Raw genomic sequence first — 72,089 nt, 5'->3', positions numbered from 1 at the left:
AGGTCTTCTGTGATAGCCTTCAATGCTTCTGTTGAGCTGTGCAATATTGCCCTCTCATGGTTCTATTTCCCATGCTAATCTTGCAGATTGACAAATCCAGAACAGATTCATGCTACATTATTCTCTTTTGCTTTTCATTTTAAAGGAGAAAGAGTATTTATAATTCCATGCCTTGTATAACTTTTGGATGGACCCTTTCACCCTTCCTTCAAATGTTTGTCTAAATCATGGTAGTTAGTCTGTTCTTGACCATCCTTGCTGAGGTTACATAGCATCTTCCCTTTTCACCACCCTGCAGGTCCTAATCACCTTTGTCTTGGTCTGTTTATCTTAATCCCCAGGTAACCATTATCTCCTAATATGCTATTCACTTTTATCATTTATGTTTACTATTTCAGATCTTTACTGGAGTATTTTTTATCCTGAACTTGAATATGCTGATATAGTGTCAATCATTTCAAATGTCAGTGCTGATAACAAAGACAAGGATACTCCTGGGTAGGCAGCCCAGGGCTTTTCCTTAGCAGAGTTTAACTTCATCTCTTTAATCATGGAGTTATGAACTATACCAAATTATAGCACTGGTTCTTCTCCCTGTTTGGTAAGCATTTCATTATGAAGGCAATTTGTTTATTTATTTATTTATCTTAGTTTTGAAAGTCTATGCAATCAACACAATGTAGTTACTTTTTCTATTGCTGTAGTAAAATACCACAATGAAAAACAACTTATGGAAAAGTGTATTTTGGCTTACAGTCAGAGTGGGAGTTAAGAGGTCATATCTTCAACTGAATACACAAAGCAGAAAGAAAGAACCCTCCAAGCCCACCCTGGTGACATACTTCCTTTAATAAGCCCAGTCTCCCCATAACCTCCCCAAACAGCACCACCACCTGGTGAGCAAGTCTTCAAATATGTGAGACTTGGAATCTGTTTTTCATTCAGAACCCCACATTGCATTCCCCAAACACAAAGGCCTTTAGTCCATCTTTAAAAGTCCTCATAGTCTTTCTCAGTCTCAACACTGTTGAAAAGTTGAAAGTAGAAACAAAAAAGTAAACCAAATACTTTCATCATACAATGGCCCAGAATATACATTGATTACTGTTCCAAAATGGAATAATGGGGCTTATGGGGGAAAATGTTAGACTAAAGGTAGACTGAAACTTGTAGGGGCAAACACCAAATCAGTTCCTTCAGCTTTCTTGCCTACAACATACATCTCTCTTTCTTTGGGTCTTACCTTTCTCCTCAACCCATGGCTTGCTTAGCCTGTTATCTATATTCTCTGTATCTCTCTCTCTCTCTCTCTCTCTCTCTCTATCTTCCTTCCTTCCTTCCTATCTATCGTCTATCTATCTTTCTACCATCTCTCATCTCTCCAGTCTTAGGTGCCATGTCTTGCCCCAGGTCCCTCTATCATTCTTTTACCCTCCTTCTCCACAGACATCTGTGCCATGATGCTCTCTGCCTCACAGGGGCCAGTGCTGCCCAGCACTATGAACTGAGCCTCCAGAAACTGGGAGCTGAAATAAGCTGTTCCATTTTGTAAGTTTTCTTTTCTTTTTTTTTTTTTTCTTTTTTCTTTTTTTTTTTTTTGAATCGGGTATTGCATCCCAGTGAGAAATAAGATACCCCACCTACAATTCTCATGCGGTTGAAGGCAGGTGGGCTGTTCGGTTGTCTAGAATAAGGGTGTAATCGTTTGGGCATAAATCACTCTTGGGGATTTGAGATTCCTCACTGTCCGGCTTTTCTTCCTTAAACAACCCTTTGTCTGGAGGGTTAACTTTAACATTCCAGAGAGCTGTACCCAGTGCACTAGTTAGAGACTAAAGCTAGAGTCACCTGGGTTTTCAGGTACGCCCTCTCTTCGTTTCTGTGTACATGGACATCTCGGCATTGTGGGTTTTCAGCGGCAGCATTTCCACCGAATCTGTGATCGTCACCTTCATTTACACATTGGAAGCATCCAAGCTGAACCTCCGAAGTGTTTGGTCTAAGTTGCAGGTTTGATTTTGGATTATTATTTTTTTTAAGTTTACCAGCTGATTCTAATTTACAGCCAAGATGGCTAACCACAGAGCTAGGAAATGGGTTTAGGCAGATCTCTCACCGAAGTTCAGAAAGCCATGGAGTTTCTCTTCGTTCAGGAGCTATTTTTATCAGTTGCCTGCTGGGAGAAGTGGATAGGAAGTATGTACACCACTCTGGGGCATAGCTCTTTGGTAATCATTTTCTTTGTGCCACAGCCCTCTTTGTCTTGCTTGAATTTAACTTGAAGTATCTATGGCTGTTTAATACTTCAGTGGTTTTTGGTTTTCTTAGTTTTTCTAGCTGAAATATCTCTTCCCATTTTTTCCCTGGTCTCCATTTCTTTGCTACTAACGATGTTTCATTTTCCAAGAGCATTCAGAATTTCTGGTCCCCCGGTGGGCACTAGCACTTACTTTTCATCGCTGTTGTAAATTTATATTTTATTCATTTATTCCCTTGTTATTTCACCGAATTTAAAGAGGAAAAGATGAACACATCTGTGTTCAGGCTACCAAATGTATTTACACCCCTCCCCCAGCTCCTTTCTCCGTTTATCTTTCCCCCCTAATAGATCTATAACATGTGGAAAAGGTATTTTACAGTCTCTCATAGCAGCCCCATTTCTGTTTTTAATTTGATGCTTTTATATGATACATAAAGGTTCATGGCTATTACAAAATTTATGTAGATTTTTGTCTTTTATGAATATAGAACAGCCCATTTCCCATGGAAAGCTTTAGCCTTACATTAAATTCTGTTTGAAATAAAAAAAAAAACAAACCACTTTTCCCTCTTAGAGATTTCACTTATCAGATAAACCTTTGTTTATCACATTTTCTCTAACACATCCCTTGTCCGTTTGACGACTTCTTCACGTTTCATCAGTTACCTAGTATCTAGCTTGAAATTTTTTCTTTTAAGTGGGGAATTGTAATAATTGACATTTATTATCATAAGTTACATGCTTGACCTCTGTTACCTGCTTTATGGTTTTAGATTTCATATTCCTTGTTGCCTTTTGGTTTGTGTCCTTCATTTTGTACATCATGCATTTTTATTTCTTCTAGTGTCCCCAAAGTGTAAGAACCCCTCTTCAAATTATAGTCTTTTGGGTTTTAGAAAATAATACTGATTGTGTCTTCTTGTTGTTTCAACCACAGCTTTTATTTGCTAATAATAAAAGAATCTGAGCAAGTTAAAAATATTTCTTCCCCCTTGGAAAGACAGATAAGGGGTTGCTAATAAAAATGAGTGGAGGGCTGGAGAGATGGCTTAGAGGTTAAGGGCACTGGATGCTCTTCCGGAGGTTCTGAGTTCAATTCCCAGTGACCACAAGATGGGCTCACAACCATCTATAATGATAGCCCTCTTCTGGCCTGCAGGCATACATGTAAGCACAGAACAAAAAAAAAAAAAAAAAAACAACAAAAAAAAAAAACAAAAAACTCAGTAGAAGGGAGGCAGATATAGAGGGAGAAGCCACCAGCAGCACGCGATGCCTCCGTGGCCTCTGTGAATTATGGAAACTGCCGCCATGCTTTGCCACTTTAAGCCATTGCCTCCACAACTTGTGATTGTTCTCTTATTCCTGGGCTTCTGAATTTCAAGTATGTGCTCAATCTGCATGCCTTACCTGGTCTTATTATAATTCCTTCTTAATATTTTATGGAATGTGACAAAACTGAGGAGTTAGTTACTCACAAGCACTCTGGTGATTGAAATATAGTCACAGTAAAGAAGTCACAGTAGATCATTGATGGATATGGTGGACACATCTGTAGTGAGATAGTCCTTCTGTGGCACTGACCACGCCCATTTGGGGGTGGAGACATGGGCGGAAGTGACCTGTGGAAGGACTATCTCACTACACACATCCACTAGGGAGGATGGAAGCCAATAGTCACATGTGGCTAGAATACTTGTGAAGTAAACAAGGGAAATTAAGGAATGAATATTTTAGTTGTATTTAATTTAAACTTAAACAACATTGCTATGGTACACAGTTTAAATAGAACAATGTTCTATCTTTTGACTCAGCTATACTTCAGTCAATCAGGCTCTTACCTGCTGTTTTTTTTTTTTTTTTTTTTTTTTTCTTCTCAATTTTGGCATAACTCTAATGTGTAGCTAATCTTGCCTCTTTAGGTTTTCTGTATCCATCCATTCAAAACTCATCAGTAAATATCTTAGCAAAGTGTTCAATCATGCTTAGTTGTCATTATGCAAAATGAAAACTTTATTTCCTTTTGATAATATGTGTCAGTTGCTACCAAGTTCTATAACACCTCATTTTATCTATTTACTCAGGGCATAGGATCAAAAAGAGGTACCTAAAATTTCAGTGAGATGTTTTTTCTCTGTTGTAAGCAGGACTTTCAAACTAGTGGAGAATGGTTATGAAAATACATAAAGTCTTTAAAATTACATTTTAGTTTTAATTTAGAAGTATTACACTCACTTCTGCTTACTGGCTTGTCGACCCATAGTGTGACTATAGAAGCAATGAACCACACAAGGAATCCTGTCTGTCTACCCTGATAAAATATTGTCTCTCAGCTGGAGGGACCCAGTTTTCTGTAGCTCATTACACTGTCCTGTAAGTCCAGCTGCTTTTAGATAATGAACACATGACAAATACAGCAGTTAGTTTTATTACCTTTCCCCCTTTTCTACAAAGTACATTCTTGGTAAGAAACAATATCGTTTGGGATCCATGTCTGTGTAGAAGGAAGGCAGTCATAATGGTACTTGTGGAAGCTCAGTAAGGAGGAAAGGAAATTCAAACTAAGTAAGAGAATAAATTGTGGGTTTGCACATTGATAGTTTACTTTCATAGCTGGCTTCTAAATAGCTATCCCCTGGTGGTATTGCATAGTATTGGCATCTTATATTATTTCAGCAGCAATAAAACCTGAGTAGAGAGCAATGGTGACAGTTTGGTGAATTAGTCAACTTCATGTAATAATTTAATACCTGGGGCAATTAGTTCATGTCCATGGAGGGTTCCCCCCCTCCCCCGAGACTTTGAGACAGGATTTCTCTTATTGCTTTGGAGCCTGTCCTGGAACTAGCTCTGTAGACAAGGCTGGCCTCGAACTCACAGAGTTCCTCCTGCCTCTGCCTCTGGAGTGCTGGGATTAAAGACATGCACCACCAACACCCTGAGGTTCTGGTAGGTCTTATGCACGATTTGTGCCCTCAATACTTTGGGTCTCTGGCAATTGCCTGTGCAGCAATGGTGAGTACCATATGTTGGAGCAAACACTTATACCATGAACAAGGAGGCAGAGAGAGAGAGAGAGAGAGAGAGAGAGACTGAGAAACACGGTCCCATAGTCCCTTTTAAGAGTGCACTGAATGCAACCCCAGTCCTTCAGATAGGTTCTACTTCCCCGACGTACTTCCTAATTGTAGTATCATGGGAACTAAGACTTTAACTCATGGACCTCTGGGAGATACTGTACATATTTGAGTTTCAGCACTTGGTTAGACTTTGCAATGGGAAGTCCCTATAAACAAACCAAGCATAGCTTGGCATCTGAAGATATGTGGAGAGAGACTGGCTCATATAGGCAGGGTCCTTTAGGTCTATCTGATTAAAAGAATCATCTTTGATAGTCTATATTCATATTGTGGACAGGTGTTTTCCCTTTCTTGGCCAACTATGAGCATTGTCTAGAATGAAAGTTCTTACCAGGTTTGGCAATATAATTTTCTAAGTACCAGACATATTCACCAGGGTCTTGGTTTGATTTCGCTTCTTAATATTATCACTATGCCTCTGGCATTTTAGAGTTGAATGCAGTCTCTGTCATGCTTGGATCTTCCAATTTTATTTAAGACCCAGGAAACAATTTTTTTTTTGCATCATGTTGTACTTCCTCACACAGAGAACTACACAAGCTCAAAGAATAAGAATACCAATAATGAAATTTATACTCATAAATATAGCCTTGTCCAATGTCATCTGCCATTCTGGTCTAATTGTATTTGAATCCATTTTTATAGTACATGTATACACGTGCATCTTCTGTGTGTGTGTGTGTGTGTGTGTGTGTGTGTGTACATGTAAGACAGCAAGTCCATCTGGGGCCTGATTTGCTTATGGATCTCTTGGGAATACTTAAGCATGCTTTTATATAGGCTGTAGGGACACAGAAATAGCTATAGCTTGAATCTGAAACACCCTCCCCACCCCCCAGGGCTGATGTGTTGAACACTTGGTTCCCTAGAACCAAGAGCTGTTGTTGGAAGAAGTAGGTTGTGGATGGGGTGCCTAGAACGTTACACATGGTCCCCAGTCCCCTTCATTCTATTCTTCCTCCAGTCTTCCTGAAGACCTTGGATGAAATCTCTGACACCAAAATAAACCCATTTTCTTAGATTGCTTCTTCTAGGTATTTTGTCAGAGCCATGAGAAAAGTTACATATACAGGTTATAATTTTTTTTAAATGAAAAAGTGTTACATAAGACTAAGAAATTAGAGTTCTAGTGCAGGAAGGCTTCCTGGAAGTTGAGGAAGTGGGAATGTGAACACTTGAAAGAAAAGGTAAATGGACTAAAGGGCAAATTGTGTCTCAATGGGTCTACAGTTTCTACAACAAGATTCTCCTTTTGTCTCCTGTTATTCATTTATTTTATTGAAATTTGTTTTGATTTGGAAGGAGGTTGTAAGAGCAGAGAGCAGATTTGAGGAGACTGGGAGATAAGTGGAATTGGAATGCATGATGTGAACTCCACAAAGAACCAATAAAAGTAAAAATCTTAATAATAAAAGATATCCATGGTATACCTCTCAAAAACCAGTGAGGAAGTGACTAGAAAAGAAAATCAAACAGCATACACTCCTCACTTTGAAAATACTACTTAACAACAGCAAAACAAGCCAGGGAGACTAGAGAAAGAAAACTATTTGGGATATACAAAGGAATCTGTAATGGTAGATGGGAATATTAACATGTTAGTGATAGCCTTAGAGATAGATGTAATAAATAATCTAAACAAAAGGCAAAAATAATCAGACTGGATGAAAAATTATATCCAACTATGTCCTTTATAAAGGAGATGAACCTAACTTTTATTTTTATTATTTTTTGAGAATTTCATGCACAACTGCATTACTTACTGCATTACTTGTAAATAACTGTATTATTTAGATCATATCCACTTCTTTGTCTATGCCCATAATTTGAAGATTTAGCCTGCATATTTCCCCCCTTCTTTTGAAAATATTATTTTTTGTTGATGGAGTGGCCCAGTTCCTCTACTTTGTTTTCAAGCCCAGATATTCTGTCTTCGCCTTCATCTGCTCTACTGGCAAGCCTTTTCTAACTGGATTATTGAGGGTTTTATTTCTGTCTTTATTTCAGTTTGAATTTTCTTCAATATTTCTCTCTATTGAATTCATTTTTTTAAAAAATCCTGAATCACCTTTGTTATTCTCTGTAGTGATATCTTGTTTATACTCTAACAAATAAAGTTTGCCTGAAGATAAGAGGGCAGAGCTAGCCACTAGTTAACGATAGAGGTCTGGAGGTCTGTACATGGAGATGGGAAGTGATATGGCTGGGTGGAGAGAGGAAGTCATAAGGCGGGAGAAGACAGGAGCTCTGTCTCTTTTTGGCTGGGTCGTTATCGAGGTAAGGCATGACTATGGTTTGTTCCTTCTTCTCTCTGGTCTTTCAGAATTTTCTTCTATATCTGATTTCGGGCTTTTATTATTAAGACCTATTAGAACTCATGCTACAATTCTCTTCAACTATTGTTTGTGTTCCTTAAATTATCTAGATTTTATGCCTATCTTCAGGTGTCTGTGTTTGCTTTAAATTGCTTAAATTCTTTGAACCTGTTTCTAATTGTTCTCTTGAATTCTGAGTCTTGAGATTTCCGCTAGAGAAGATTTCTGTCAAATGGATGGGTGGTCTTTTGGGGGTAGTATCCTGTCTTGATCTTTCACATATTTTTAAAGATGACGCCTTGGTATGTGCATCAGTTTGTTGGTTGTGTGTATGATAGGGGTTTCTAATCAGCCCAAGTTAAACAGGGGTCTGTTTCTGTTATTGCCAAATTTCAGTTTTGCATTCAGACAGGAGGAGTTTGTAGCTAAGACCTCAGTTACACAGTGTGGAATTTTGATGGTAGAGGGGGAGTGATTCCAATTTAGTTGTTACTGGTGTGTTTGGGGGAATCTTAGAGATGGTGTGTGGATGTGTGGTTGCTTGTGTGATGCTCAAGTATTGTATCTTTTTGCTGGGCCTAGGTTGGGGGAAGGGCAGCATGGGGGGAGGGATCTAGCAGATTCACCAGGAGAGCACACAAGTGCTCCATCCCCTTCATGGGGAAAGGCAATGGCAGACATGCTTTGGAAGGAAAGATACAAATAGAACGATCATTAGAGGGTGGAAAGATAACATCTTTGAAAGTAACCTCAGGCCTTAAATAGAAATAGAATAAAAATATGTCATAGAGATAAAGATGGAACTTGTAGTGGAATAAAAGGGCCAGTGTAAAGGAAGTTCTGATAGTGATCTGAAATGTTCCATGAGTTTGAAAACCTTTGCCAGGACCTGTGTCAACTGGCCTTTAATTCATTTTCCTCCTTGTCTTTGGAGACAGCTCTTGCTTGTTTGTGTCATCTCCTCCCACAGTCACATCTGTCTTGATTACTTTTTTTTGTACCTGTTTTCCTCTCCCTCCCACCCTCTCTCTCTTCCTCTCTCTTGTTCCCTCTTTCTCTCTCATTTATCAAGATCTTATATTCTGCTGTGCCTAATGTGTTAAGTGTTACTACTTATCTCTCATCTATCTATCTATCTATCTATCTATCTATCTATCTATCTATCTATCATCTCCTAGTATGAGGTCTTATGTTCTGCTATGTCTAGTGTTAATGAAACCGACTAGTTATTTCTGACTCTAGGTATCAGATCTTGTTGTTTTGGAATTTTCATTCAATTCTTTTTATAATTTGTAGTATACGAATGAAATTACTTATTTTCCAACTCCTTTTTGCCATTTGTCTATTTTCATATTAATTTTGCATGTCAATCATAGTTATTTTTAAGGTCTTTGTAGCTAACTCTAAGATTCGTGATCATCTATTGGTTTGTTTTTATTTTTGACCTTTTCGATTTGTGACAGAATATTTGAATGACTTCTAGACTGTGGTTATTAGACTCCAGGTTCCTGACCACTTGCTCTTCCTTTTGGGTGGGTTGATAAATTCAATAAAGAGTGAGTTGTATTAGTTCATAAGACTTTGTTTGGAAACATGATATTTAACACACATATTACATTACCTATGGTTCACACCTGGCACATGATGTTTCCATCAAGAGTTCTTATTTGTTTTCTTGGGGGACCAGCATCCCGTCCCGTCTCATCCCATCCCATCCCATCCCATCCCATCCCATCCCATCATGGGCTTCCAATTCTATTCTCTGTGTCACAGACATACAGTAGAGCTTTGTGCCAACTTTCTGTTGCTGTAACTAATACCTGTGGTAAAAAATTAAAAAGAAAGAAAGGTTCATTTGGTCCATGGATTTGGGGGTTTCAGTTCATGATCGGTAGGTGCTGTTTCTTTAGGGTTTGCATGAGGTAGGATATCATGGTGGGAGTCCAGGGGTGCACAGCTGCTTGGTGAGGGAGCAAAGGAAGTCAAAGGCCTGGTTCCCAACATCCCCTTTAAGGGAAATGCCCTAAAGTCTCAGCTTCCTTTTACTGGAGCCATACTTCCACCTCCCAGAAGAACTGCGAACAGACTAATCTTAGGGGGAACTTTTGAGATCTTTAAGATATAATACTATTTTACCATTCAAAAGTTTTCTCCTTTTCTTTAGGCCCCTTCCATTTACTATTATGTCTAAATTGAACGCACATCCTGGGGAAGAAAATCTTCAAGTGCTTAAGATGTTCCCTATCTCTACCCAAACCTCTGCTGATTTCTTCCTGCCTCCATAGAAGCTGTCCTTCTGGTGTTGTACTGAGTTTTGCTCTAGACTCTTAGTTTCTTGCCTCTCTGCAAATTTATTAGAATTCAGAGGCAAAAGGCAGCGAAGGAAGCCAATTCCCTCCTCTGGTCCTTTTCTTACAGGCAGAAATATTAGTTCCCTTGGTTCTTGTTGCCTCAACAACTCTTTTCTGCTTTCAAAATGATTTCCATTTCTTTGGGCCTTTTTGTGTAACTCAGGCTAGTCTTGACCCCGTGATCTTCCTGACTTGGTGGCTAGGATTACAGGCATGACCCACTACACCTAGCCATTTGACAGAGATGATGTTTTTGTACTTTTCTGGTTGAGATGGGAGTGCTGATCTTTGCAAAAGTGTCACATATAACATGGAAGCTAAAACTCTGCACAGTGCATAGTTAAAATATCTTTCTGCTTAGTCATCTGTGATTTTGAAATTCAGCTGATTTCAGTCCTTAAAGGACATAATTTTTTTTCCCTCAGAACTGTAAATATGACATTTCACTGCCTTTCTGGAGTTTTAGAAATTGATGACAGTCTGATTTTTATTTCTTTTTATAGGCCTTTAAAAGTCTTATCTTTTCAGTGAAAAATAACATAGTTTTGAGGATATAGCTGTGAGTACCCCTTCATGCTATTCTGGAGTTTTATCAGTCTTCAAGTGTTAATCTTCTACCTATTTTGAGACAGTGTCTCTTGTCACCACTGTGGGACCGTGACTGTGTGGGGACTCTTTGGAATCTGCTTCCCATCTTTCATCAGGAACATGGGCATTGCAGACATGTGCCACTGTGTCTTGTTTTACATGGGTTCTAGAGAAGTGAACGCAGGTCTTCAAGCTGGGAGCTAAGTGCTTTACTCACTAAGCTATCTCCCCAGGTGCTATTTTAGTAGATTAAATCTTCATGCTTCCCTCATTTGGCATGCTTGAAGGCCTTGTTGCTAATGTGTTGGTGTTTTTATGTTAAGCTTTGGGAGATAACTGGGTTTGGATGAGGTGGGGGGGGGTGGCCCTCAAGAACAGTTAGTGTGTTCAAAGAAGAGGGAGAGATAAGAGCTGCCCCTCTCCCCTCCTCCAATGGGAAGACCCAGTGAGAAGATGATTATCCACAAGCCACTAAGAGGATTCTTACTGGAAACCTGATCATATTAGCTCCAAAATTAGATGTTCTTGTCTCCAGAACTGTTAACATTCATCCATTGCTAAAGTCACCTAACATAAATTCATTTTGTTATAGCAGCAGGATACACTCATGTCAATAAAATTTTCAAAAATACTCCTGCTTCAGCCTTGTCCTTACTAGTTTTATGTCAACTTGTCACAAACTGGAGTCGTCAGAGAGGAGGAATCCTCACCTGAGAAAATACCTCCATAAGAGCAGGCAAGGCCGTGGGGCACTTTCTTAATTAGTGATCAATGGGGGAGGGCCCAGCCCATTGTGGGTGGAGCCATCCCTGCGTTTCTACCCTCATTACTTTTGATGACAAACTGTTGTATGAACGGTGAATGAAATAAACCTACAACAGCTGGTAACCCTAACTGAGGCAGAATCTCTACATTCTAGCCTGTTAGAACTCACACATCTCATAGTCTTCCTCAAAGGATTCATCCTTCAGCTTTCCAGTAGATGCTTTTCTCTGGAACCTGATCTTTGCTCACCTCGTGGACTTTTCCTCTCATGAATGCACGGTATATAGTATGAGGTCAAACACTGAAGGGGCCTCTGTACAGATTTCTGCCTCATCTTTTTCTGTGTAATTTCTTCCTCTTTAGTATTCTGTACCACAAGTATTAGTGGCTTCTACCCATGAACTTAGGTCTTTAGCCTCCTACTTTGGATTTCACAGCTCCATGTTGTCAATTATCCAATGTCTGCAAACAGTTATATTGCATATATTTTGTCTCCTCTTCTCTGTGTGTGTGTTTATAGGCATTCTTGTCTGACATTTATGCTTCATCATGTTTGGAAGCAAAAGACTTACTATAGTATTTTCAAGAGAAACTTCAAAATAATCTATTTCCTATTTAATTATCTTAAAGTGAGAAGAAATTTCCTGCATCTAGTAGTTTCTCAGAGTCCAGGTGCATGGTTTGTTGAGTGCCGTGTTGACCTTTGGAAGATATTTGAGAGTTCATGAATGAACGATAATGTGCATAGCTCTTTTCCAGTTTTGAAATTGCAGCAGTCATTTTTCAACTTTATTTCATTTTTAAAAAAGATTTTTATTGTATTTATATTTTATGTATATGAATGCTCTGCGTGTATCTCTGTAGGCCAGAGGAGATCACCAGATCTCATTATAGGTGGTTGTAAGCCACCATGTGGTTGCTGGGACTTGAACTCAGGACCTCTGGAAGAGTAGTCAGTGCTCTTAACCTCTGAGCCATCTCTCTAGTTCCCAACTTTATTTTTATTTTTTTACTGTTATTTGGGTCAAATTGTCTATGCTAACAAAGATGTCCTAACAGATAATGTATATTGTGACATGTTGCAGTTGACCTTTGCCAATTTCCCATCCTCTGTTTACTTTACATTCTTTTAAAAATGATGTATATTGTATTAGTCAGGGTTCTCAAGGGGAATGGAACTTGTAGAATGTATGTATGTATGTATGTATGTATGTATGTATGTATGTATGTATGTATATGATTTTTAGAATGGCTTACAGGCTCCAGTCCAGCTAGTTCAATGGAATGTCCAAAAACCCAGTACTTGTTGAGTTCACAAGGCAGAATCTCTCACCTAGTCTTCAGAATACACCAGAATCCTGAAGAAGTATGTGCTAACACAAGTTAAGGAATGGGGGTGCTAGCAAGAGTGAGAACAAGCAAAGAGATCAGTCTTCCTTCTTCCATGTCCTTTATACAGGCTGCCAGCAGAAGACATGGCCCAGATTAAAGGTGGATCATTCCACCTCAAGGATCCAGATTGGTTTTCCCATTTCAAGTGACTTCAAGAAAAAAAAAAAAAAAAGCGCCCTCACAGGTGTACCCAGCCAGGTTGACAACCAAATATAAACATCACGTACAATAGATGAGTCAATTAAATTCTTTTTTCATGACAGGGTTTCTCTGTGTAGCTTTGGAGCCTGTCCTGGAAGTAGCTTTGTAGACCAGGCTGGCCTTGAATTCACAAAGATCCATCTGCCTCTGCCTCCCAAGTGCTGGGATTAGAGGTGTGTACCAACACCCGGCTGAGTAAGTTAAAGTTTATGAAGCCTTTCTTTGCATGAGGTACTTTTACAATCATTAGACAGGTGCTGTATTGTTTGTTCCTCAAAGCAACCCATTTGGGCAATATCACTATTATCTTACTTCTATTACCAGGGAAATATAAGTTTCTTAACATCACATTGATAGTGAATGTGGGGTCAGGTTTTGAATTTAAATTGCCTGGTTCCAAAGTTTTAACTACAACAGTATTCTAATAAACACTTGGTTTTCCACTTATTATAGTATGAATAATATTTTTAAAATATTCTCCTACACAAAGGCTACCATAAATGTCCTTCCCTGATAATGAGATCGATGACTAACTTATCCACCATCATGGAGCCCTCATCTAGTAGCCAATGGAAACAGAAGCAAACACTCATAACTAAACACTGAGCCGAACTAGAATCCAGATGCAGAAAGGGAGGACAAGACCAGGCAGCAGAAACACATAGAGACAGCTGACTTGAACATGGAGGAGCTAATGGGCCCCCAGACTGATAGTTGGGAATCCAGCATGGGACTGACTCAGACCCCCTGAACATGTGTCTCAGCTAGAAGGCCTGAACAGTCTAAGGGTCCTCATACCGTGGAACCAGGTGCACAAAAGGACTTTGTGGGCACATTCCCCATGGAGGGATATTCCTTTAACCTAGAGACAGGAGAGAAGTCCTAGTCCCTATTCCAAAAAACTTGACAGATTTAGATGACCCCTCCTGAAGGGCATCACCCTACATGTAGAGTGGGGGGGGATGGGAGGGGAGGGTTGTTGGGGTGCATGTGAAGGTGGGAGAGAGGAAGAGATGGAGGGAGGGAGGAAGGGAGGGAAGGAGGAAGGGAGGGAAGGAGGAAGGGAGAGAGGAAACTGGGACTGATGTGTAAAATAAAAATTAAAAAATAAAATAATGTAAAAATATTCTACAAATTATTACTAAGTTCTTTTGTATATTTAATCATAAATGCTGTATCATATTCAACAAATATCCCACTTTTGCACATTTATTGTTTTAAATTTTTATTTAAATTGTGACAGCCACATATGTCTTTATACACATTTTTAGGAAAAACATCCTCATGTACTTTTAGAGAAATTTTTTGAAACAAAATGGTCTAGAATCAATGGCAAGCCAATTTTAAGATTGAAGTAGAAAGGTCAAAGCTATCTTCCAGGAAATAGGTGTCAAAATTATGCTTCTGTGATATATCTCTTCCAATCTTTTAGTGTGAAGTTGGCATTAATGTTTAATCTAGAAACTCTTCTCATTAACTTCTTTAACACAGATTCCTTTTTTATGTTCATGATTATTTCTCAAGACCATCTGCCCTCATGTTTTCCCCTTGTTCAGTATATATGATGTTTGCATGGATTGATCCCAGAGATTTTTCCAGGTAACTACTCTGTTATTAGGCTCCACACCTACTGCAGAAATGTGTGTTTTTAGCATGATTTGGAGTTACTGTGCTCCTTGCTTCTATAGGTTTGGTTTGTGAGCCTGTATTAAGTATAAAACTTTTTTCCCCTAAGACTTGGAGACCTCGATACAACAGTTAAGCCCTTGGTAGGTTTAGTTTAAACAGTGAGATAATCACCCGGATAGTATGGCTAAACTTATTATTAGAAAGTAAAGCAGGTTTTGATATCCCTTACTTAAAGATTATGGATGTTTCTAGATCTCGTTAACTCATGTACTGTCCCCCCTTTTTTAAATCTAATAATACATTGTAATTTAAATTCATATACCTGTACAGGAAAACTATTGACAAACTAGTTTATATAACAGAAAAGATACTTAGATGATTTAAGAGATTTCAAAAAAGCTAATATTCATTTTCTTCTCCCAGACATGTATCAAGGTCTCTTTCATACTAAGTATTGAGGCAGCTCAATCAATGCTTCAAAAGCTAAAACCTGTTGGTGTCATACTGGTTCTTTGACACTCTGTCTCTGAAACTATTTACTGGATTACTGAGATGACATTTTTATCTTGATCTTTGGCTTTAGCAAGTAAGTTTCTTAGTAGAATAGAACCTACATTAATGAAAGTAACTACAAAGTTGATATTGATCTTGCTTCTCCCTTCCCATCTTTTTGGATTATTTTCCCCAGATTTTCTTCCCCTCCCTGATTATGCACAGCGCTCTTCCTTGATTCAGGCTGTTCACTGTGTTGAAACATAAGAGGAAGCATTGGAGACTTTGATCATGCCAGTTTGGGTTATCAGTCTGTGCTGGCAGCGTTGGGGGCTTCCCACTCACACCAAGCCTGGGAATTAAGTCCAGCATTTGTCTGTACTGACTATAGCCTTTTATCTTTACATTTTTTTTTCTGATGGCATTTTATTCTACCTTTAAAAAATTCTATTTACTGGGGCTAGGGAGATGACTCAGTGGTTAAGAGCACTGGCTGCTCTTCCAGAGGACCCAGGGTTGATTCCCAGCACCCACATGGTAGGCTTACACCCCTGTGTAACTCCAGTTCCAGGATATCCAGTACCCTCTTCTGCCTCCACAGGCACACTACACACATGGTTCACAGACATACATGCATGTAAAACACCATACACATATAAATATTTTTTATTTTTATGTGTGTAGTTTGGCTGCATGTATGCATGTGTAACACCTGTGTGCCTGATGCCCACAGAAGACAGAGAGACTTTAGGTCTATCTAGGAATTACAGATCGTTGGAATCTGCCATGTGGGTTCTGGAAAATGAGCCCAAGTCTTCTACAAGAGCAGCATGTGCTCCTAAATGAGGAGCCATCTCCCCATCCCCTTATTACATCACTTGAAAGTATTCTGAACAGATGTCCTTTATTGGGAATATAAAGCCTAGGAATGTAAATACTTGGTTGTAAATTGATTGAATGAACAGTAGAAAGGTCCAGTCATTATTATTATTATTTTTGCATAAGATCTGTCACAGGAAGCAAGTTATTCAAAACAGCCAGCATGTGTTCCTAATGCTTGTACCTTAAAATCTGAGATACTTACTTCAGTAAAATATTTAGCTTCAGAAGCTTTTGTTTACTTACCCATTAATTCACATATTGTTTGTTATTATTATATGTATTTGAGATTTTCAAGAGGTGTTGGAATAACTTAGTATGCAAAGACATGATTTGAACATCATTATTGGCCTAAAATATTCATATGGTTTATTTTAAAATAAAATAACAAGAAGTTTTATTTGAGAACTCTTTCCTAGGCTGTATTTCTAGGTAATTTTAATTGATTTTTTAAGAAAGACTATTTTTTTTCTCTCTGCTATAATTTGTGGCTTCTGTTTTCATACCTGCAGACTCAGGAGAAAAGGTATCCTCCTCCCCAAGAACACTGTGAGTTTTAATAATTTGCTGGAAGGATGCATAACTTACTGAAAGCTATTATAGTCATGCTTATGGCCTACTATCAACCAAGAGAGAGACAGATGGGCAGGCATCAGATCAAAGCACACAGCTTCCATTTGTCCTCTCACAATGGGGTCATTAATATGAACTCTGTCTGGAATGATTTGTGGCTGATACTGCTAATTATAAATGTATTGTAACCTATCTCCGTATAACACTGAGCCATGGTGATCAGGGTGAATACCAGAGCTCAGTTCGATTAATGTTGTTGGTTAACACATCCAGAGGCAGTGCTGACACTGCACAACCCAAAGCTTCTACCACTTGAGTGATTAACAGGCCTGTATAGAGTTAAAAAGAAGTCTGACCTGAAGTAAATAAGATAGATTCAAAACAAAGTGAGAGATGCTGCTGCTTTGTGGTTTAAATTTTCATAACTGCTGACCATCTGGAAACAGAGATGACAACATATGATGCAAAGCTTCTACTCTTAGTTACATTGCCAGACCATCAGACACAAACTGAGATAACTCTTGTCGCATTCCAGAGTCCAGAGCGTGCCTCCCAGCATTCAAGGGCTGAGGCAGAAACTCTCTGGGAAAAGGTAAATTCTTCTATCATATGGTATGAGGTTTGAAGTTCCCTTTGAGGGCTGCAAGTGGAAACAGTGGGGACTATTTCCATCAGACTTTGAACAGGAGAGAGAGATGTCATATAGGAAACTTACAGAAGTAGGTATGGGGTTGTGTATCATTCTGGAACTCAGCTGCTATTTGAACTGCTAGAAAGCACAGGTAGCAAGTATTTGTCCTTTAGAAAATAGTAGGTGAATTACTGTGCTGACTAATTTTATGTCAAGTTGACATAAGCTAGAGGAAAACTTGATTAAGAAATTGCCCCTACCAGATTGGTCTGTGTAGCATTCTCTTAATGATTGATGAGGGAGGGCTATTGTGGGTTGCACCTTTGGACAGGTGGTTTTAGATATCGCAAGAGAGCAGGTAGAACATGAGCAAGCAAGCCAGAAAGCAACACCCCTTCATGGCTTTTGCTTTAGTCCCTGCCTCCAGATTCCTCCCTTGTGTTCCTTTCCCAACACCCCACAGTGATGGGCTGTTGGAAATGTGAAGTGCAATAAATACTTTTCTACTCACGTTGCTTTTGGTCATGAGGTGTTATCATGGCCATAGAAATTATGACCATGGTGATTGCTATGAAGCACAACAGCATGCAACAAACTCACATATTTCTAAAAGATGAGAATGATCTTACTGAGCAAAGCTGAGAAGAAACAATTATGTTTTCACATTAGTATGTTTGCTCAAGGATTAGAGAGCAGTATTGATTCCACACTCTGCTATTTGTTGAGGAAACATTTGAATTATTTAGCTGGGAAACTGTTGAAAAAAAGTGAACAATGAAGATTCACACAGAAGACATACATCCACCCCCCAACTATGTTTTTATGGATGTGATTCTATGATTGAGGCTTGTTTATTATTTGTTATTTTTTCTACTTCCATGACAACAATCCAGGAAAGCAACTGATTTCCCCTCTTGTGTTGTTTTTTGAAATCCACGATCTTTCTATGTTATTTAAAGTTAAATTTAGAATGTCACATGGCTGGGCAAATTTTGATTTATCTTTTGGTGGATGAATCATTGACTATTCAACCCCTCAACTTCTGGCTGTGTTGTCTGTAACTCAGTAGCAAGGGTTTTCCATGCTTCACACTGTATGGCAAACCCCATTTTATCTCTACACTGAACCTTCCCAAGTAATCTCTGGACACATTACATCACAAAGTTTCCAAATGTTCATTTAAGTTGTTAAGTGAAAACTACTGGCTTAGAGAGGAATAGGAGTGTCCTTATTCCCTACCCATTTTCCATGTTTTTCACTCAATTAAACCTAGGTTTGTGAAGTTTAGAAAAGGATTTATTTGTCACCATTTGACTACAAATAGAACACTTCCATATGAGCATTTTTGGAAATGTATGGCAATCTTTGCAATGCTACATAAGACTGTATAGAGTTTGCCAAACCCCAGTTATTTTAGTTGGGTTACATGCAGTCAGGTTAAGGCATTTTGTAAGCCTTACTTTTACTTATTTTACTTTGGAAATATGAAAAGTATTATGAGTCTTAGAATGCAGGTTCTCTGTTGGTGTGGACAGATGCGGATTTACCTTTGTGACTCCAATGTTTGCTTTCATTGAATGGTGTTTGCAAATACACTTCCCTTGTCTCTATTTTCTTACAGGAAACTTTGGTTGCTTGGGGGTCTTCCTTATTTTTCCTCTTGGTAAATAAATGGTAGACAGTAGCACTTTTCTGATTCTGAAAATTTTCTTTTTGTACAAAGGTCTGAGATTAACAATCTTTATCTCATTTTTTTTTTCTGATAATGTGTATGGAATAAGACCCGATTGGTAAGGTAGAATTGTAATGAATAATTATTCACACTGTCATGTTCCTTCCTACTCATCAAGGGAACATGAAAGCCTATATGTTGTGATCTAGTTTGAGAAATACACAGAAATAGAAAGTCAATTAATTTGTCTTAGGAAAGAAGAGACAAGTGGATAGAGGGGTGCTAGCAAAACCTTATGGGGGTTTCTGAGATGACAAAACTTGGCTGTGGAGATCGTCTCCCACAGTAAAAACAGTTCAGTTTCCCACTTTAAAAGAGCAAGTTGCAACACATGCAGATTACATCTCAATAAGCTGTACTTACTAAGTGGCTAAGTCACATTGGCTGCAACCAGTCACGGGTGGTTCTGCCACTCCAGACTCTTCACTGCTCTGCATTGTGTCTGAGTCTAATGCAATGCTACCTCCGTACTTCCCTGGTTATGAAGTCTAAGTGTTTCTCCAGGCTGTTTTAGCTCTATGGATTTCCTTTTTTCTATCAATTTCCTGTTTGTGTATTTAACTAATTCTTTTTGTGACATTTCTTTTCTGACTTGATTTGTTGGAGATTGGGAGTTCTCAGTCTGGGCACTAAGGGTTCTCAGTGTCTGCTGAGTCACCTTGTTTCTGAGTCTTTTTTTTTATTTTTAACTAACTTGGGTTAATACAAGTGTTTCAAATTCAAAGAAGGTGTATTTACACAATTGCATTGAATTTATAACTCAAATTCATTTCTCTCACATATAATTGTTTGAGAGTAACAATGATATATATGTTCACATTGTTATAAGTGAAAACGATTTTATAGTTTTTGTCTGATTTATTTTCTAACATAAAAATGCATATTTAATATGGGAGTTATAAAACAGAAAAATCAGAAAAACAAGATAATTTATAATACAACAACTTAATGCATACTTAAGAATACTTGACATCCTTCCATATGGTTTATACATTAAACTTTTTAAAAACAAGCCCATTATCTATTAAGTCAGAAAGGGGTATGTGTTCTTCACTCAAACAAAATCCCAGTTAGTTCCTCTAACATTACTGAAATAGTTTTAAGTATCTGTGAAAAAAAATGACTTGGATTTCTACAAATTTTAAAACATTTAAAATAGTAACTACTTGACTATTTAATACTTGATAAAGTTATGATTTTATACTGTGGTGGCCTGAGTAAGAATGGCTCCCATAGGCTCAAATGTTTGAATGCTTGGTCAGTAGGGAGTGGTCCTATTCGAGAGGGATTAGGAGGTGTGGCTTTGTTGGAGGACTTGTGTCTCTGTGGGTAGGCTTTGAGGTTGCGAAAAGCCCATTCCAAGTCCAGTGTTGGTCTCTTCCTGCTGCCTGCAGATCTGGATGTAGAACTCTGCAGCACTATGCTCCTTGCCATGATGACAATGGACTAAACTTCTGAATCTGTAAGCAAGCCCCAATCAAATGCTTTCCTTTATAAGAGCTTCATGGTCATGGTGTTTCTTCACAGCAACAAAACATTGACTGAGACACATATATTTATATACTTTATAAAAATCTGTTGTACAGCATTAGAGAGTAATTGTAATATGATACAAATCAAAGCATTGCATGTGTCGAAGATACATAAAGAAAGCCAGTGGTCACTTTCTGCACATTGTATGTCAGTAGAATGGCTGCCTGAATGTAGGTGGGAAGGAGAACAGGAGGCCTTGGTGACTGATATGGGTGGGTGTTTGAAATGCTATCTGGCGGTAGTGAGGAGAAACATGAAAATATGGGGGCAAGACGAGCTCTAAGCCAATGAGGTTTGTCTTTCCCTGAATTGAAGCAGCTTTGTGTTTAGCCTTCTCACAGCTCACTGAACAGGAATGCCTCATTTTCAGATGTGCAGTATCTTTATTCTAGAGAATTTTGTTCTTTCCATGGAGACACACAGAAACAACTTCTTCTTTATTTAGTCTGCAAAGTTAGGGTTCACTGGGTGGCCAGTAAGGCCTTGGCTTGTCTTCTTCTAAAAGAGCATCTGTGGAAAAGAAAGCCTACCTTCTCATTTTATACCCAACAGTGTAGGCTAGTTAATATTGCCTGTAAATCAGCTTGTCTGGAAACTCCAGGGCATTGTAGTTATAACCACTGAGTAAGCATCTAATAACAGTACAGTCAAAATTTCACGACATGTTACATATAGAGATACTATCAATTTTCAGTCCAGGTAGTATTTTATCTGTATCTCTATGGCTTGGTTATATTAAATACAAACATTAGGAAATTATATGTTCTTAAATTTCTAATTGGTTGAGCACAGCATAGCCCTCCAGTAGGAAACACAAACTTGACTTCTTTCCTGAATAAGACATCAACAGAGAGATGCAAAATAAATGCAAGATCCTAATTTATACATAACTCCTGTATTGAGATCCTTCTGAATCCTGAAGTACTGGTAGAAATGATGTTTGCACAGCTTGGAAGGAACAGGTGCCGAAAAAGTTGGTTAATAGGATGAATGGCTATGCTGTGCTAAAAAAACACATCCATGGGAAAAAGAATTAGGTTCTGTTAAGCTAATCACCATTTTTACCTTGTGAGGGAAAAAAAATATTTATTTATTTATTTATTTATTTATTTATTTATTTATTATTTAGTCACAGTGATTAGTTTAAGCTCTCACACTCGGGATTTCTGAGACTCAGTGTCTGTTTCCATGGGAATGGCAGTGGCAGGAAGCTGCAAAGTTGTTAAATACAGCTAATAATCAGGGGGAGGCTCCAATCTGAATGCATACCAGGTCCCTCCAGCATCTCTGGTCATTTCATCACAAGTGGTTCTGCAAGAACTACTTCTGCAAGATATGAGGGGTTGAAGTAATTCAGTTGCAATGAAAGTTCTATATTGCACATGTAAATATATTTTCATGTACCACTCACATGCTTGTTTCATGGGTAAAGTACCAAGGAGGAAATGATGCAAAAAAGGTAACTTAAAGTAAGCCGAGAAGGTAAACATTTTTTTATCTAGAGAAATTTACAATTTGAAAAGTCACATCTCATATAGTACATGATTAACATATAGGACCCTAAAATATACACTGAAGATCCAACCAAATGCAATTCACTGGTTTTGGGCTTGACCTTTTATCTTAAGTACTTGCTCCCTTTCCATTGCTGCCAACTGGGATGCATATGCTAGTAATAAAAGAAATTTAAATACTTATAATTCCTTAGCTCTGAAATATTCTTCAGTAGTTAGAGATTTGATTAATCCCTTTCGGCTGAAATTTTGCATTCTCTTATTGCTAAGTTGCAACAATGTGTCCCTCAAACTGTGTATTAACCCCAAGTCATCTCTACCCAAAATAGCCTTCTCTGAACTCTTTGTAAAAGACCGTAGTCAGAATTTTTACTATGTCTAACTCCAGGGTATTCCACTCGTCTTGTTTAGGATCCCTTTCACTCATTCATCCTCTTGCTTCTTTATCCATCCATCCATCCACCCACCCACCCACCCACCCATCCATCCATCCATCCATTCACCCACCCAATATCCATCCACCCACCCAGCCACCCATCATCCATCCTTTCTCCACCCACCATCCATCCATCCACCACCCACCCACTCATCCATTATCTGTCCACCACTCACCCATCATCCATCCACCATCCATATATCCACCCACCCACTCACCCAGCCACCCATCATCCATCCAACATCCATGTACCCAATGAATAGTGTAAGCAGACAACATGTAGATCATGTGCTGAGTTGGGTGTTAGCTCTCTCTGAATTTGGTGGGGAGAAAGTTGTTACAGAAGTTGCGTACAGCTCATGGTTGGGGGGGGGGACAGTGACTGAGCTCACAAGGAACAAGGAATTGCACAAGAAAGGGCTTCAGGAGGTCTCACATCTGTGAAAAGAGGTGATAATACTAAATTTACATCAGGATTGGATTCATGAAGTTCTTTTCTTGCTCTTTGGATTTGTTTCCATATCCAAATACTGAATCTGAAACATGTAGCGTAAAATGGATAAGGAAGACACCCCCCCCACACACATCTCTTTCACCTTTGCTTGAATGTCTTTGAGGTATTCTTGTAATTATCCTTGTAATGAAATCTTCTATCAATCTTTATTGTCAGTCATTTAATAGATTTCTATCTAAGATAGATGAGGTTATGGGATGGATATGCGAGTATCCCATAGGCACTCAGCAAGAAAACAGCTACCCGAGGGTTACCATACATCAAAGGGAGCCATGGAGACAGCAGGAAACATGAAGTCAATGGGTTGATGTGATTCAAGAGGCTTCATAGATACAGAAGGACTTGTCTGTGCTAAGAAATTTCTTTAATACTTGCCATCATTCTCTAAGCTAGTAACCAGTAACTCAGAGGCTTCTAAAAATACTTTTTTTTAGAAATGCAAGAGGTGGTGGATGGCTTCATGGAAACTGTTTTTCAGACACAAGGGATGTGCACAAGTGAATGGACAGAAATTGTGATGGCATGCATATGATCTTCACAAGCTCAAGGCTGAAAAAAATTCCAATATGGAGCAGAAGAGTTGGGCATAAAGTCCTATCTGTGCTAAGGAGCTATTAGAATTTGAAGGCTGTTGTGTGAGGGAAAGCGAGTTTTCTTAATGATACTTGGTATATTGACCACATTCCAGACTCCATGTGGAGAGGGAGAGGGAGAGGGAGGAGGGGGAGAAGGAGAGGGACAGAGAGACAGAGGGAGAGGGAGAGGGACAGAGAGAGAGAAAACAATAGGAACATGAAGTTGGGTAGAGAATATTCTCTCACTCTTCTCTCTTATGGCAGGACAAACTTGTTTTATTATCTAGCGTAGCTTGTCTGCAGGTCACTGACTAAGGATTCATTTGATAATTCCTGACAGATGTGTGATGCTCTAATACCATAATCCATTTCACAGTGGTAAGTCATCACCTAGGCAGAGGATTACCTCAGCCTGGGAAATAGTCAATACCTTTCCGCATGTTCAGGCTGATGAACAATTTATGCTGGGTAAGTAGATAATACTTTTGACCTCATTTATATTATTGCATGTGAATAATAGAGGTGACTATGTAACTTTTTGTTTAAACATTTTGATGGGTAGGTGACTTTTTTATGTTTTAACAAGGCTGCATTAAATGAACAAGTACATTTCAAATATTAGCATATGGTTAATTAATTAATCATTGTTTGTTTCTGAAAGCCACATTTCCGTTAGAATTAGCCAAAGAAAATACATTGCTAATGTGTATGTCAGTACAATAATTATATATATATATATATATATACATATATATATATATATATATATATATATATATATATATAACTGTATGGCATAAACATAATTGGTACTAACATGTTAAGATGCAATAGTGAGTGACTGGTGGAATATAATGAGTACAAACACGTGGTGGCCCAGAACATGGAAATGTAAGGCTGCCTAAGAACATGGATGTAGAGTTGATTTCAGAGGGGCATGTGTGTACTGGATGCTTTTGTTGCACCAAGAGTTTTCAGATACTCCCCTCCAAATTTGGTTGCAGAAGCCTTAACTCTTTCATAGCTGGATTTGGAGGTAGAATTTCTGGAGAGATAAGATTAATTTCTTAAGGTTAAATGAAATTGCAAGGGTGTGGCTCAGAGGCTGCAGGGTTAGAGTCTTCCCCAATTGCAACATCAGGGTCCTGTCCTTCTGTGCACGTGTACACACAGAGGTCATGTGAAGGCATATTAAGAAGGTGACTGCAAGTCTGGAAAAAGGCCTCTCTCGAAATCAAATTATTCTTGAACACTGACCTTGGGCATTTAGCTTCAAAACTGTAAGAAGGTAAATGTCTGTTAAGTCACTAGCTTGACTTAAAGAAGTTCCGGAAGAATAAAACAGCCATGACCTCTGTGCATGTGGGGTTCAGAGGAGATGGTATTTTAGGCTGAGGAAGAATTATGTGACAGGCAAAGGACACCATTCTTTTATACCTGTTTATATGTCAGTGTGCTTGTGTGTTTGTGTATGTGTGTGCTTGTGTGCATGTGGTATGTGTGTCTGTGTGTGCATGTGTGTGTGTATGTGTGTGCATGTGATGTGTGTGCCAGTGGTGTGTGCATGTATATATGTGTGTGTGGTATGTGTGTGCCTGTGGGGCAAGTGTGTGTCTGTGCATGTGGTGTGTGTGTGTTGCAGCACACACAGGGTAACCACTCTACCACTTAGTGACATCCATTCCCAAATTGTCCCTAATCCTTTTAGTGTCTACATTTACTTAATAGAAGTGTCTTTTTTATTGCTAACATTGGCAATTCTTATTATCTTTATATTTTTCCTTAACTGTGTTTTGCTAACTTTTGCCTTTTTTTCTGTTGAATGTATTTTTTTGCTTGTTTAACTTTTATTATTTTACAATTTACTTTCCTCTGTGTCCCTTCAGATTGTTGAGATGGAAACTTAGATTGCTGATTTTTCAATCTTTTCCTTTTTCCTAAAACAAACAGTTAAAAATAGGCTTTCTCTCTACACACCATGTCAGCTATGCGAACCTGCTACTCTCCTGTCATGTCATTCTCTTCAAGTCTGTTGTGACCAGAAAGCATAGTCTATTTGGTTCTTGGGAATTTATTGAGCCTTGTTTTCTGACCTAATAACTGTGTGGTAAATGTTCACATTCACTTGCAGTAATGCTTATTCATTCTATAGTTAGACATGTATTAGCTATCATGTATCTATCATTAGTTGCCTATCACTGATCTTTTATTTATTACAATAGTCAATCATACTACTGTTTAAGTATTTTATAATCTCGCTGACTTTTTAAAAATGTATTCTGAAGTTAAGTGAATGTATATCTCAGTTTGTCATTAGATACAAGTAAGTTTAGGATTTTGCTTTGTTTTGTAATCACTATTTTATTATTACAAAATTTCTTAATTTCCCTAATATTATTTCTTAGTCTCTTTTCATGTTAGTATATATGTACCAGCTTTCCTTTTACCTTTTATTTTATAAAATACAAATATATTTATTTAGTGTGTGTTATGAGTAGGTTTTTCTCATTGGTCGTTCTGGTCCCACTGCCACTCCAGCCCCAAATAACACACAGAGACTCTGTATTAGATATAATTCTGTTGGCCAGTTATTAGTTTCTTACCGGCTAGCTCTGTCTTAAATATTAACCTAGTTCTATTAAACTAAGCATTTCCACGTGGCCTCATCTTACTGGAGAGAGGCTGGTGTTCTTTCCATCCTCCATCTTGAAACTCTTCCCTACCACTTTCTCTCTCCTCCTTGTCTCCTAGTCCCACCTATCTTGCTTTTCTATTGGCCAATACGAGAAACATATTTACAGAATGACATCTCCCATCAAGTGTGTGTATGCACACACATGTGCTCACATTTGTACTAGCTTGTGTACACATGCCAAGCCATGCATGTGGAATTCAGAGGCCAACTTGCAGGCACTGGTTCTCTCCTGCCATGTGGGTCCTGGGAACTGAACTCAGGTCATCAGGCTTGGCATCCAGTACCTTTACCTGATGAGCCCATTGGCCAGCCCTCCAGCTTTTTTAAAATTGATGTTTGTGTGGTTTATTTTTATTCAAAAATCTACATTTAAATTAATCACAGACCTGTACATAAAGCATGCCTGTTGAAACACTGCACTGTTATGTTTCATTGTTTACTTTCTTTTTTTAGACTCTTTTTATTAATTAAATTTATTTATTTATTTCGCAACTTGACCCCATTTCTCCTATTTTCCCCTCCCCTCCATTTCCCCCCCCACCTCAATTCACTCCTCTTCTGTTTCTGTTCAGAAAGGGTGCAGCCTCCCATGGATGTCAACCAAACATGGTATATCAAGTTGGTGTAGGACTAAGCTTCGCCCCTTGTATTAAGGCTGGGCAAGGCAACTCAGTATGAGGAGTAGATTCCCAAAAGCCAGATAAAGCTTTAGGGACAGTCTCTGCTCCCACTGCTAGGAGTCCCACAAGTAGGTTTATACAACTGTCATACAAATGTGGAGGGTCTATGTCAGTCCCATGCAGGCTCCCAGGCTGTCAATCCAGACATGAGCCCAGGTTAGTTGTTTCTGTGGGTTCCCTTGTGATGTCCTTGGTCCCCCTTCCTATAATCCTTCCTCTCTCTTTTAGCAGGGTTCCCTGTGCTCAATCCAATGCTTGACTGTGAGTCTCTTCACCTGTTTCCATCAGTTACTGGATGAAGGCTCTCTGGTGACAATTGGGATAGGTACCAATCTATGAGAATAGCAGAATATCATTAGGCATCATTACATTTTTCCCTCCAATTATGTTTGGTTATATCCTGAGTCTCTGGGCCTCCAGACAGTGTGGGTGTGGGCTCACTCTCGTGGCATGTGTCTGAGGCTGGGCAAGCCTCGTTGGCTAGTTCCACAATTCCTTCACCATTTTTGTGCCCCTCCCAAACACATCCCATAGGCAGAACACACTGTAGGTCAAAGGTTGTGTGGCTGAGCTAGTGTTCCAATCCCTCCACTGGAAGTAATGGCCAGTTACCAGAGATGGACTGTTCGGGCCATACACCCACCATTTCTAAGTGTCTTAGCTGGGGTCATCCTTGTAGGTTTCTGTGAGTTTCCCTTGCACCAGGTTTCTATTCTGAAGTGCCTTCCCCTCCTTTCCAGTCATCTCTTTCAGTACCTTCTCTCTCCCTATTCACCCTCTCATTGTTTCTTCTAAGGAAAAAAAATATGTCTTTTTCATTCATTTCCTGTTACTGCAATAACAAATTAAGTTATATGTAGGATGGTCATCCTATTTATCTTTTTTATTTCTTTTTTATATTTTTATTCTATCGTTTTTAAGACAAGAATTGTCTTGTCATATTTCTCTATTGAGCTATTATTTTCTAGTTTTAATGACTGCTGTATAGGTTACTTGTTGTGGTGATAAAATACCATTTATGATGTAATTTTTGCATGTAAATTCAAAGCAGTCTAATGAACATGTATCTCTTACCTATTATCTTATGTTTATTTTTATATTGAGTTTAGTATCTATTTTAAGCAAATCTCAAGCATATAGCACTTTATTAAATCCAGGTCCCCAAGGTGCACACCATCTTCAGTCTCCTTCTTCCTATCTGATTGAAACTTTGTAGCTTTGACTGACACTTTCTTGTGTCCCCTGACTTCCATGACAACCACATTCCACTCTTCGCTCTTGTGAGTTTGTACTGCTAAGCTCCTGTATACATGACACAAAAAAGTGTTTGTTTCTGTCTGGCTTATGTTACTTTCACAGTTTGTTCCAGATTTGGTCATGTCCATTGCAAGTAGAACAAATTCTTTCCTGTGACTAACTGATGTTCATTTTATACATCAATACATATGCACATTCATATATTTCTTTTGTTCCTGTTGGCCATTAGTTTATTGATAAAGATTTACTTCTGTTTCTTGATTATTAAGAATAATGCTATAAATGACCATAGTAGTAGGGTTATCTCTTTAAGAGTCCAACTTCATTCCCTTTGAATATACCTTAGAGTGGAATTGCTATATCATGTGCTATGTCTACTTTTCATTATTAAGGAAATTTTCTATCTGTGCTAATTTACATTCCCATTAAGGAGTGTGCCACGAAGGTTTCCCTTTTCTTCAGATTCAATATTCATTGCCTCTATTCTTTTTTGAGGCTATATTTCATTGCAATTTGATTTGCATTCCCTTGGTGACTAGTGATGAACATTTAAAAGTGTATCTGTTAGGTATTTGCAAGCAGATTTTTGAGAGATATTTACTAAGGTCCTTTGCCCATTTTAAAATTGAATTATTGTTACTATTTTGCTTTTGAGTTATATGTGTTCCTTATGCAGTTTGGATATTAATCCCTTATACAATTCAGGGTATACAAATATTTTCTCCTATTCTGTCAGTTTTCACTTGTTTTCTTTTCGCTACAGATACTTCTTAACACGATGCAGTCACAATTGTTTATTTTCCCTTTTCTTTTCGGTGCCTTTGTGTCATATCTGAAGCATATGTTGTCAAGACTGGAGATGAGGAATTGTTCTCTGTTTTCCTCTAGAAACTTTACAGTTTGGGTTTCTCTCTGTAGACAGTGTCAGCAAAGAATCCAAATCAGTTCTTTTGAATGTGGGTATCTACTTCCCCCCCACATCATTTACTGGAAAGATTACTATGTTCTTACCTCTCTTCAGAGATCATCTGACTGTATAGAAACTAATTTCTGGGCTTCAGGTTTCCTTGAAATAGGCAGGATGGTTCTAGGGACAGGAGACCAATTGAATGGACATGAAGAAAGCAGACAGTGTTGGGGTCTCAAGTATCCTATTTGGTTCAGCTTTACAACCAGGTTTGGAGACCATAGATAATGAGTTTTAAGTGCTAGTTAGAAATGAATAAGAAAAAATGATTCAGAAACCCTGAAACTGTTTACTTAGAGATTTAAGTAACATTACATTTCTGTTGAAGAATGGAATGAAGGAGATGTACAGAGAATGACAAGCCACCAAGAAATTTAAGGAAAGTGACCAGTCAGAGATCCTGTGCACCTGAGGCAAGAAGTCAAGGTGGCATTGAGGGGCAGATCAGCCCCAAGCCTTCATGATGGAGGACAAGGAGGTTTCAGTGAGCAACACTTTTTTTTTGGTTTTGTTTTTTGCTTTTTGTTTTTTGGAGATAGGGTTTCACTATGCCCAGTCTGGCTTTGAATTTGCAATATTCCCACTTCTGCCTCCCCAGTGCTGAGGTAATTAATGTGCACACTTTTGCTCATAGCTGTCTGGTAATAACTCCTCCCAGAAAGTTCAACCACCCAGACAAGGATGTTTGGAAGTGTGGTGTGATGAGCAATGACGCCTGAGCTATTTTATGAGGTAGAAAATTTGTACATAAAAGTCCACATGCCAACTCAGCTGTTTTCTTTTGGCATCTCCCTTTTGTGCTGAAAGTGGATACCTGGTAGTGTGAATAAATTCCTAGTGTGGCAAAGGTGGGGATTCCTAGTGGAACCCTTGTGCTTTTAGTGAGCAATGTTCACTTTTCATGTTCGTAGAGAAAAAAGTTCCACATCAACACATCAACCAGATTTGTATTTAAGCAATGAAGCCTCATGTAGTGTTCAAAACTGTAATGCAGGAAATTTAATGCAGGATCAACAAACCACGAAATTGGGATGTTGGGTAGTTTTGTTGTGCATGGACTTTAATGTGCAAGGATGAATAGCGGGGTTGGTAGAGGGAAGCTGCAGAAGATGGTGATAGTGTCAGAGAAGCCGCACTCCTGGCTGTCTCAGTGTGGACAATGAGAAATCTCCCTGGATCTTTCCTTTTTACATAAAGAAAATGTAAAGGGTTAGTTGTTTAGCCTGTACTGCCTTCTCCTGGTTAGGATTGAAGTAGCAGCTAAGATATAACAAACGTAAACCTTGTGTGAATGAAGCCCAGAGAACACTGAGGTGTGATACGCCAGCTTCTGACTGTAGACAGTTGCTCTTTTCCTGGTATAAGCAGCTTAGGACTGTGATGGTCTTTTTCATAACCCTTAAGAATGGCCAGACATTTATCAATAAGATGTCTTAAGAAGGAAAATTATTCCACAATTTGGTAATTTAGATCTGTGAAAGACTGAGCTATCTGCGAATTGAGAGAGGTGAAAAATACTTTTAAATTCTCACAATGCATGTAAGCTATGAATTCTATCACAAAGGGACTCTTCTCCTTGGATTCTAGAGCTGACCTCAGTTTCCCTTCTGTGACCAACATAGCAAAGAGGCTAGAATTATGGTCTGTAGATTCATAGATAAGTCCAAGTTCAAGCAAAGGCAACTTATGCTTTCTCCATGAGAGAAACTCTCATGCTTAATAGGAAGTTTCTCATATCCAGATAATACATAATGTTAAAAAAGGAAGGGACAGAAAAGGAAATAGAAATGCAAAATTACTGTTTTGGAGAAGGCTGATACAAAAGCACATGGTATCTATTACCTATCTGTCTGTCTACCTATCCATCATCCATTTATTATTATATCCATAGTAAAATATGTATCTGTGAGAAACTTAAGAATATGGGAAAAAGATAATGAAATGCTAATATAAAAGAAGTATCCTGAGGGTGGGGAACAGAGCCAAGGTCTTACTCCAGCCTTGTCTCAGAGCAGCTACATATGTAGAAATGTTGCAGAAGGAGGGGAGAGAGTTTTGGATACAGCTGGGTCATAAGTAAAAGGTTGCATCCAAATGGTAGGATCTTGAAAAGCCAACCATAGTAAGAATTAAAAACAAAATGATAAGAGCAAACTGGGGCAAAATGAGAGCTTTGTCAAAATTACTTAAGAATGGGAGTAGAAATCATAAATCCAAAACTGTCCTATAGGGAAGAAGATAGGGAGTAGCAGGGTGGCTAATGTCAGCCAAACCCAAAGGCACATATGAAGATGCAATATTAAGTACAAGGTGAGCAGATATTGGCTGAGACATAAATCATCCTTATAACTTCTTGTATTAAATTCTGGTTTTAACATGTCCCAAGTCTCTGCTCTTGGAGAGACTTAAGTAGCAATGTCTTCTCAGAAATGTGTCTGGAAAGACACCAGCCATCCAACAGACAATAGCTTAGCGGTAGATATGTGCCTGTTACGTGAATTTATGCATTTGGATACATCATTATGTTAAGGAAGGGTTGAGCTGTACTTCTTTGTCTCATTGTGACTATTTTGTTTATAAAGTCCCACAAAAGGACTGTATCCATATTCTTTGAAATTGGCAATAAAGGGTGATCCAGGAAACCCAGAAGAATGCCATTCAGGCAAAGTAACTTTGGTTCCCCAGATCAGACCACTCATCAAGTATCTTTGCTTAAGAATTAGTTTTGGATCAGAGGGTATTTCTAATCATTAAAACTGGAGGGAAAACAATGTTTATAAAGTGGCCTAGTCTGAAGGAAATATGATGTAAAGATACGGGGGCTCTTCTTGCGTAAGCTACAGTAAAGCCTGTGGTTCAGTGAATGCTAACTACTGATGATAACATGGCCATTTGACCTTCCAATCTGATGAACCAAATCTCACAGCTCTAATTTAGAAAGTGAACAAAATCCAAGCTAAACCATAAGAGGACCATCAGAGAAAAATGATGTGAGAAGACAGGTGGCACCATCCTATGAGCAAGGATCTTCATAACTGTCACCACTCCATACTTAAGATGTCAGAAACCAAGGTGCTATCACACAGCTTGTATAAGCACAGCCCCCAATTCTAAGAGACAATTTATTTTTACTCTAATTGGAGAGGTTGAAAAGACTTTTTAGATTGTTATTTTAAATGCCTTCTATTAAGCCACCATTAGGAAGCCTGCACAGCCAAAACGGTGCTAAAAGAGCATAAAGTTTATGAGTCACAGAAATCAGAACACTTCCAATTAGTTTGCTGCACTGTGGTGCAATACGGGTCTTCAATATGCATTGGGATCCTGGCTAAGAACCAACTCAAGACAGGCAATCTGAGTCTCGGCGTGTCTCCTTCCCTTGATGATCTGCCAGGCAAAGATCAGGTGAGATATTTTATTGATTCTTTTAAAAGCTTGGTCTTCCATAGAATGGGGCTAATAAAAGAGATATTTGAGGCTTGTGATAAGAACAACGGAGCCAGCTTACTGTCTTTTCCAAGTTGAGTCCTTTATGGAGATGAGCTAGACAGCACAAAGCCAACAGATTCACCTTAAATTGGACCTGCTGTCTTCTCCTGAGTCCTCCACCAATTCTTCTCTTACTCCATTTATTTTTTCCCTACCCTGCCACTCTTCTCTGTCTTCCCATTTCCCCTTCTGGAATTGTAAGCCTGTCCAGTTTAGCCTAATTCTATCTGGTCTTAGTATTTTGAGAAGGAATTGCTAAAGTCAGCTATAGCAGGCTCTTGCCCAGCTAGGATTCATCAGTACAGATAGAAATATTACCATATCTCAATTTATGGGAGCCCTGGAGGTGGCTGACTCTCTGTGTATGTTAGTAATCTCAAGGTTTTCAAACTTTTTCTTTTTGTTCTATTATTCTGCAAGATTCAGAAATGTTTGATGAGGTGCATCATCTAGGTGCCAAGGAGACTATCTGGCTAATGGTCCAGATAGTGCAGATGGATGAGTTTTACCTAGCATCTCTATTAGCAGAGAGCTTGTAAGAGTAAAAGCAAAAGGCTTTTACTCTGATGTATCAGTGTGGGAGACACCGAGCAACACAGATCTTATGTATCTTCGGAAAGATATTCGCTTTCTTCCCAATGGTAAAAGCAATATGTATTCATTGTAGAATACCTTTGCAAAGTAGTTCAAAAAAGCAAAAAGGACACATCTAGCACCATGGTCTTTCTTTCTTTCCAGTCTGTGTTTGGTAATGGACTTTGATGTTTTAGGTGAAAACACGCGGAGCAAACCATTAGATAACTCATTTTTCCCATGTGTTGTTACAGCAAATCTCCTACTACTTGTTAAAATTCCTTAGGAACTTCAATCCTTCTATCTTGTGGATGAAGCACAGCTTATTTAATCAGTTTCTATCTTTAGGTCTTTATTTTGGTTTAATTGTTTTATGTTATTAATAACAAGACAAGTTTAGGCATGGTAGCATAAATCTGTAACCCTAATCCTAAATTCTTAGGAGGCTGAGCCAGGGAAACTCATGTAGGCTAGCCTGGGTTATATAGAAAGTCCCTTTTCTTCCCAAAATGAATAAAAAGATAAGCCAAAACATTTTAAATACTTGTTTTTAATTTTATGTGTATTAGTCTTTTGACTGTATGTATGTGAACCACCTGTATGCCTGCTACCCTGCAGAGTTCAGAAGAGGGTGTTGGATCCCCTGGAGCTGGAGCTGCCACATGGATGCTGAGAACACAACCTGAGTCCTCTTTAAAAGCAGCCAGGGTAACTACTGAGCCATCTTGGATGCTGTGTACAAATGTGCTGAATCAGGATCAGTGCATTTGAGGGTTTGACACATATTACATAGCTGGCTGTGCTACATACAGTGGGACTGACTCTTCCAACATCTGTTGTGGAAGTTTATATTACCAGACACAGTTCACTGGTATGTGAACTTACAATCTAATTGCTGTAACATTGAATGTATGCTTCCTGTTTTCATATATTTAATAGAAGTTCCATTTCCTCTTTTATGAGTTATCTACTCATATCTCTGATCCATTTTCCTCACTGGTTTTTCACCTTGCTTTTGCCAGTTTCGTCAGGATGCATTGCATTTGTCTGTGCCCCAGACTCTTCTAGTTTGCTTCTTGCTTTCTATATTTCCTTGTACCTGAATTTTCAATATCCTTTTAGACTGACCGTGAACAAAGTTATTATCTGTTGTACTACTTAGAAAGCTCTGCCCTGCCTCAGTGTTATCCAACACTGAAATCTATATCTTACTTGGAGTTTACTTAGGGAAATATGTGAAGTAGGACTCTAGCATGAATTTTCATACAGCTATCTAATCATTAAATCACCAATTAAAATATTAATGTTATGGTCATTATTATGATTAATATGACCATTATGATTACAGATAATTGTTTTTATATTTTAACCATGATAAATTTATTTAAATTAATATGAACATTATGATTACAGATAAATTATTTTTAATTAGTTTATAAAGTATCAGGTTTCCTTATGTCATTTTTATATGTACTTAGCGTTAGTTGACTCTGTCCCCACTGCCCTGCCTGCTTTTTCCCAACCTTCCTACCCCACTCCTTACCTAAATACTTCCACTACTTTCTTGACACATATGTTATATTGCCTCCTTCCATGAGTCTCTTCTAGTTTCTGGGTACCTCTACACACACATATAAACACACCTATAATAATTAAAAATGAGCATTCACAAATAAGCAAGAACATGAGGTGTTTTGTCTTTTTGAACTCATTAGCTTGCTCAATATGATATTTTCTAGATGTTTCCATTTCAGTGAATATTTAATGATTTAATTTGTCTCTATATCCAAATAAAATCCTAAAACTTATATCAACTAGCTTTGATAGATTAATATTTATTGCCCTTTTTATGATCATGCATGAAAATTTAAATTAAAAACATTTCATGGGTATAGGTGCTTTGCCTGCATGTATGTGTGTTACAGCTCTAGAGGGAAAGGTATCCTGGCCAGTCAGAAGCTATATTTACAAGCTATACCTCTAAGTGTTACAGCTCTTAAGAGAAAGGTATCCTGGCTGTCAGAAGCCAGGCTATGCCTGTAAATGTTACAGCTCTGAAGAGAAAGTTTTCCTGGACATCAGAAGCCAGGCTATACCTGCAGGTGTTACAGCTCTGCTTTGCTCTGCTAAAGGAGTTTTCCCACAGAGATGTAGAAGTTCTGCTCTGTTCCAGTGAATGTTGTTTCTTCTCTACTCCACTATGGTGAAGAAGGTCATCACCCAAACTTCATTGAAGAGATTTATTGGGAGGGAGGAATCTAGGAGAATGGCTACCTTTGCCAGGGTGGAAAATGCAGCTCTCTCTCAACTGAACAGGTACAGGGCTTATATAGAATTTCTTAGGGGTGGATTTTTTTTCAGGGTGAAGATGCTCAAGGTGGGAATTGATCAGATTTCAATCCCTAAGTTTGGACAAGCTCAGAGATTGGCTGAATTTCATGCTCAGGGATTGGTTGGTTTAATGTTCAGGGACTGGTTGGTTTTTGTACTGAGTTTTTCCGGGTCAGGGTGTATGTACTTCTTTGGCTTTGGTTTTGGGGGGCTGGATGTGTGTATTTCATTGTTCCTTTTAAATCTTTGGCTCTGGTGTCAGAGTCAGGGTGTGATTCTTTGGCTGACCCTACTTTTTTCAAAGCCTATATTATGTCTGTCTTCCACTTGCATGTTTAGTGTCCACAAAGGCCAGAAAAGGGCATCAGGTGCCTTGGAACTGGAATTAAAGATGGTTGTGAACATGTGGGTACTTGGAATTGAACCTAGGTCTTCTAGAAGAGCAGCCAATGTTCTTACATGCAGAGTCATTTTCCTAGCCCCATGTATAAAATATTTATCTGAATTTCTTTGTAGATTTAGGATTTTCTTAATCAAATATTGTCCAGATTAAGAGGCTGTTTTCTTAAATTGAGTGTGATTTTGCAGGTTTCTTTTAAAAGATTTATTTATTTACTTATTTTCATTTTATGAGTGTGTGTATATGCCTGAGTGGTATGTATGTGCACCACAAGCATGTAGTGCCCATGGAGGCCAAAAAAGAGCATCAGATCCCCTGGAACTGGGGTTACAGGGAGCTGTGAGCAGTGAGATGTGGGTGCTGGGAACTGAACCCAGGTTCTCTGGAAGAAGAGTAAGTTCATGTAACCTCTCAGTCCCCAAATTTGAGTATTTTCAAGTCTTTAAGGAAAGACTTCATTTTCTATCTTTTAATTTTTAAAAGAGTGTGTATATTTTCAGTAGAGTTTTCCTGATAACTTCAGAGGCTCCCTCTGAAGGATTCAAACAATGTCTTCCTTACCCTAAGCCTTGTTACTTTATTTTGGGTTTTTGAACTCAGAGCCTTTAATATATGCTAAACATATTCTCTATACTGAACTTCACTTTCAGATTCAACTAAAGCTTTACATTGTGAATTTATTTGTTAATTTAGCCAGAACCCTTAGACTTTGGAACATTGCATTCTCATGCATGTTTTTTATTTCTTTCACTTTATATGTCATAATACAATTTTATAATTTTTATGTATGAGTTATAATAGTCTTAAATTTTCATTCTAGTTAGTTTATAATTATGCTACTGTTACAGAATGCATCTGTTAATTTTTTTATTCTTACTTGTAAATAAGAATCTATCTGCTATAATACTGATAGCTTCCTATGTCTGGGTATTGTGCATACACATGCTAAGAGAGACTCTATTACCACCCAAACTAATCAATTCATCTGTTAGTTGTAGTTTGTCAGATGTTAAAACAAAACAAATTGCTCATGATCCTTGTCTTTGTTAGGGTTTTTATTTCCATGAAGAGACACCATGACCATGGCAGTACTTAATTGGGGTGGCTGGCTTGACTTTCAGAGGTTCAGTTTACTGATGGGGAGCATGGCAGCATGCAGGCAGGTGTGGTACTGGAGCTGAGAGTGCTACATCTTGCAGGCAAGTCAACTGAAATTCACTGGGCATGGTTTGAACACATGTGAGACCTCAAAGCCTTCCTTCACATATCCTTCTTCAGGGTGTAGTCAGTGAGTCTCCCTGATCTTTCCCTTCATGCATCCTCCCCATATCTAGTCTGGGTTCCACCATACTTAGTCTGCTCACCTTGCCTGTACCACAGCAAACCTCTAGGCTTCTGTCATGATCCAACCCTGCCTGCCCACTAACACACAGGCTCTTTCCATGCCACATACAACCTCTCCACTGAGTCAGGTCTACTCTGACACTCCAGACTTAGATCAGGACCTACATGGTATATACCAGCCTATTCTTCTTGGCCCATCTGACTTTATTCCATGAAAATCATTTCCACCTTCATGGCTCAACCCACATTTTGTCTTCTGCCCTACTTTACTCTCTCCATATTAGACACAGAACCAACAAAACAAGTCTACATGCCCAGATATCATTGCAAAACTACAAACAATATGACAGATCAAGTCACAGGACACAGATTTAAAACAACATTCATAAACTTTATAAAAAAGTTCAAAGAGTATAAAGAAGATACAAACAGTTCAGTAAAATTAAGGAAAAAATAACCCAAGGAGAATAAATGTTTCAGTGATGCCCAAGAGCTAATTATTGCAGAGAAAATGACTTTTCTGCTTCATTTCTCAGATTTAATAGGGTGTGTATATGTGCATGTCTGTCTTGTCCTATTGCAAAACAATGTTGACTGAGAATCTTTGATCCTAAATACAGTGTAGATGAACTCTGAATTGACTTGTGAGTGTTGAGGGTTTTTATGTTTAGCATAGATAGACTTCATTATATTATGAATACCTATCCATTTTTATTTGACTATGGCACCCCACTATGTAGTCAAGAGTTGTCCTTGAACTCAAGATCCTTCTTGCCTTTGTGTCTCAGTGCTAGGATTCTAGGCACACTGTTCATACAGTTTGTTAAATATCTTTTGACATTAAGAAGCACTGTCCTTTATATTTTGGTTATTTTCGATCAATGAATTTGTGTGTGTCCTCTTGGTCTATTTGTTTCTGTTCTTTCTCTAATTATCCTGGTTGGATATTTGTCCATTTTGTTACAATATTTGAAGTTTGGTCACTTGATTTATTAATTACCTTTATTAGAGAACAACTTGCAGGTGTCTGTTCTCTCCTTCTACCCCGTGGGTGCAGAGGATGGGACTTTAGGTTGTCAGGCTTGGTGGGCAGGTACCTTTACCTCACTGGCTCCAGATGTTGTATATTTTGAGTCTATGTTTTTGAATTTGCTATTTATTTTTCCTGCTTCATTTCATTTCCTTTGGGTAATACTTTAAGGTCATGGATTTTCCTCTGACTGCAATATAGTAGTATTCTCTGTTCTTCTACAAATATCACTACTGTTATTATTAATTTATATTTGTTATTTGCTTTTGTGTGGTGCTGGGGACCGAACCCAGTAGCTTGTTCCTACTAGGTAAAAACTCCCATCAGTGAACTTTGCCCTAGCCCTCATTGTTTTTAAGTTGTATATTGTTGCAGATCTCATTTTCTCAGTTGCCTTGGGAGTAATTCAGGAGAAATGCCTTAGATGTCAAAGTTTGTTTTCCTCTGCTTTGTTATGTCATAGTTGAGAAGAGGGGCTTGAACATTTTCCACATTTGTTATTGTTTTGGCGGCTTTTCTGTGCAGTACAATATCTAATGGTGCTGTCCAGAACACTGGAGTGTGATCTTATTTGCACATGGAATCTTTACTGATGGCACTAGTTAAGTTGGGGTTTGTTGCTTTAGGATTGAACCCAGGGATTCCAAACATCCCTCTAGTCCAGTTAGTGAAGTGCACATTCATACACCCAGAGGCAACCATAAGAATAACATGTAAACATGGAGCAAAACATATTAGAATGATGTTACTATGCAGGGGCCAAGACTTAACAGTATTTACGTTATTATTAGAATTGTACTATATCCCATTATAATAATTTATCAGTTTATCTCAGTTAATGTTTAATTCTAGGAATTGAAGTTAACTTTATTATAGTGTTTTTTTAAACTGAAAAAACTTCTGCCCATTTGACCAAAAAGATGACATATTTTAAATGTCTACTCTCCATCCTCATGTTTTTATAACCAAGAAGGAGAATGTTTTGCCTTTTGATTTTAAAATACATAAAATATCAATTGTCCAATGTGGCTGATAATACAATCTTACTGTCTCTCAACTAATTTATTTTAATAAACTAATTTCAGCTAAGGTCATATGATGAGGTTCCATGTGAATGAAAATGCCTGCATTTGTTAGAGCTGCTATTCATTTTTGGAATACTTTGGTATGAATGCATCCTTAATGTTTCTTAATTTTCTGTTTGCTTTTGTGTTACTAAGTATTCTTGGAGCTTACATTTTATTTGTATTCAGTGAGTAGTCATCCTAAAGCCTTTTTGTTTGTTTGTTTGTTTGTTTGAGACAGGGTTTTCTCTGTGTAGCCTTGGCTGTCCTGGAACTCATTCTAGATCAGGCTGGCCTCAGACTCACTGAGATATGCCTGCTGCTGCCTCTGCCTCCAAAGCTCTGGGATTAAAGGCGCATCACCACCACCTGCTGTTCTAAAGCTTTTAAATATGTGCATAGAGGAAAGGGTGAACAAATTTATTCCATATATTAATTATAATAATGAAATTACCAACACTTTCTCAGTCTTGTTATATGCCAGGCAACATGTTGATTGCATTTATATGTGTTCTAGGTTCTTTCCTGTTGCTTTGATCAAATATCTTGGCAAAAAACAACTTAGGGGAGAAAGGGTTTATTTTACTTGACAATCCCAGGTTAGAGTCCATCATTATGATAAGTCATGGCAGCAGGAGCTTGGAGTAGCTAATCATATCACATCCACAGTCAGGACCAGACAGGAATAAATACATGCATGGACTTGTTCAGATCATCTATCAGTTCAGGACCCAGCTCGTGAAGAGCTGCAGCTATATTGGGTTGGATCTTCCTGACTCAGATAACACAATTAAGAAAGTTCCTCACAGTCTAATTGGATATAGACAGTTCCTTATTGAGATGCCCTGCCTGGTGATTCCAGGTTGCATCACATTGATATTTACTTTACACATGGATTCCAGTAAATCTTTATATGATGCTTGTGATATATATATATATATATATATATATATATATATATGTGTGTGTGTGTGTGTGTGTGTGTGTGTGTGTGTGTATACATATATATATATATATCTATATCGTGTGTGTGTATAATGTTGTATAAACACACACACACATGAAACATACATATATATATATTGTTAAAGTTGTTCTCCTCTTATAATTAAGAAGAGAGGCTACCATTGCAGAAGAAGAGAGCAGAAAAGTTTTAAGAGCCAGAGATTTCAGAGAACCAGCACAAACCAATTTCTCCCAGACTTGACAGGACCACAGCATTCATGAACTGACAGCAGTTGGTTGTCTGGGATCAAGTCAGTCAACATTTTAGCATTGAGTTGGGAGGATTTATGAAGCTTCACCTCGTAACTGAGGAGTCAATGACAATTGATGTCTTCTGGGGGCAGGAGAGTCAGTTTTCTTTAGGGGTATGGCCTCTGGTAGGTACACAATATTTCAAGAGATTGTCCTACCCCTGTGAGTACATGGGCAACATAAATTGGGCTTGTTGGGTTACTAAAAAGAAAGGAGAAGGAGGAGGACACAGAGTTGCACAGTGGGACCTTATTCACAAATAGTGAGAGTAAGGACCTTTCACTTGTCCCTAGAGGTCATATAATTAAACTTTTAACAGATGGCAAGTGGGAATATTTTACTTTGGTATTTGCTCAGAGCAGGGCTCTTTGGGGCTGTGGACCTTGGAGCTCTTACTCCTAACATTGTGAAGGTGTGTGTGTTAGGGTGGGGGACACAGTGTATCCACGGTTACTCAGCAAAGTAGTGACTGTTTGGGATAACATTCCTCACACTGGGACTCTGGCAGTTTCTCTTAGGCTATTTTGTGACTAGCAACCTGCAATTCTCTGAAGGAGGGGAGATACAAACAAATGAAATGAATAAAACAAGAGGCTAAGCCCTCATATCTCCTTTGATGCATTTGCATTTTAATGGAGCAGCCTGGGCTCCATCCCAGACCTATTGATTCATGACATCCAAGGGAGAATCCTGTGTGAATCTTGTATTTTATGAGCATACCAGGGATTCACATGATTGGGCATGCTTGGGAAACGACAGAACAGGATTCCTGACTTGTGAAACAGTTATGAAGTGAATATTCAGTGTGAGGGTTTTAGCTAAGAGCCAGGTCAAGTTGGTAAGAGGAGAGCAAGGCAGGAAGGATGGATGCCCTCCAAAGAAAGCCATAGATGGATGCAAAATTCTGTCTCTCTGAGCCCAGCTTGAGGCTTGGTTCCTGCTCCAGGGAGAAAGTGCAGGAAGAGGTGTTTGGGACTTGGATTTTAACATGCCTCCTAGGAGGAACTTGCTAGACTTGAGATTGCTTATAAAGGCTTTAGAGATCAAAGAGTCAATTCCATATAAGAGGAAGGTAGCCTGAGAGAAAATTCTAGCCATTCCATTGTCTCTGTTGTCATATCATATACAGTCAAGGGTGATGTAGTCTCCCTTTTTAAAAAGTACTGCTCATTATTGGTTTTTGCACATCAAGCTATAATCTAGTGCTCTGACAGCGTGTGATTATTAAATGAAGGAAGCAGGAGAGGAAGGGGAATGATGAGGGGAAAAGTCTGGACTACAGATGACAAGATTATGTTGTTTTTGATTTGCCATGAAATAAACATGGTATTGAAAAGTGATCCAAAATCATTCACTTAAAAAATCACACTTACTTTTGAGTAATACTTCAGTGAGATATTTTTAAATCTATATTTTGAAGCATGGTGCTCTGAGATTGGATTTGAAATTGGCTTAGTACCAAAGTATGACATATTCTCTTTTTACCAGGACTTACTGTACCCTCCTGTCTGTTTAGATCTTACAAATTTCAAATTTCATTAATCCTTAGGATAGGAATCCCTTACTGAATAGAGTTTTTATCTGAAAGGAGTGCCTCAGCAAATGGAGACACCTTTTCCTCTGTTATTTCTCACTCCTTGTAGCCTCTGCCTTCATGCATTTTTGCATTCTTTATTAATATGTCTTGAGTGGCTGCTGAGGGTCAGCACTGGGTAAGGGAACACAGAGAGGGCAATTTGCCCATTTCTGGGGAGGGGACAGGAATGCCTCAAGGAAGATGTTCAAGGATGGATGTCCATTGGGTGGGCATGCCGAGTTGTCCTGCTGCCCCCCACACTTGTCATGGGAGTTCTGTTACTTCTCCCAGAAGCTAAACCCTCTGCCTGTGCCCCTGATCTTATCCTCTGACCTTTCCAAAATGCCCTGCTCTTGCAGGTGGCTCGTCTTCATCCTGCAGAAGCAGTTTAGGTCACCCACTATATATGTAAGCATGGAAAGATTACAAAGCAAAAGTCCCTTGACCTGTGTCTTCGTCACTGTTCCGTGTTGTGTTTTCCTTTACCATCAAGCTTATCACAGTAGTTTATCTCTTCCCCTCTCAGACTCTTTGTACTGCTCACTGCCAGATGTTCACTCAGTGAGATATTTTTTTCTCAGTCTCTCATGAAATACACCTTTGTCAAATTCGACAACCACCCCCTGATACCATGAACTAAAATAAACCATCCCTTCCTTAAATTGCTTCTGTCAGGCATTCTCGTATGATGACAAGGAAAGCCAGGTACCATGTGCTGCTGTGACATACACATTCTTCACTGGCTCACTGCTTTTGGTCTGTGATAGCAACTTGCTCCACAGTCACTAATTTATGTCTTTCATGGAATTTTCCATAAGCTGTCTGTCTAGGTGCATGTGTAGTGACACAATAAGGGGGGACCTGTTTCCATACAGGACATTCTTGAACGTTCTAGCAGCTTCTAGATGATCATCTCATCCCCCCAGCCTCCAGTTTGTGCTTTTCCATGAGTACAAACATATGTTCATCTTTCTCTTATTGCCCATCTTGCTTATGTAGGCTTCAGACTGGAGCACAAGACACACAAAGAAATCTTTATGGTTCATCCAGGCCTCATACTTGCAAAGTCAAATGCCTATAGTAAATTTTACATTTCTATTTGAACTCTGTTTCATATACTGTCATTTGGTGGTTTGCTCAACTTTCAGCCAAGCATATTTTCATGAGAAGGGACTGCCATAGGAGATGTTGAAGATAGGCCCTCCCCCAAGGGGACCAGATAAATAGCATCCACCCCATGAATTTCAAGTACTCATTGCTTCTGTCTATACATAGGAACTTAGTTGCTTCAAAACACTGAAATGAGCCCAGCTCTTTCACTCAGAGCCCCCAGAAACCTAGTTAGAGATTTATACAATTCAAAGAAGTATGTCAAGACCACTGTGTTATTGTAAGTATAACTTTTGCTATCCTCTTACTCTACTTAAACACACACACACACACACACACACACACACACACGCACAGAGCTTAAATTTAAGAAATCCATGCATTAATTATTTGAACAACTGAACTGCTGAGGGGTGAAATTATAGTAAATGTACTTAAACAAAGACAGGCGGTATAAGTAAAGAAAAAATACAGTTCAAATCCACAGTTTTATAAAATTATATTTATGCAAATGCATACTACTACCAAAATAATCTGAAGTGGGCCATGGTGACTTTTTGATGGATGTCTTAGAGTATAGGCAGCAGCTAAGCAAGTTTGGTTTGAGTGTATAGGAAAGCGTCAAGCTGTGGGAATGCAGTGTGACTTTACAATTTTACAGCTGTACATATACTGGTCTATTAGTTTGGTTTCTATTGCTATGATAAACACAACAACCAAAAGCAGCTTGGGGAGGAAGGGATTTCCTTCATCTTCAACTTACAGTCCATCACAAGGGGAGTCAGTGCATGGACTCAAGGTAGACATCCAGAGGCAGGAACTGAAGCAGAGGTCATGGAGGAATGTTGCTTACTGACTTTCTCTTCATGGCTTACTTAGCCTGCTTCTTTTATACAACCAAGGACCACATACCCAGTAACAGAACCATGCAACAGTAGAATGTGACCACCTACATTCATTACTAATCAAGAAAATGCCCCCACCCACTTGCCAACAGGCCAGTATGGTGGAATCATTTTCTCAATTGACATTAGCTGTTCTCAGAGGATGACAGCTCGTGTCAAGTTGACAAGAAACAGCCAGCACAACCAGATTAAATATTGCCTTGATTTCAGTCTCATCTGTCCACGTTGCTGCTTGGGTTCTAAATATATTTCTTCCATAAGACAGCTTCCTGTTAGGGGTGCCCAGCTAGAGGCAATTTGGAAGACTGAAGGAGGATGGCAGTTCTTCCTGTTAGCTTCTTGTTCCATTCAGTGATGCTCTAGCATTTATTTTGCATCCAGACCACAAAAGGTTATTTCTGTGCTGCTCAATAAATACAGAGAAAAGCCCTGTTGGTTACGGTTTGTAGTTTCAATAGGTTTCCCAGACCTGGCTGTACTGTCTCCTTCTGGGGTTAACTAGCACCTGTGTGTGCCTCTCCTGAACAGTCCAGTGCGAGAGGTGGTGCAAGCAACCACTAGCCTCCTCCTTTATTTCTCCGAGTCACACAGGCAGGGCCAGCTCCCTACAGTTGTCCTACTTCAGTATTCCTTTTTGGATCCTTTAAAAGGTGGTTGTCTAGTAATTTTTATATTATATTATCTCTGTAAAAATGTTGTTTCTTAAACTGATCTAAGACAAATGAATGGTAGAACACATATATATGATACACACACACACACACACAATTATGTAACTAGTAAAGAGAAAACACATGATGATAAAAATTCTCCTCTTTTGACTTTAATTTCATTAACTCTGTCTTTGGAATCCTAGACTAGTTATACTTTGTCATAATATACCTTTTAAACACATTGTTGGTATGTGGTTAGTGAAGCTGGAAATTTAGTATATCAGTGAAAATGACATATTCATTCATTTTTTTCCTTCTTTTAAATATCAGTGTTGCCTTTGAGGAATGGAAAAGTGATTCTTATGCAGCTCATGTATGAGTCTGTGTGTACATATGTATTTATATGAGTTTCCCTCCCTCCTTTCCTCCCTGCCTTCCTCCCTGTGTCCCCTCCCTCCCTTCTTCCCATCCCCTCCCCTCCACTCTGTGTGTGTATAAGTGATGTGAAGATGGAGGTCAGAGCATAACTTTCTTGGTTTGATGCTCATCTTCCATCTTGTTAAGAGACACAGTCTCTTTATTATTTCTGCTGCTGCTTTACTCTGGGATACTCTGGGGTAGCTGTTCCTTGGATTTTGGGAGAGTCTTCTTCCCCTGCCTCCCATCTCACCATACCTGTGCTGTGGTTGCAGATGTATGCTAACATATCACATTTTACTTTGATTCTTGGGATCTGAGTAAAGGTTGGTGGACTAGCTGAAAGTTTAATTCAGCGCCTTTCAATTTCTCACTTTTTAATTATGGTGCAACATTATGAGTTTATCTTTCTTTTCTCATCCTCACACCCACTACTTCTGTGTAGACTGTCATTTCCATTTCATGTCCCCCTTGACCTAAGAGGAATTTACAATATGATGAACAATGTTTAGTCATTTAATTTTTATTGGAAGTGGATGTGCTAACGTTTTTGTTGCATTATTCATTTTTCTTCATATATACACATTTGTACTACACTTGGTGATTGCTGCAGTTTTTACTTCTGGGAATTTGTTAAACTTTTTTTTAATGACTTACTACCTAGGAAATGTTTGTGAATGATCAACATGTGACTGAAAACCATATAAACTGTGAATGTTGTATATAGTATTTTGTGTTGTCTAACTATTGTTTGGAGATAATGAAGAAGGCTTGGTTGGTAATATTTTTCATTCATCTTTCCTTTAAATTTTATGTTTTTCTTTAGATTAATTTTAAACTATATTATTAGCTAAAGACAACTCCTATGTCTTATGATTAATCTTCCATTTATCAAGGAAACATTCAATGTTTTGCATTAAAACTTTCTGTGATAATTTTGGTATAATTAATTGTAATTTTCTTCTTTTATTTATGGTATCGAGGTTTGAACCCATGACCTTTCCCATGCTAAACACTGACCTTCCCCTTCCACCAAGCCCATATTTTGAAGATTCTATTAAAACTATTTCAGAAGACTGGAGTGATAGCTCGGCACTTAAAAGTTTATACTGCCTTTGCAGAAGACATGGGTTCAAGTTCTCATTTTAAGTAGCTCACGACTGCCTGTAACTTTATCTCCAAGGGATACTATACACTTTTCTGAACTCTGCAGGTACCTTCATTCATACTCGTATAACCATACAAGACACAAAGACACATAATTAAAAATAAATCTCAAAAAGTATTTCAAAGGAATTAACTGGAAATATTTTGTCTTACTAAATGAGTTCTTCACTGTGTGTATGGAAATATTTGAGAGCAAGTACTCTTTTAAACTCCCATTGTGAATATATTTCACTTAAATTCTCCCAAGTTGGGAAATTATTCCTTTTGTAGACATTGTATCTCCCAATCTCCAATATTTCTGTTTCCTACTTTATTGTACTGCTTATGTAATAAAAAATTCAATTAAAAAAAGATGTTTTGTTATTGTTATTTTTGTATTTCTTGTCTGCTTTGATTTTGCAGATGTCACATAAATTATCCACAATGTGTTTCTCTCTTTGTCTTTTCTATTTTTAACACAATATGACTTTAACAGATTTTTTTAAAAAGATTTATTTATTTATTATGTATACCGTGTTCTGCCCAACTCTCTTGGGTATCCTGTCTGTGATTTCGTGAACTTTTGAAGCACTTCCTATCTTTCTTGTTTTGCATTGTAGTCTAGTTTCCCTTCTGATTCCTCTTCAGCAGGTCACAAATGCATCTTCTATTTGTTATCTTACTCAGAACCTACTATTAAATTCTTAAGAGCAACTGTAGGGCTTGAGATATGGCTCAATGATAGAGAGCACACCCAGCACTTACAAAACCATGTGGTAGATTCTAGAACCACAGAGGAAAAATATTTTTGTTGTTGTTGTATTTTAACCACTGCTCACAAAGCATCAGGAGAGATGCCAGAATTGTCATTAAGCAACTAGAAACTACTTAGGGATCTGATTTTGCTATTTTAAAACATTTAATATTTCCACATTCCATGTTCTCATATTCTAGAAAATAAGAGATAAATCTAGGACTAATTCTGCATTTCAGTCTTATCCCATGCTGAATCACAGCAAACATGTCTGGTGATCATATATTTTGCCAGTTGAGATGTCTTACTGTCCTTCTACCAAAGGAGGTACAAAACAGCAAAGCCATTGGTGCAGAGAAGGCAGAAAGATTCAAGCACTGGTTTCCAAGCACGGGGTGTAGTTTGCTTGTTTTATTGTCTTCTGAATATAATCCCAGATAACATTGAAGTGAATGAGAAACATGAGTGACTGACCTCAGAGATACTTTGCCAGTGAAGCTAAAATACAAAGCCTTAACATTCTGATTCAGAAGGGGAACTAAAGAAAGCTGCAAAATAGGCTGGCTATTTTATTCTTTTAATAGTATATTCTTTTAAATATTCTATTTATTCTTTACTAATATTCTCCCTGGAATATCAGGGAGTCATTAGGGAGTCTAGTGAGAGGCATCCAGGGAAGAAATTCTGGGATTATTCTCTGCTGTTCCAGCATTGAGCAGTCTGTGAAGCACAGTGGGTGTGAGCCTTTAATCTAGAAGCCTTAATAGCTCATTCTGTGGGTGTCTGCCTCCGCACACACCCACCTCAGATCTCCATTGTTACATGATTCTTTTCTCTTTCAGCTTTGAAATACTTTCAGCAAAAAATCATTAGATAATATTCATCTTGGAGTCAAACAGTCCACGTGGATGGAGTTGCTTCTAATTCCTATTGCCACAGGATGATTTTCTTTTTCTCTTCTCTCTTAGTGAACACCATAATTTTCGCTACAACTGGAGTATCAATAACCTACTTGCCTATATGTTTATGATCATGCATGTTAAAATTATTGATGAGCCATAATTTAGTATTAAAAATATCACTCTTGTCTATGTTAATACTGTTAGTATATTACACTACTAACATCATTGAACAGCATACATGAGAATGAGAAACTCTCTTTTTCTAGTTCTACTAGGAAGTAAAATACTTTTCTTGAAAAGTTTTCTAGAAAACTTTTCAGTAAATGTGCTGAATGATAGTTTTATGTACCATTTGACATAGAGATAAGAGGTGGCAGGGTATTTTAAAGATAATGAGTTTTGGTTATTTTTGGTAAATATAGGGAAAGTGAGACTTCTAGAGTCATTTGTAATGGGCTGGGTGTTGGCAAGGCTTCTTTAGAGTAACCTGGTGCATTTTGTAGAAACTTAATGTTCTAGTAGAGTGATATCCATTGTTTTTTTTTTTTTCAAAACCCAAATCAAACCAGACAAATAGGATTTGTCAGTGAGGAGGAGAGGTAGCAATAAATCATAGTTGTTTCAATAGCAGGGCTCAACCCAGGCTCGGGGGAAGTTAGAGACAGAGTGGTCTTTAAGCTGTCTGGAGATGAGATGTGAGAAGTGGTGACTGATAATGTTGAATTCTTTCTATTAAAATGTTATAAATATCTTCTTAATTTTTTTCTAGGGCTATTTTGGAGTTTTTAATGTAAAATGATATACAGTCAAATATCGAGTATTTATTATTTTACTTAAAATTATTAGCATATGATAATTGTATGGAAACTTTTCATTATTTGATATCCATATATACATATAATATATATCAATCACTCTGAATACTTTTTCTTAAGCATTTGATGAGAAAGGGCAATGGGTGTGATTTTAATCAGATAATATTATATATGTGTGAAATTTCAAAAGAGAAAATAAGGCAAATATATACAAAGTATTTGATGTAGTTTTTAGTACCAGATTAAATAGTGTCATTAAAATTTCATCTAAAATTATTTATTGATACTATCTAGAAGTGGAATTGGGGATTCCATATGGTAGTCAATAATCTGATATCTTGCTGAAATCACTTATTTTCATAATAAATTTTTTTGGATTAACTATGTTACATTATATTGGCTATCAATAAAGAAAATTTTAGTTCTGTTTCAAATCAATATGATTTTTACTTCCTTTTATTGCCTGATTACAATGACTTGTATGTGCAACATAAGAAGGAATAGAGAGGTTGAGGGCAAAGTTTCCCTATTCTTTAGCTGGTCAAATAGAATTCAGTCTTTCCTTAAATCCAATCTTAGTAAATTGTAGTAAGTGAATTGGAATCATAGAGCAGCCACATGGAATTTGTACATTCAGGGTTAGTTGCTCAGTTAAAGTCACATATAGTTACACATTGCATGTCATTACGTTATTAATGACAGAGTACCTATATAACACTGTCCCTAGAAAGGCACATCACCTAGTCATGAAATCATCTTAGACTATGGAACTACACTCTATGTTGTTCATATAGAAGCAAGAAGCACCTATGGATGTATTTTCTAGACTGTCCAAGTGACACATGACTACCTGTTTTAAATTTGTTAAAACCATGTACAATGGTGGTTGGAATGAGTTATAAATACTTTTCTACTTGCAGAAATGAGTTGGCTGTGACATTATGTGTAGATGAGAAGTATGGAATCAAATCATGGATTATCTTCTTTAGAGAAATGTTTTGCATCATTGTGGAATGTTCTTCCCATGGTGATAATGGAAAAACCAATTCTGTATTGTATAGAAAAAGCACAATAACCTACAAAAATAACTGCAGAGAGGAAAATTAGGCATCTCTATGAGATGCCTGTCACTCATGGTTACTGATATTCATGCACAGAGGTTTGTGTAGATTAGTCTTCAAATTAATTTAAACTGAGCCAAAGTTGTTTGTTTGGATGTCATGCTGATGCTTTAACGTTATACATGCATCTTATATTTGTATAATAACCAAGAGCCAGCCATTGCTGCAAGAAATGAGCAGAAGCAGACTCGGGAGTTCTTTTGTCTGCCTTCTTGTCTTAAAATCCTGGTTGTGGAATCCTGAAGGTTTTGCAGGGTCATGCGTGTTCCATCTGCCTCCAGCTTCTACTATAGCTGATCTCCATGAAGATATCAGTGCTTCTGGCTTGGGTGCAATCACCTAGGCTCCCTAAAAACATTCCTACCATGCTTGAGCCTATGAGGACATTGTCCCTCTTTCCTTGTTACATCAGTGGTCATGCTTAGCCTTTCACAGTCTTTGCTCCCTTCCTGCTTGTCTCTGTTCCCTTCTCTCCACAGTTGTCACATGGGGATGAGAAGGTGAAACTTACTCTCCTGTTTCTCTTGTCTTTGATATTTCTGAGAAATCCTTCAACTATTCAGATCACAAATAAGCAAACAAATACCAAAGCTTTCCTATTTTGGCCAAATTACTAATGTCAGTCTGTCAGTTAATACATACAAATGGATATGTGCATGGTTCACTCTCAAACCAGTTACAAATAAATTTGGTGTGAGTTACAAATAAATTTGATTGGAAACCTAGCTACCTAGTAATTCCTGACTACAACCAGTCAGTTGGTTGTTTCTGCTTGGACAGTCAGACAAACATTATATATTAAAATTAATAAAATGTGTGTGGGAAGACACCAAGATGATTATAGAGAACAAAAATATAATCACATTGTGTCTTCTGTTTAGACTACTTTGTGCTTTACAGGTTTTTTGTTTGTTTTGTCATTTATTTTTCAAATTAATTAAAATCTAGCTCATTATATTTTAGGCACAAATATTTGCCCACTATATTTAAACACACAAATACTCCCTGCCTGGCAGTTAGCAGTAGGCATTCAACAGCAAACAGAGTTGAGCTGGCTGTGACACTATGTGCAAATGAGGAGTGATGAACTGAATCATGCACTGAGATTTCCAGACACTCAAAAATTACACCCTCTCTTTAAGCTCAAGATGGGCATTCAAAAGCCCACACAGAACTGTGGGTAGCAAGCATTACCACTTGTAATCATGCACTTTAACTATGAATGCCAAGAAAGATGATGTTGGCACATATCATCCTGTGTGTCATTTTACTAAGTTGGAATGGCAAAAGCTGAAACAAAGACACCATTTCATTATTTTATCATTTTAAAAATAGACGCAATAGTTATTGCTCTTATAATTCATTACAGCCAGGAGCATGATAGCTCCTTCCAAAAAGACAAAGTTTCATTTACAAGACAATTTTTTTCTGAAATCTTGTGTTCATTTATCATATTGAAAGGTTTGGTGAATAAAGGAGTACAAAAACATTCAATAATTAAGTTTACTCCATCTCTGAAAATTTAATAATCACATCTGTCTCACAACATAATAACACAAGTATATGTAATTCATCCTTCCCTACAAATTTGGCAGCAATGCAGTTATAAAGGAGTTAGTTTCCCATTGCATTGCTACCTTACAAGTTTTAAGTCTGCTCCTTCAAACTGTTGGTTTTATGAGTCATATAAGAAAAATCTGAGAATACACATTGTGAATAACTTGAAGTGGGTTTGGCTAGTGGTTGGGTATAGTGATGTCTCACAAAGCAAAGCTGTTCATTAGCTCCAAGGATAATGTACAGCATCACCAGGTTCCATATCTTTAACTGAGTTTGCGGATACAGTCCCCAGCTCAACTCTGGATGCTTCCTTGCTGGGCAAAGCTGTCTTGGTCCAGATCAGATGGTGGGACCAGCTCATTTCCTGTCTTCTCATCAACAATAGTATTACAGCCTTATTTCTGGGCAGCTGATTGGATTCATAACCCCCTTCCTTTCTCGTTGGTTAAAATTGGAGCCATTTTTTCAAGATCTGGCTTGTGATTCTCTTCTACAAACTTCTCTGATCCTCCCAGCTTGATTTAATCTCTCCTCTCTCCTGCTAATGGCATCTCTAGTTTGACTGTCATTTGACTGTTTGCCATGTCTACTCTGGGTTGTTTGCAGCAGTTTCAAACCAATTGTCTGATTTTCTCACCTAGATTGAAAAGCCTTTGGGAGCAGTCCATGTTTGCTTTTGGATTCAATGACCCAGTGACTTGTCTGCAGGGAATTATTACATGTCAGTGACCCGGAATGAAAGATTCACCAGACTGTATCCTAGTTCCAGGCTATCTCAGAATGTAGCATGGTTCCTGAGGCTTTTTTTTTTTTTTTAAATTATTGGCATCATAGACAGGTATTCAGAGTTACTTTAAATTCAAATCCTAGGTCTATCATTTATGAAATTTTACTTTGAGCAGCTTTCTTTATTTCTACAAGCATCAGTCTGCCAATTTGGAAACAAAACAGGAATAATGCCATGAATGTGATATTGGATAATGGGTAGGGAGTTCATTATCATGGTTCTAGGAACATAAACAGCACGAAACAATGGTGCTGTTGTTATTGGAATTGAAGCATGGTAAATGCTTGGTGGCCCTGGTCAGTGCAGACAGAGGAATGGAGCTGGTCAGCCAACAGTCAAAGTCATGGAGGCAAATATGGTAGGTGAGGTCACTCACTTGATGGAGAGGTGTAGATGAGGCCACACCATCAGCATTCTCCAGCAGTAACAATAGAAGTTAGGCATCTGAAAAAAATACTGGCTTGGGTTTTTTTCTCCCCATTGACAACAATGGATAATGTCTGGGATTTCTGAAAGTAAGACTAATAGCTTTACTGAAAATGAAGTTAGGAAAGGAAGGGTTAGGCAGTCAGGTGCAGATAAAGGGTTGTTGTTTTATTTGCTTTGTAGTAATGCTTTACTTTCTAAGTGATGCCTCAAAGTGTTCCTTGCTCTTTTTTGGTAGGATTCTCTTTCTCCCCCTTTTGTTGAAAGTAGATTCACTCTCATACACCGCATCCTGTTTACAGCTCACCTTCCCTCTACTCCTCCCGGCTCTCTCTCACCTCCTCTCCCATCTAGATCCATTTATTTTCTTCTGTCTCTCATTAAAAATAACAGGCTTCTAAGAGGTAAAAACCAAATATGACAAAATAAAATCTAACATAAAACAAAAGCCATCACATCAAAGTTGGGCAAGGGAAACCGACAGAAAGAAAAGAACCCAAGAGAAGGCAAATGTTCCATTCATTCACATACCCGCGAGTCCCATAAAAACACTAAGCTGAAAGTTATTATACATTTGCGACCTGTGCAAGCCCTGGGCTTGCTTTTTCAGTTTCTGTGGGTTCATATGAATTTCACTCTATTGATTTAGAGCAGTGGTTCTCAACTCCTAATGATGTGACCCTTTAATACAGTTCCTCTTGTTTTGGTGACCCCTAACTATGACATTATTTCATAACTGTAATCTTGCTACTGTTATGAAATCTATTGTAAATATTGGATAGCTCACTTTATTGTGCTTTCCTAGTTTCTCCTTATTGATTATTAAAACAACCACATCTTTTGTACATTATAAAAGTATGGATGCTTCTCTTTCTTTGTTTTCTTTGATAGTTCCTTCTGGAAACTTTCATCCTTCTACTCCAACATTAACTGGCTCCATTTTGAGCCTGCACCCCTGCTATTTTTTTGGGACACTTCCTTTCCCTGCTCTGGGGACTCCTTTACCCTGCCCCCAATTGCTGGTAGGATTACTGCATTTCCACAGCACAGTTTCTTAGATTACACCTCATTTGGTGGAGTACATTCTCCAATAATGTCACTAGGAAGGGGGTCAAAGGAAATAATATTTTGGAGGACTTGAGTGCCTGAAACTATGTATTATATTGTCACATTCGATTAGTAGTTGAGTTACATATTAATTTTTAAATAAAAAAAATCTCTTCTGTCTGACATTCCAAGGCTCTTTCTCATTGTCTCCCGTCTGAAACATATGCTCCTGAATGCTAGTGCACTGGGGTCAGTTCACTATGCAGATTCTTAACTAGTTTCCCTATTTCTGGCAAGAACTCTGCTCATGTCTTCAGCTGTAACTGAAATCCCCAAGTTTAGAGCATCTTTAGACCAGCATCTCCTGGGACTGAATACCCTATTTCATTCTAGTGTAAGGAAGAAGCTGTTGACAGTAAAGGTTTGGGAAGAAGACACAGACATGTGACTCAATTATATACGTATGTTGATTTTTAGTTAGCCCTGTCATTGTCAGTTGTAACTGACATCTTTGATCATCTTTGAAGTAATTATATTTGATTGCCTTATTAGTTTTCACTTCATTATTCTAAAGAATTGATTTTTTTTCTTATGAGAAATTCTTTTTAATTTTAAGATCAAATGCATTTAGAAGACATGCTTCTTAGGTCTAACATTAAAAAGAAAACAGTAAACACACACTTGTCTTTATGTCATCAGAGGCAATGAAAGGTTAGAAACTTAGAAGCATCTACTGAGTCTTACATGATGTTTGACTCTACAAACCATAGAAATATTGAACAAACCATTTGACATAAAGTCAATGAACTTGTAATTTCACCTCAGCTATACCAGTAGTTATGTGAGCTTGAACAAAAGAAACACTCTGACTTCATATTATTGAGCTTAAAAAATGGGGCTTATACAAGTTTGATTTAGACTTCACACTGAGTGGTTCTTTGATAGTTATAAATACATAGGAATAAAGTAGATGTAGGTGTCAATAGAGGTGGTATGAAGGCATGATTCTTGTTCAGAAGGAACTAGAAAATTGCTAATACAGCACTAATATAAAAAGGCACAACTCTCTTAGATTGTAACCCACTTTCATAAGTATTTTCCTCCAGTTATTAACTTTTAATAATTTTACTGAACTAAAACCAAGACCAAATTGTTTTCTTGCTCAAAAATCTTACCAGGACCACAATTCTAGAAACCATTACTTCTTTTCTCTTACTGCTCTATGCACTTGGCCAACATGCAAGTCATTACAAATGATTTCATAGTCTTCAAATACTTTCACATCAGAAGTGTTTAATAAACAGCAATGAAAGTAATATGATTTGGCACCGGGGAAATGTTTTGATTGGGAAAATGCTTGCTATGCTAGTATGAGGACCAAAGTTCAGATCCCCAGCACTGATGTGAAAACCTCAGCATGGTTGCATGCCCACTGTTGGGAACTGGAGGCAGAATAATTCTGGGAAGGGCTTGCTTGACAACAGGACTAGCCCATCAGTGAGGCCATAAGTAATACTGCTCAGTTTTGATAATAACACAATGTGTATGTGTGTAGAAGCATCACATTATGCCCCATAAATAATGTATATTATTAGTAAAAACTAAAAACCAAAGATATCATTTAAATTTTTTTAAATAATGAAAAATGTAATGTAGCAAAGTATCTTTACTTACTTGAATCTTTGCATTATAAATGAACATCAAAAAGATAAATGAATAGAAATATATTCATATGAAAGAGAAATATACTTGAAGTTCAAGTCTATTCATTAAATCTTTCTAATAAGGGTTAGGAAAAGATATAAGTTATCAAGGAAATAACTCCAGTTCAAACTATTAACAAGTCATCTTATTAACAAAATCTTTGCTCCATCAGATATTCATGTCCTGACCCACCAGCAAGGTTCTTGAACCAATAAAGTCTAAGAAGACAGTGTATTCTTAGATATCTGAGCAGTATTACTTATTACTTTGAAAATTATGATTTATTTTTTGCTATGGTGGTACTCAAAGTCCCTTCAAGTGTTTTGAAATAGTCAATACATTATTTTTATCTATAATTCTCCCAGTGGATCATAGACTGCAGGTCTCACTTGTACCTAATTCTAGTGTTTTATCTGGTCACCATCCCCTCTTCAAGGCTCTAGTAACTACTGTTCTATTATCAACTTCTCTGAGGTTTATGCTTTTCAATTTTACATGTGACCCTACTTTATTTCAACTACCATAATAATATACAGGTTCCTTAATGTTGCTGCCATGACAGGATTCCATATTCTAATTTTTGGCAGAATGGTATTCTATTGTTCATATGTATCACATTTTTCTTGATCTATTTATTCACAGATGGACATCTGTAGAAATAAGACACAAGGAGCCCTTACCCATGAGGAGGAGTGGACTGGGGGGGTGGGCTGAGGGGTGGTGGGGGTGGGAGGAGGGGTAGGAGGGAGAATTGTGGTTGGAATGTAAAATGAAATTATAAAAGAATAAATGAATAATAAAAAAGAAGCAAGTGATGGTTTGTGATGTGGGAGATAAACCTTCCTGACATCAATGTGGAATTTAAGCAGAAGAATGAGGAATTAACATTGAGGGAAACTGGGGAACAATCTATGAAGAACGAAGAGAGCTGGGAAATGAGAACTTCTAGTTGGGAAGACGCAGAAGGACATCTGCCTAAGAGCAAAGATTATTTTAATACATTTCTCTTGCTTACTCATTCTTTAACTCAGGAATACTTGCTTTTTCACTGTTACTATGGAGGCATGAAAAAAACATTAACATACTGATACAAAATAAAAAATAACTTGCTTAAGTGGCAAGAAGATGAGAAAAATCATTTTCTTTTTTCTTTTTAGTATAAGCTGTAATTTTCCATGGTCCTTCTCCATGCACAGAGTATATATTAAGAAAAACATTTCAGTCAGGATATTAGAGGCAAATCAGTACTGAAATTAAGTGATCAATGAGTAGTATAAGAATTTTGTAACATTTTAAATCATATTGGTAAGGCATTTGATAAGCACACTATTTGCTTTTATACTGGCATGCTCATTTGTTTTGAATAAAGCTAGAAAACAAATAACATAATTTGCATAATGAAACCATTGACAGTAAATCGCTGTTATTCATCAGAGGTATCTGTCCCATTTCCACGTACACTTTAAATTCATCCATTTATTTCATTTCTCTCTTTATCCAATGGGACGATTCTTCTGATCTATCCTTGCCATTGAGTGTTACAGGAAGTAAAGTGTTCCATTAGAAGGAGGTGGTTTGTCAAGGAGAGTCTATATTGAGTGAGACAGTCTCTCTGATATGTTTTTAATTTGTTTGATTTTCATTTTGATTTTTTAATTTTCCTATATGCCAGTGATGATGAGGTGCCATTTCAGTTTTTGGCTTGCTGAGGCCACATGCTTAGTTGGTAAAGGATGGTTTTCCTATCCTTTACCATGGATGTCAGTTTAGGAAGTGATTCCTCAGACAAGACTGGTCCAACTACCAATCAGATGAGAAGTCCATGTAAGAACCTGATAAGTCACTGAGTCTTATTCACGGGTTGTTGGAAACTGTTAGAGATACAAGAGACAGTGTGGTTATCTTATCTTAATCTAGGCCACCAGTAGTGTTTTGGGTGCTTGCCAAATGTTCCTAGAGTCTTCAGACTCAAGAGCCCTAGAACTCAAGTAATCTATAACAATTCTATCTTTTTCATAATTAACCACTAACTGAAATTTAGTAGTTTCTTTAATTATATGTGTATGTACAAAATCATGGCCATATTTGCTTTATTTCCAATAGAAATTACAGACATCCTTTAAAATGTACAAGATATTTGTCATAGGAAATGTTATGATTGATCACTTTTAAAGTCATAGTAATGTTTAGGCTCATGCCCAGAGTTTGTCACATGATACATTGGTATATAAGCATGAAGATAAATTATTGTTTTTGGATGTCTGAGGAATGATCCAAAGACTTTATCAGCTGGCCAAAGGGACTGACAATACACAGAAATGTAGAGAATTCCTGATTGCAGTTGTCAGTTTTGGCAATATTTTTACTTACTTATACTTCATAGAAGATGGGAAAACTTGGAAAGAAGTTCAAATGACAGTTTTTATTGTAAAAGTTTGCTAGAGGGCATAGATGAAGCAGTTAACAACATTGAGATTTTTTTGCCTTATGAGATTTATTTTAAATGTTGTTTCAACAATGAGGCTTTTATTAGCACATACATGAAACAGTCTTACCAAGCATGAGCAGCATCATGTGGTAATTGTGACAAAAGTATCCATCCATGAAAATGATACACATGCCCTGAAGAATTCCCTTGATTGTCTTGGTTTCTCTCGACTAGTTGGGTCCTGTTTGCATCTGAACCAGGCAATAGGGAGAAATGTAAGCATTGTTACTTCTACCACTCAAGACTCTTTTCTTATGTGGATAGGAGGTGGATACAAGGGCAGCTTCCTTGAACACAGTAGGGTGACTAATGTACTCTGGGGCCTTCCATGAGTGTGGGATGGTTTTGGTCACTGAAGCTGCCAGTGAGGTAACTCGTCTTAATCTGCTTGGTGGATCAGAGGGTGTGGTACAGCTCCCAAGAGTCCCCCTGCCTCCAGTCATCTGTGGGAAATCTCTCTAGGGAGGCACTGTAGTGAATAGCATTTTGGATCTTCTATTCAGCATCCCCACGAAAGCTACTCTGCTCTCTAGTCTGTAGTGGACTACCTTGTGTTGAACAAGGTACTACAGCTGAAGTATTTTCTACACTCCCTGACTTCCTACATCCGTCCTGGTGCTGGTACAGGCCAAAGCACATCATAGAAGTCTTACATGGCTCCTACTCAAAAGGCCCTTTCCTGGTTTGCTTTGGTAAAGATTGATGATGCCTTTCAAGCACTTCTCACATTCTCTGCACTCATAGGGGCTTTCCAGGGCTGACTGGGGGCAGACAGAATGGTTCTTTATGCCCAGGCCTTCTCCAGTGTGAATTTCCTGGGCTAGGGTAAGTGCATTTTTGGGTAAAGATTTTTTTTTTAATTTTCTTGATGTGTTCATTATGTTTGATGTCTCAACAATTCTTTCTCAACGGTTGTTCACCAACCTTTCTTCTAGTTGGCTATCCCTAAGTCACTGTACATCTCTTGTCTTCTTCCTTATTGGCTGGGTGAAGCTACTGATTCTTGGTTTGTTAGTCTATGTTTTCATGTAATTCTCCTTTTTTTTCTGGTTTGTTGTCAGATGTTAATTTTGTTTTGGGTGAATGTAATGTATTGATTGAGTGTTTGAGGACAATTATGTCAATTGTATATTATACATTATAGCAATATGTAAATTTTACATGTTACTGTTATGGACATTATGCCATTGTATGCTGAGTTATTGTCAAGATTTTCAAAGGAAATTATTGACTATGTAATACTGTCATGCCATTGTTGGGGGAGGCATAAATCTTACATAATGTAGTAAGAAGTGCACCTGAAGGTGAAGTCAAATTGGAAAATGACACTTGGTACAGTTATCTCTTAGTGTTCCAGGATGAGCTATGCTGCTGCTATTGTTGCCTAAACAACAGGTCTCCTGCCATCAGAGACAAACTGATTTCTGCAGAGTTCAAATGTACAGTGGCATGAAGGAAGGTGGCAGCATCATTTAGAGCCCTGTGAAGATGTCCCATCTCTGTAGTTCCTTCTCAGTAGTCATTTCCCCTTGAAGAGCCAAGACATACATTGTTAGAGTTAAGGGATGTGATGATCCATCTATCACCTTGGTTCTTTCAGACATTGCATTTTCACTATGGCCTACAAACTACAGTTTTCAATAAGTACCAAATGTAAGTTTTTCCAGCACCTAATATTGCAGAGTGTGGCCAAAAACTGTGGAGGAAGTTGAGTGTGAACTCAAAGAGATGGTTGTAATGCAACACCTCCCTTGTCACTTAAATCAATATTGCAGCCAATATATTTTACCTTCTAGTTGATGACAATTAGGCAGACATTCCCATGTGCAAACATTTATACTCCTGTTTATTATTAATGCCCACCTGTATCCCTCAGAGGCACTGCTATACCTCCTTACATCCTCTCCTACCTGCTCTTTCTTACTGTGCATTGGTTGTACAAGCTGGAATAGTTTAAAAGCATAAGAATCATTGATGCAAATTCCAAACATCTCCTTCTGCTAAGGAAGTCCACAGCTCCTGCTCTTACTACTTCACCAACTCTGGCAGGGGCAATTCTGTTGCCCTCCCCTAACTTCTGGTGGGTGTGTTGAGCTTAACCAAACAGCAAAGTAGGCAACAGATGTTATGACTACATGCTGCAATAAGCTCCTCAGTCCTGCTCCTGCTTAGCGGACATCCTCTGCTCCATCTTTGTTGGCCTTGTTACTTTCAGACTTCGTCATTCTAAGCTATTCCTTTAACATAGCAAAGAATGAAGAAATGAAGAGAGGAAGAAAGAAAGGAGCTCTGGGTTAGTTTGTTAATGCAATGAAATGAGGAGAGGCAATTCTTTGTCATCTGAAGACTGACTAAAATGCAGGCACCGAGAACAAGGAACGGCATAATTAGGAGGCCTGCAACTTTCACATGTACAGGAGAAAGGAGAGTGGTAAAAACTGCTCACCGTTTAAAGAGGTTTGTTTTTGACACCCCACTGATTCACTGCAACTTAATGACAGCATTTGCAAACAAATCCCCTAAACTATTCTCGACATTCATTGCACAATAAAGGCATAAACACACTTATGGGATGTATAGGCCCAGAAGGCACTCAGGAGGCATTAGTGTAGGATCCTTACTTTCTTACCTCTCCCACTCTTTCAGGAAGATTGTTGCATGTGGTTTAAATCCTGGAACCATGTCAATATATATTTGCTGTAATTATGATTGGTTTAAAGGGCATTATCAGATGAAAATGAGACCAGGAGGTAACTGTTGTTGTGGGAAGTTGTGAGAATTCAAAGCTTTTCACTTTGTCTTTGGTCCAGCTGAGCAACAGCTCTGTGAGCTGTCAGTCAACACATGAGTAAAGATCTTCCTTTGGAGAGTAACTACCTTTTGACATTAACTGTGTCTTGATGGAATGCACAACATGTGAGTTATGAGTTCTGGCCTGGGAGCTATGAAAGATGACTCAGAAAATTCAGCCTTGGAAAAAACTCTGGCAGCAAGAAGTCCTGCATAGACACCTATATTTGGTTCCTCCTCAGAGCCCGAGTGACACATAGCAGCCACCAACCTCATTTCTGATTGCTACCATTTTAGTATGTTGACACATTTTGCCTTTTTATGACAGCATGTAGGATTGAGGGCACGGATAGGAAAGAAAAAGGAGGGAATGTTTAGACAATCTCTCTGAAGGTAACTAGAAAGGTACAAATTGAATATAATGGTACAAGATGTTAGTATAAAATGTATTAGTGAAAGAAAAGGATCTCAATAAGCTTATAATATGAAGATACTGTATGACTGTAGTCTTGCTTAATTACCTTCATTATGTTGAGATGTGTTTCCTCTGTTCCCATATTCTGCAGGACTTGTTGACGCTGGATTTTTGTCAAAGAAATTTTCTGTAACTAAAGAGATTATCTGTAGTTTCTGTCCTTAAGTCTAATTATGAGGTGAACTATGCCTACTTAGTCTACTATATCTTGACTGATTAGGCATATCACAAAAATACCATTGCTCTGCTATATGGAAAATGTCACGTTACCTGTGTCAGATGAGAAAAAATGGCAAATTCATCATAAGCCTAGGAAAAATGCTGCACAGTAGAGGGTGAGAGATGAATATTATAAAGTCTAAGGGTCTACATTATATCAGTGAAAATTTTAGGCATCTCGTGGTCTTAGGTATTTTTAGATAGTTTCTCCAAATAAATAGTATACAGTTAAGCCCTTTGCCTGGTATGTATATCCATGTTCTGGAGACAGCACTATTTTATTACCAAATCATATGCCAGTTTCCACGAAAACAACCAGCTTTAAGAAATACCAAAGAGGGAAAGGGTATATGCCAAGTTAACATTTGTAAGGCCCCAATTCAAATGCCCAGCAACACACACACACACACACACACACACACACACACACACACAATATTAATACTTACCAGAGAGCACCTGCCATGGAAGAGGTACTAACTAACCAGGGAGACAATAGGACCAGATTAGAAAACATCAGCCATTTTCTGTAGTCAGTCTCTCCTGTGCTAAGCTAAAGCATAAGTGAAATAGCCATAGTGTCAGGGACAGAAATTATAGATGGGCTAGATGGTTGAATATGTAAATCTAGGAACTGATATTTGGAAAGTAATACAGGTCTGGCCTCAGTCAACCTTGATCACTGAGAGAAAGTAGTATCTTGTTAAGCAGAGGAAAAACGTGGAACATTTCCTCTAAAATCAGAAACAAGAGGAGGATGTCTCTTTCTTCCAGTTCTATTCAACACAGAACTTTAAGCCTTAGATAGAGCAATAAAATAAGCCAGGGAGATAAATATCGTATAGGACACAAATAGAAAAAGAAGTAAAAGAATCAATGTCTGTAGCTGATATGAGTCTATGTATGAAAGAGCCTAAAGGATACAGAAGTAAACTCCTAGTGTTGATAAACATTCGGCAAAGTATCAATATACAAAATTAACACAGAGAAATTAGCGGCCTTCCTGTATACAAATGACAAGTGCAGAGAGAAAGAGATTAGGGGAAGACTTCCATTTGTAGTAGCCTAAAACATCTTGGAACGAAACCAATAAAAGAAATAAAAGACTTTGAGACACTGAAAAAGAAATGGAAGAATATTCCAGAATATGCAAATATCTTCCACACTCATGGATTGGTGGGATTAATTGCAGAAATGTCCATCCTACCAAAAAGCAACCAACAGTTTTAGTGAAGTTCCCACAAAAATTCCAGTGACATTCTCCATAGAAATTGAAAAAACACTCTTAAATTTTTATGTGGTAATACAAAAGACTTAGAATAACAAAGATAATCCTGAACAATAATAAAACCCACTTGAGATATGACCGTATAAGATTGGGTGAGTCCTGCTCAAAAGGATGAAACCTGTAGCTCACACTATTATTGGCATAAAAAAACCTGCAGCTAGACAGGAAACCTACTGCTATTATTCTTCTAAATGGAAATAATATTAAACTGTCTCCTAATGATTTATTGTTATACCTATAGATTAATGTGTCCCTCAGCCCTCATCACAGAAGCTCTTGTTTTTAGGAAATGGTGATTAATGCAAAATGCCACAAATGACTAAGATTAAGGGAGTAAGAGATTACAGGATCCTCAGCCCTAATTGGGACATAAGTTTTCCATCTCATCTTCCCAAGGCTTCTAAAGAATGGTCAGAAAGATTTTAAGAGTCAGAGGTGGTGGACAATTACAAGGAAATAGTGTTTTCTAGACACAGAGGCAATTTGTACATAAAAACTCACAGAAGTTGTGACAGTACATACAAACCTGTGCAAGCTCAAGAGAAAAATCCCAGAATGGACATGGCAGGTGGTCATGAAGTCCCACTTCTAGATGAAGAATTATTAGTATTTGATAACTTCTGGCAGAGACAGGATCAATTTTCTTTAACGACTTTAAAGACCCTGGTAGGTTCACCATACTCTTGTAGAAGGTCACACATCAAAGTATATATGGGTAGTACATGTTAGACCGGCTGGGTCTATTAAAAAATAGGACACAAAATTAGATTGGTAGTGAATTAGAAATGTTACCTGGAAGGTGTATCAAGTTCTCAAAGAACTAATTTTTAAAATGAGAATAAAATGATCTCTTAGACTAGAGGCTGGGGAGGTAGCTCAGTGATTAAGAGCCCTTTTTGAGGATTGGATTTCAAATCCTCTGCATCTGTGTTAAGAATAAAAAATAAAAAAAGGCATGGCCATGAGCTCCTAGAACCTCAGTGCTGTGGGGGCAGAGACAGGAGGGTCAGTAGGGTTTTCTGATCATCAACATAATTCCAGGATATGTGAGATACCCTGTCTTCAGGCAATAAAGGTGGAATATGTTAAAACAGAACATTCAACATTCTCTCCTGAAATCCTAATGAGTGCATGCACTTATTCACATATTATAAACATACATGTAAAAATGAAAAACAACCTCAGACTATAACACAGAAGACTTAATAGTTATTGGACAAGATTATAAATATTTATTGATTATTTCAAGTGAATGGGAGTTCCTTATGCCCCTTTGTTCTGTATTTTTATTTTGTTTGTTTGATTATTTATTTTTTATTTTTATTTTTGCATTCCAAACCAACATTTCACCTACTTCCTATTTTAAGGAGGAATGTATGCATCCTCTATACCTAAGCGTGTAATCATTTTTGTGTACTTAAAAAGATAGGGTACATTCTGATAGCTGGGAAACCAGCATAGGACTGGCTCAGACCCCCTGAATGTGGGTGTCAGTTAGGAGGACTGGGCAGTCTATGGGGCCTCTACTAATGGATCAGTATGTATCCCTAGTATATGAATGGACTTTGGGATCCCATCCCACATAGAGGGATACTTTCTCAGCCTAGACACATGGAGGGGAGGGCTAGGCCCTGCCCCAAATGATATGACAGACTTTGAAGACTCCCCATGGAAGGCTTCACCTTCCTGGGGAGCAGAAAGGGGATGGAATGGGGTTTGGTGGGGGTGACAGAGAAGGATGGGAGGGTGATGAATTGGGATTTACATGTAAAACAACCTTGTTTCAAATTTAAATAAAAAAAGGAAAAAATAATTATATATAAAAAAAGATGGGGTATTTGTTCCTGCTGCCTTTTGGGATTGTTTTTATCTATCTACTGCAGTCTGCTAGGATCCATCATTTTCATCAGGACAAGTGGTGAATGAAGGGAAGCATTTCTGTATCTGGTGGGTCTCTTGATAGTGGTCATTAGACCTCTATCGTTCTCCCTGGAACATGGTAGCTTGTTCCAGAGATGCTCTGGAAAAAAAAAACAATGAAGGAAAGAGGGAGGAAAAACAGGGCAGAAAGAAAGCTGTAGTAGTTTCCAGTGTCACTGTGTGTTACCATGGAGGAATTCTTGGGGTAGATTATTCCTTCAGTTTTCCTGAGCTGGGGAGAAGAAGCTGGAACTTCAGAGTCATGTGCTAATCACCACTGAATATAGGATATCCAGGGATGGACCAGGACCCTAAGACATAATAACACATTTCACGTGTTTAATAACAAGTAAAGGCTCATAGATGCTTCTTGTATATTTGAAGTAAAAGACAGCATAATGAATGGACACAGGAAGAGAAATGACCCAGCTACACTCTAATTACAAAAAGTACACCATTTGCATACTGAACAGACGTAGAATTCTGAAGATGGTACTCGTAGACTGATAGATGAGTCTGGAATTGAATAAACCACTTCCCATAAATTGCCTATGTGTAGTTGGAGCTAGCAAAAACTAGTTGCCTCAGGCTGACTTCTGTGTTTCATAGGGTAACAAATGCCACTTTCCATTACAGAGCTCATTGAAGTTGGAGTACATTCCAGCACCTGTGCAAGGGCTCTGCATATCTGTGCACCGAATTAATAATCCACAATCAATAATGATGCTCTCCTCTTTAAACATTTGATCTTAGGTGAAACTTCATGAAATTATGGATGTGGGTTAATTTTTATTGTTAATCAATGTTTCACATGCTTGTAAGTGGGAAAAAAGTTTTGTTAGAAATTTAAAATATGATTAAGTTATTTGAGAGGCCTCTGCAGAGCGCTTCATTGGTACAGAGCTTTTCTGTTTCTCTGTCTCATTTTGTCTTTATAGGTTTTACTATATCTGATACTGTTGATACTACCCCTGGGGAAGATGTGAAAAATAACAAACAAACCCAAAAAACAAAAAACTTCTACTCAGTCCAGATAGCAAACCATTGATAGAACAAAGTAACAATGTCACCAAAGTCCAACTTGATCAACCAGTGAGTTTATCAGAGTTACTTTCAGGAGTATGGGTGAAGAGCAGAAATGACTCAAAGGCAGCTACATCATTGGAAGCTTACCCTAGCCTGAGTGACAATTCACAGAAGCCTGGACTATAGACTTCAGGACTTGAAGGTAGTTCTAATGGTCAGAGACTGTTTTTGTTTTGTTTTTCCCTTGGCAGCTGTCTCTTTTCTGTCTCTTGTAGGCATCCCAGTAGCTTGGAGATTGTCCCTCAGGATTCCTTATTAATTATATAACCTTTGGAAGGGACTCATGCACCTGGTTGGTTTCAGGGACTTCCTGATGCTTCTGAGTTTGCTTTCTGAGTCTTAGCAAGTCTCCTTTCAGAATTTCCTGAAGTCTCTAGGCATTTTCATGCAAGATGGAATGTTTCACCACTCTTTAGGCATTCTTTACAGTGTGCATAGGTGTTGTTTGATTGATGATAGCTCCATAGCACAAAAACTCATTGTAAGATGAAAATATCAAAGGGTGGTGCTGGAGAGATGGCTCATAGATTAAGAGTAGTGTCTGCTTTTCCAAAAGTCCTGAGTTCAATTCTGAGCAACCACATGGTGGCTCACAACCATCTAGAATGAGTTCTGGTGCCCTCTTCTGGCCTACTGTCAGAACACTATTTACATAATAAATAAATCTTAAAAAAAAAAAAAATAGAAAGTTTAAAATGCATCAGAGATACCCAGTCTACTTAAATCCATGTCTTATCTTAGCCTTGTCTACCTTAAACATGCTCAGAACACTTAGACTAGACCACAGATAGACAAAATCATACAGTGCTAAACTTAAGGTAAAATATCACTAAACAGTTGTTACTGAATATTGTGAGAATCATGATCTTTGCAGGAATACTTCCTGCTAATATACATGTGGTGGTTTGAATGAAACTGGCTTCCATAGATTGATAGGGAGTGGAGTTATTGGAGGTATGTCCTTGTTGGAATAGGTGTTGCCTTGTTGAAGGAAGTATGTCATGGAGGGTGGGCTTTGAGGTATCAGAAGTTCAAGCCGGGCCCAGTGTCATTCTCTTTTCTTGCTGCCTGATGATACAGATGTAGAACTCTAGGTTCTTTCTCCAGCACCATGTCTACCTGCATGCTCCATACTTCCTGCCATGATGACAGTGGACCGAACCTCTGAACAGTAAACCATCCCCAATTAAATGTCTGGATTATGGTGTCTCTTCACAGCAATAAAACCCTAACTAAGACAGAGCACAGCAAGGCCACCGTGGGTCTGAGGATGCCTGCAGCATTGAACTACTTGGTGGTGTTGGGATGGCTCCCTGATAGGTCATCAATTTCTCTCTCTTCTCATGAGGCTTGAGAATAGCTGTTACAAGTCACTGGGGCATTGGCATTGGCTAATGGCTTAGTGAGCATGATGTTCTTTGAGAGGATATCATGTTGACTGAACAGTCTGTTCTTTTCATTGCACATTACTCTACATCAAGCAAGAACAGTCTACATCTGCTGGAAAGTATTTACAAATCTCTCAGAGAGGGCTGAGTTCCATTTCTTCTAATGTCTGCACACCACTGTTCATGCCAGCAAATGCCTCAGCGGCTTTATTTGTTGTGAAATTTCTTGTTGTCTTGGGTCTAACTCCTTCTTCTCCCTCACATTCTTACCCTCTTTTTTCATCTGCTCCATCAGCACCTCGCTGGAAAGCTGCTCACTTCTGTGACAACGAGCTCATGAATATTCCCCCTTACCAGTGCGTGGTTCTGTTTCCCAAGCCCTAACACGCTGCTCTTTACTATTTCATCAACAGAAGAATCTTTGTGGAAGCCTTTGAATGTCTTCACATATGTCTTCAAAACTCCCTTCCAAATGCCATTCATGCATTCCTGTGCCGCTTCCCATGCTGGGTGATGCTCTGCATCTCATTTCAGATGCTAAACATTTCCAAACGTCTGAGTGCTCTGGAGAGTGATCAGCTGCCCCAACATTCTGAAGGAGCATTCAGAGTAAATAGCATATAATAGTAAATAGCTGCCTTGAGTGTAGCTATTAAGCAGCTATTGCATTTTGATCTATTTGTTGAATGAGTAGTTGGAGTGAGCTGTAAATATACAAACTTTGCCTCAGGTTGGATATTGCAAACATGTTGTGAATGCCCCGAAGTATGTCTGAGATCAGAAGAATCTTACATAGCATGTCATCTTGTCTACAATATGCTCTTGCCTGCAGAGGGAATAACACAGATCAAAAGTAAGTCTTCCAGTTGGACATCACCCAGATTTTATTCTTGTGGTGATCAGAAACAAGAAGGGCATGCTTGATCCCATTCTTGAATGCTCTAGGGCTCTTGAAGTGACACATTAGGAAGGGCTTTAACTTGGACCCTGCAGTATTTCCAGGGCAAGCAACACTGGGTAATGCTTGATGCTTTGAGTCTTGGCATTGTCTTAAACTCTTGATAAACATATGCATGATCTGGCATGTGCTTCTAGAGTAAGCTGGCTTCATCAACACTAAATATTTGTTCTGACAAATACCTCTCTTGTACAATTATCTTATGCAGCTCTTCCTTCAAAGCTTTGGCACTTTTGCTTTTGGCATGTATTGCCTCACTGCTGCTGATCACATGATTAAATTTATGATGCCTTTTGGAGTGTTGAAACAAACCCAGGCACTGTGTTTGCATGCATGGAAGGTCAATGGCATGCTGCTTTTCTGTCTTGAAATGCTCTTATTCTCTCTGGACCATAAGGGAGAATGCAGCTCTATAACTCGTTTTCCATCACATGACAAATAATTTTACTTACTATCAACTAGCCTAGTTCTTTACTTTATGATGACAATAGGCTTAACTTGTTTCATGTTGTCACTGATGAATTTATGGACAAGATTGTCAATAGTGAAATACCTACCTTATATGTAATGACTGTTACTGGCTTACCTTCTTCATGCTGGGCAATTATCTTGAACTTCATCTCAACAATTGTCACTTTATTTTAATCAGAAGTTGGGTTTTTGTATGGCTTGAGCTTGCACAAGATGTTGTCATAATGAGTTTACATGTGCATATACCCTGTTGTGTCCAAAATACACTGTAAAAAAAGTATGTCAAATCTTTGTAAGTTAAAGTTGTTCATAAAAGCATAAAGAACACATGTATATGTATGTTAGTATATATTAATAAATATACTACTCCATGAGAGGTATGCAGTGGTAAATTGGGAAAACCAATGAAAATGTCTGGGCCTGAAAATAAACAAATCACCATCAAGAATTTTGTCAGATACCCTGAGAAATTGTAATAGCATTTTGTTCCTACAATTACTCACATTACCTGTTTCTAGGAAATCTTGCTCTACATTTATCATTCCATTACACAGTCCATATGAACACACACACACACGCACGCACGTACGCACACACACCTCTCAATATTTGTGGGGAATTGGTTTCAGAACTTCTGTGGTTCCAATATCTACAGTTGTTCAAGTCCCTTACATAAAGTGACATATGTTTCTGGAGTGATGGCTCAGTAGATAAGAGCATGTACTGCTATTCCAGAAGACCTATGTTTGGATCCAGCACCCAGGTTGAGTGAATGGCTCACAACTCTTAACTCCAGGGCAGGGAAATGTAACACTCTGGCTTCTGTGGCACCTGAGCTCACATGCATATATCCCACACAGACACACAAATATGCATAATTAAAATGTAAAAATATTTGTATGTAGTATACATATATCCTTCTATGTACTTTACATCATCTCTAGATTATGTAGGACATAGTATATGTAAATGTGCTATAAATCATGTTATGCTGTATTGTTTCAAGAATAACGAGAAGGAAGAAGTATTTGTTGTAGCTAAATTCTTTGAGAGTTTCAGACTTAGTGATGCTTTCCCATAAACATTTCAGCACTTATTTTCCAAGAACAGAGACATTCTTCTGCCTAACCATGACACAATTATCAAATTCATAACACTCTCCATGGATACAGCATTAGCATCTCACATATAATGCATTTCAAATTTTATTTACTATCCCAATAGCTTTATCACAATTTCTTTCCTACACTGAAGCCAATATCACACTGTATTGAATTCACACTGCCTTAGGAATATTTACTTCAGAAGCTGTGCTCAGTCATTTTTGCTTTCTTAGCATTAGCGTTTTAGAGGGTAAGGCCAATTCCTTTCTAGAATGAGCCCTCATTTGTATGTACCTGTTTTCTCATGTAGGTGAAATCTGTCAGAATTCTCTATAGACATGCATTATTTCCCCTGCTTCAAAATGTCAAAGCACCATATCAAAATTGTATGAATGGTTATAGCACCAATTAACAACACTACATATACATAAATTAATAACAGCAAATACATTATTATTAAGTGGCTGAAATATTCTAATTGTTTTTCATTTCTTCCATTATTTCTTAGTTGGCATTTTCAACACCATTTGTGAACAATTTCTTATTGATTGGAATATGATATTCTACACTCACCTTGCACTTTCCTTCCTCTGGAATTAGCTATGTCTCCAAGTAGCCCTTTTTCTTTTATTCGTAAGTGGTGTCTTGAAACCATGAGCTTGGATTCTGAGTGTGCTCAGTAGACACGCATTATTGAAGAATGTGGGTGTTGAAGGTGTAATATTTCTATAAATTATATAAAGAACTAAAATCCAATTAGAACCATGGATATATAATTATTGTAGATTTGATATGATGACTATAAATTACTATGATCTTTTAATATCATCTTGAAATTAATAATCAAATCTCATGATCAATTGTTTGGTGACCCATATTCTATGTTAAATTTCTGAGACTTTGTTCTTTGTCCTTTTGATTTGAGGAGAACACCATTTCCTCTATAGTATAAAGGTAGTCCTACCACAATCTCACAATATGTAAGGAATTCTACAAATAATAAAGAAACTTTATCAAGCATGTGTCATTAATGTTCTAGAACACTAGTAAAACTAAGCATATTTAAAAAGATTGATTTATGTACCTTCTTTTCTTTTAAGATCCTGGAAATATTTAAAGGAATTAGTATCTCAATTCTAAATTATTTAAGCATATTTAACCTTAAAATATATTTTGAAATAAAAATTAACTTAAAATAATTTAATCAACTAAACATCTAAGAAGTGCATCATGGAATGAATGTTCTCCATGCACAAAAGCCCCTTAATATGAAAGTGTTGAGTAACATGTGTGCTGATTAGTTTTTACGTCAGCTAGAGTTAGTCATCTGAAAGGAGAGACCCTCAGTTGAGAAACTGAATGATTGATGGGGGTGGTAGCGGGGGTTGTTCAGCCTACTGAGGGTAAGGTCACCCTGTGTGCTATAAGAAAGCAGGCTGAACCTGGTGGTGGTGGCACATGACTTTGATTCCAGCACTCGGGAGGCAGATCTCTATGAGTTAGAGGCCAACCTGGCCTACAGAGGGAGTTCCAGGATAAGCTCCAAAGCTACAAAAGAAACCATGTCTCAAAATAAAATAAAATAAAATAAAATAAAAAGGAAAAGAAAGAAAAGGAAAGGAAAGGAAAGAAAGCAGGCTGAGCAAACTATGAGGAGCCAGCTAGTAAGCAGCTCCCCTCCAATGGCCTCTGCATCAGCTCCTGCCTCCAAGTTCTTGTGTGCTTTGAATTCATGCCTTGGCTTCCCTCTAGTGAATGTGATTTCAAAATGTATAAACAAAACAAACCCTTTACTCTCTAAGTTACTTATGGTCATGGTGTTTTATTATAGCAGTAGAAACCCAAACTAAGACAGAAATTGGTACCAAGGAAGTGGGGTATTGCCATGATAGACCTGATCATGTTAATTTTGGGAGGGTTGTTGAAGGACTTTGAAACTTTGGCCTAGAAAAGCCACTGAGTACTGAGAGCTCAGTGGGTTGTTCTGTGGGAACTTGGGAGATAAGAATGTTAAGAGCCTGGCTTGTGAGGTTTCAGAGGGAAGTCTGCTATGTTGAATTAAGAGTGGTATGTAAGTCAAATAAGTCTTTTCTTCCCTGAGTTGTTTTGGCCCTGGTGTTTATCATGGAATGGAGACCCTAACCAAGACAATGTCTGTGCCCCCTGGGAGCAATCTGGGCAGACCATCACTGTATAGACTACAATTGCTATTTTGATATCCCTTGTAAAATCAAATAATATGTTAGAACATATAGATTTATATGCTATCACCTATGGTATCAACCCTGAAGGGGACTTAAATATCAGTCAGTCATTCTATTACTTGGAAACTTAACACAAAGAAATTTACATACTCACTAAATGTCATTCTGT

The sequence above is a fragment of the Phodopus roborovskii genome, unplaced genomic scaffold, assembly GCF_943737965.1.
Source record: "Phodopus roborovskii unplaced genomic scaffold, PHOROB, whole genome shotgun sequence".
NCBI classification, from domain to species: domain Eukaryota; kingdom Metazoa; phylum Chordata; class Mammalia; order Rodentia; family Cricetidae; genus Phodopus; species Phodopus roborovskii.
The sequence above is the reverse complement of the archived record's forward strand: the minus strand, read 5'-3'. Positions refer to the sequence as shown.